This window comes from Elephas maximus, chromosome 4 (assembly GCF_024166365.1).
Source record: "Elephas maximus indicus isolate mEleMax1 chromosome 4, mEleMax1 primary haplotype, whole genome shotgun sequence".
Lineage (NCBI taxonomy): Eukaryota > Metazoa > Chordata > Mammalia > Proboscidea > Elephantidae > Elephas > Elephas maximus.
In genome coordinates, this window is record NC_064822.1 from 66220708 (window position 1) to 66292796 (window position 72089).

Sequence of the window (72089 nt, forward strand, 5' to 3'; positions counted from 1 at the left end):
GCTTTCCTGCCACTCCTGCCTTCTTGTTCTTGCCCCTGGGCTGGTGTGCCCATTTAGTCTTGTTCTGTTTTATGGGCTTGTCTCATCTTTGGTTGAAGGGCAAACTTTAGCAGTGACTTCATTACTGAGCTAAAAGGGTGTCCAAGGGCCATATGTTCAGGGTCTCTCCAGTCTCTGTAAAGCCAGTAAGTCTGGTCTTTTTTTGTGAGTTAGAATTCTGTTCTACATTTCCCTCCAGCTCTGTCTGGGACCCTCTATTGTGTTGCCTGTCAGAGCAGTCAGTGGTGGTAGCTGGGCACCATCTAGTTGTGCGGGACTCAGCCTAGTGGAGGCCATGGTAGTTGTGGGCCATTAGCCCTTTGGACTAATCTTTCCCTTGTGCCTTTTGTTTTCTTCATTCTCCTTCACTCTGGATGGGGTGAGACCAGTGGAGTATCTTAGATGGCCACTCACAAGCTTTAAGACCCCAGCCGCTACTCACCAAAGTCTGACTGATCACTCTTATGAGTCAATGGCAGATTTGGCTCTGAGGACACAGAACTCCCATTTCAGTTCAAGTCCCAATTCATTATTCTGCCTCCCAATGTAACCTATCCAACTTTCTATTTCATCATTTTCCTTTAATGTGGAAAGTCTTCTCTAGACAAGTCAGTCTTATTTTCTCCTAAATTCCATCCTTTGGCTTTTTCTTAGGGTAGCCCCATTACCAAACACGCTTTATACCATCCTAGTACGTACTTTCAATACTGTTTTCTTTTCCAGTACTTGCTTCTTTTCCGGCAGCCCCTACTTGAAGCCTCCTTAGACCAACATCACTGTAATGTTTTTTGTATTCTGAAGACCCTCATTCTTTGATTGGTCTGAATTTTTATCTCAGGATTCTATTGGGAATTGTATGCATATATAATTAATGCTTATTAAATGACTGAGGAACCAGTGATAAAGGTTGACCAGAAAAAGAGTTTATTCACCAAATCTTTAGAAAGACAAAACCCCTTTCCTCCATATTCCACAGGGACTGCAGCAAAGCAATTTTTGTTGCTGTGATCTTCAAGCATTTCCTTGATCTGTGACAATGAAAATAAAAGAAAATTAAGATGAACTTGGGTTTTCTGAGCAGTAAATATCCCTTCCCTTATATCTGGGTAGCATTGTGCCTCATGACACCCAATTAGTACAGTAGGAAATGAGGCCCATTATAGATAACTACCCAATAAGCCATCCAAAGAATTGTCTGAGGTTTTTCAGAGTCACTGATGCTCTCCCAATAAATGCATTTTTCTACAGTAATATGTAGTGTGAGCAATATGAAGTCTATGAAAAACATTTGGCAGAATTCTATGAAGGTGGAGATTTGAGGGACAAGCCAAAGGGTTCTGACTGCATTTAAGAGGAGTGCTAATTGCTTACCTTTGCTGCAGGGAGCGTTGTACTCAGCAATTGCAAACTCACCTGAACAAAACAAAACAAAACAAAACAAAACAAAACAAAACAAAACAAAAAACCCAAAAATCATTAGGTGAAGGGAGAGGGAAAGCAAACATTTGCGGGAGACAGGTCTGTGAAGGGACCTTTATTGTATGAAGAATTGTGTCCTCTCAGGAACGTCAGTATCATTCGATTCATTGCTTGCTGCCTTATATTGTTACCTTTTAAAATAGGTCGTGTTTCCCTTTAGCCTAAACTTTTGGAGGATAATTCTGATGTTCTACTTTTTAAAAACTCATATTGTCCTACAGATGTTTTGCATTAGCAGTTGATACATTTATGCTCTAGTTAGTTTCTACAATGCGTGTACAGAAGACAGAGAACCAGACTTTATGGAGATAAAATGAAGTGTTAAGAACATCTGATGTCATTAATCACCCCAACACATCTATAAAATCAAAATTTCAGTTATTAGGAATTTAGTTTCCATGTGAAAGTCTCTTACTTACCTGTCTCATAGTAATCATAGACTTTCACTATGGCTGGTTTTAGATCTCTTACTGGGATGTCCTGCACAACCGTGAAGGACAAGCTCAATGTCTGATTTGTCACCTAGAAAGGAAAAAGGAATTAAATGACCTTTCAGGAACCTTTGTTTGCTCTTCTTTGGCTAAGTGTAAGTATTCATCTGTTTTGGGGGAAAAAAAAACTTTCTTTTTTATCAACTAACAGCACACTACCCAGTACCCAGTGCCGTCAAGTCGATTCCGACTCGTAGTGACCCTATAGGACAGAGTAGAACTGCCCCATAGAGTTTCCAAGGAGCGCCTGGTGGATTTGAACTGCTGACCCTTTGGTTAGCAGCTGTAGCACTTAACCACTATGCCACCAGGGTTTACAGAGCCCTTAAATTGTACAGAAAACCCATAGAGTAGATGGATGAGAAATTCCCCAAATTGTTTCTTAAATCACTAAAAGAACTCGTATAGCCCCCATAAATGCCAGTGCATGGCTCTGTTCATAGGGGATGAACAACACATGTTTTTATTGGTTGACTGTTGTTGCTAGGTGCTGTTGAGTTGGTTTCAGCTAGTTATGTCCATTTTTAAATATCCAGAGATTTGGCACAGTTTCACTCCTCTATCTTGTAAAAATACTGTGCTGACCCATTACAGCATTAAGCCTCATAAAATTTGTAAACTATAGTATCCATCAATATAGAAATGAATAAACTATGCTATACCATATAACTATAAAATCTGACTTATTGATTGGACTGGCCTTTTTATTTTATGGTCAAAATCCTTGTTCAGATTGGCAGGATTTCCCTCCTTTTATATGGATGTGATATGGTGATGTTGATATAAGTAATTTTCAGATGGCCTCCTTTGAGAGATTATTATCTATATTTTTTGAACCTAGACTGGCAGGGCTCTCACCTCATCCAGATAAATCAAGACATGGTTATTGCTGACTTCTGTCCGGCTCACATGGTTAGATCTTTCAAGCTGAAAAAAATTAAGAAGTCACAAATGTTAATAGACGTAACCCTCAGGGGACCCAGGGAGAAAAGAGTTTTTATTACCAAAATAAGCTTGAGGATAGAATTTTTTCAAAAGTTTCTTGTAAGTAAAGACAGTAACGTGAAAATGTAAAATGAAAAGTAATTTAAATGAAGGCTTTAATATTAGTGTGGCACATGGCCTATGTGTAAAGATGATTTATCTGATGAAAAGGGAACTAAATATTCTAAACTCGGGAATAACTCATATTTAAGGTTCAATTCGCATTTTATTCCTCTATGAATGAGGTTTTTTTTTTTTTTTTTTTGCTGTAACATATAATGATCTCGTTTTTTCTCTTAACTTCTTTAATACTCATAGTTTATGTCAATTTGTCATTTTTGTATTTGTTTTTCCACTGGCTCAAGCGTATAAGCTTTATCTTCTTAACAAGATCCTAAATTCTATGGAAGTAGGAACCCACTGACATTTTCTTCTAGTTGTCATGGCTTCTAGCAGAGTGCAATGCAAGTGGTGGGCGCCCAGACAAACACGCTAAATTAGATTTCCGAATTTGGAGAAAGTATAATTCTTTGATAGAGGCTGACTTGGTAGTATTTTAACATTAGCATTTTCTTAGTCTATGGATACAGGAAACATTAAATAAAATAGGATTTCCTGGGCTTATAATAAACCTACCTCTTTCACTGTTGGTTTCAGGGGAATGAAACCAGATACCATCTTTACATCAGCAATCACCATGTTGGAGACAGGGCGGCTTCCTGTATAGCTGAAAATCCAAGGAAGGAAGGAATTAGGATTTTCTGTGTTATCAAACATTCTCTTTTTTTTATGTTCACAGTAAGCACCCAATAGTTCTGAAAGCCGCATGTAAAATCTTCCTTAATATCTTACCCCAATGGTTTGGAGAACTCACCCGTGCATTTGAATTGTCAGGGCTCTTGTTAAAGCCACAGAGACCAGGCCCTACTTTAGACCAGCTGAACCAGAATTTCAAGTGTGTGGACCCTGAGAATTTGTGCTTTAAGGAAGCTTTACAAGTGATGCATAGCCTGGGCCTGAGACCTCTAATCTGTGCCAGTTATTTGTTACATACATTTTATCCTGATGTTTTTCCTGGATATTATCTCCAACCCCGCCAAAACCAAACCCTGCTGCCGTAGAGTCGATTCCGACTCATAGCGACCCTATAGGACAGAGTAGAACTGCCCCATAGAGTTTCCAAGGAGCACCTGGTGGATTCAAACTGCCGACCTCTTGGTGAGCAGCCGTAGCACTTAACCACTACGACATCAGGGTTTCCAACCAAGTTGTATTATTCTTTGTAGATAGATACTTTTTTTTGTAAACCCAGTAACTACTTGAATATTGCCATATACATTTGCATTTACCTGAAATAATTATTTTATGTATAAGCTGAGATTTATTTATTGCCAAAAGGAATTCTAACCAGGGAGTCACTGCTTCCTTCTATTCAAGCTTTTCAAGAATTCTCCAACCCCATTTTAGATAGACCAAGAATACTATAGGATTTCATTACATTAGAAGGAATTCAGATCAGAGATAAGGGATAACATTCTTTATTTAGTTATTATTTAGAGGAAGTATTAACCTTTCTATAACGAGGATGAACAATAACAGATCCTAGGGGGTGGACAATGTAAACCCCTTCTTTGAGAAATTCTACTGTGTCAATTGCTTTTTCAATAAACATAATGCAAACGTTTATTGTCACACTGCTCTACTAACTGAGAAGCTCCAGTCAGTAGATTGGTTGTTATTCTCAGAATTGGGTGATACAGTCAGAAGGTCTTACCTGACATTCAGTGAAATCTGGAAGCTGGTGTGAGCCTTGGGTCCATCACAAGTTGGGGGCAGAGTCTGTACCTCCAAAGCAAATGGGAATACCTCCTTCTCTGGGAGAACATTGTATTTCAAGGATGTCTGTGGAACATCAGAGAAAAAAATCTGTTTTTCTCCCTTCCCCAGCATTCCTTTCACCTTCCTTGATTCTGATTTGCCCTATCACTTGCCCAGTTAGGATTTTTCTGTGAGAAGGGTTACTGTGGACCCTCTGTACCCATCTCTCCCAAGAGTCTCACCAGGAGGTAGACACATCTGTTTCCTGTCACAGTTGCAGTGTACTCCCCAGGCACTTTTGGCAATGAGACCTGCTGCAGTAATAGGAGGTTGTTATTGTCCACTTGGAAATTTCTGGAAAAGGTCTCTGAATCCTGAATGGCCACTTGTGCAACATTTCCAGTCCTGGAGTAAGTGGCTGCTCCATATCTGGACAGGGCATGGAGAGCCACCACTGTGTCCTGAAGGAGACAAGTGAGAGAGCCTGCTCAGGTATGATACGCCTTTGAGGACTGAAATTTTCCCCAAAGTCCTGTGTTAGCTACCACGAAGAAGTTTTGACTTCTTTCTTCCCTCGCTACTTAAATTACTATTAAAACTGATTATAATCTTTAAAGAGGTGCCAGAACCATAACATTTATATATTATTTTATTTCTCAGAAAATTGTTCCTTTTCTTTCTATAAACATATGTGGGATGTGGAATGTGGGGGAATATACGTGAGTGAGGATTATTTCCTAGCATTAGCCCTTTGCCTCTGATATCTTAATTAACAACTAAACCCTGGTGGTGTAGTGGTTAAGAACAATGGCTGCTAACCAAGAGGTCGGCAGTTCGAATCTACTAGGTACTTCTTGGAAACCCTATGGGGCAGTTCTACTCTGTCCTATAGGGGTGCTATGAGTTGGACTCGATGGCAATGGGCTTAGTTTTATGGTAAGACCTGCCACCACTCAACCAAAGCTCAATCTTCCCAAATTCAACTCTGCTCTGTTGCTGAGGTCAGTGCCTCGAGAGAAACCAAGGTCCTTAGCAGTAGTCACGCTTCAATTTCTCCAAAAGAAATAAGATATGAATAACTATAATTATCTTCTGGATTTACTGACATTTTTATTTAGCTCTTCTTTTTTTCTTGGAGTATTTCCTGTGCTTAGTGATTCCCCCTGGTATGTTATATTCTCGATTGTCATCAATACGGAGCCTGGGTGACATCCTTCAAACAATAGATTCCTAAGAAATAAATGGTAGTTGTTTTAATGAAACTAGTTATTTTTTTTCCTATTCAAATGGAAAAACAAGGGATTAAACACAAGGGAAAAAGGATGGGTTGCCTATTTGCCCCACTTTCTTCCTCTTTTAGGACATATACGCTTATGCCTAAATTATCTGAAGATAAACATTTCTGTCATGCACATATAGAAATTGATTAATTTTCTAGATATAGGATTATAAAGTAGGGTCAGGAGGTTGGATGAGTATAGATAGTTCTTATGCTCCTGATAAACGAATGTTTGTGTATTAAGAGATGGATAGGGAAAGTATACAATGTGTCAGCTTTAAAAGAAGCCGTGTAAATGGGATCTAAGAATGGAGAGATTTGCAAGGAGACATTGTTGGGTTTGGAACAGAGCTCCAGGGAACAGTTTGAAAAGGACTCTTAGAACTTGCAAAAGAATTGTAGATTTTCTTATTCATTCTGCTATGGCCATTGGGCATAGGGTCTTGGTGTTCCACTACTGCTCTAGGGAGGTATACTTGTTGGAAACAGCAGACTGGGTTAATATCACTGGTTGGGAGCCAGAATTTGAAGAATTTCCTTTGTAGTCCTCTTTGACTTTCATTTTCCCTTAATTCTCACTCTCTTTGAATACTAAGACCCTCTTCCCCATTTCAAGTTATTCTCATCTTCAGTTTTTCTTCTTGCTATGTGATTATATCTTGTTCAAACCTTTTGCTACTTGAAACTCAAGTAAAAGGTTCTGGCAAACCACAGACCTGGGTGGAGGCAAAGCCTCCATTGGAATTCTGTTGCTTTGTGATCCACTTCACGATGCATAATGCAGTATTCAGTTCCTCTGAGGACGGGGCAGGCTGGGCGGTGAGGAGAGCGAGGAGCACATAGGACGTCATCTCCACCTCAGCAGAGGGAGCCTGAGGATGGTAGAAAGGCTCCACTGCTGCCTTGGGTTTCTGAGCTCGTGCCCAGTGCATGGAGTCACCTGGAGGTAGGAAAAAGGGATTTCTAAGTGTCTACCATTTCATATTTAATTTAAGGTGAAAGTAGCAAAGCCAGAGCTGAAATGAGGGCTGCTTTCCAATTTAATTGCTCAAACCTTATATACTAGATAGAGTCCTGGTGTACAATGGTTAAGAGTTCAGGCTGCTGACCAAAAGATTAGCAGTTTGAACCCGCCAGCCTCTCCTTGGAAACCCTATGGGGCAGTTCTGTTCTGTCCTCTAGGGTCGCTATGAGTTGGAATCAACTTGACGGCAATGGGTTATATACTAGATGCTTTTCCTTCTATGCAGATCTTAACTTAGTGTGTTTCGGCAGGGCTAAGGCAAGTAAGGAGTCTCTGGGTGGTGCAAACTTCAGCTACTCACTGAAAGTTTGGAGGTTTAAGTCCACCCAGAGGTTCCTTGGAAGAAAGGCCTGGAGATCTACTTCTGAAAAATCAGCCATTGAGAGCCCTATGGAGGACAGCTCTCTGACACAGACGGCATCACCATGAGTCGGAACTGACTCAGCAGCAACTGGTTTTAATGTTGCTGTGGCCAGAAGCCTAGAAGCACCTGTGTTTTCAAATGTTTGTTGTAGTTGAGTTGGTGCGAGAGAGAGATGGTAGAGAAAGCTCTCTCGCTAGTTGTGGGCATTTTCTATTTTTTATGTTATGTAGACTTGGTCTGGGGTTTGTTGTTTCCTACAAAGCCTGTCCTCAGAGATTGCTTGTGAGGATCACAGATGGCACCATTAACTAATAAATGTTCGCACTCATTAGATTGGAAAAAAAATACAATAATTATCAAAATGTCAAAGGCTGACAAGTGTGTGAAATAACGGGAATGGACAGACACTGCTGTGGGAAGTAAATTCTTTTTGGACAGCAGTTTGACAATATCCAGCAAAGACGAAGATGTGCTTAGCCTACTAATGAGCCGGTTACGCTCCTAGAAGTATAACTTAGAGACACTCACACAAGTTGTACGAGGAGACATGCACATGAGCGTTCATTGTGGCATTGTTTGTAACAGCAAACAATTAGAAAGAAGGAAAGATCCATGAGGAGAGAACTGACATACAAATTATGACATACTTAATATAACATTGTCATGTTATGTAGCAGTGAAACTGGATGAACTAGAGCTATGGGATCTAGACAGGGGACTCTCATGAGCACAATGTTGAACTTCAAAAACAAAAAGGCAAACAAAAGAAAAACCAAGATGCAGGAGACCCAAGAGTATGATACTGCTTATCTCAAGATGAAAAGCATGCAAAAATTCTGAATATTATATATATATATATATATATATATATAGTAAAAATATAAAGAAATCTATGGAAAGGGTAATGACAAATTCAGGATAATGGTTACCTCTTGGGGTAGAAGGGATACAGAGGGAATTTTTACTACATTTGTAATATTTTATTTCTTAAGTTGGGAAAGAGATACATAGGCATTTACTAATTTATTCTTTATGCCTTTTTTGAATATCTGAAATATATTTCACTGTATCTTAAAAACAATTATGACACTGGTAAAAGAAGAAAAGTAGAATATGTTTTGTTGGACATATTATCATTTGTATTTTATTTTCTATTTCTTCAACCTTTCATATAGACCATGGTACACATAAAGCATTATGTGAATATGAGTAAATTTGCCAACATTATTGGTCTTCTGAAATGAGCATAAAATACCAGAATTTATCCACGTGATTATATCCACCAATTATTCCTTATGCTTAAGATGCTATGTTACACCAAGTAAGAGCTGGGTATGCAAGAAGAACAGATCTCTTAGTAATGATAGCCAATACTTCTATAGCACTTAGTATGTGCCACACATTCTTCTAAGAGCTTTACATGTATTGAGTCATTTTATACTCAGAGCAACCCTATGAGGGAAGTACTATTATGATCCCCATTTTACTGATAAAGGAACTGAAACACAAACAAATTAAGTGACTTGCCCATACATAGTAATTTTTTTAGGGCTAGGAGTCACACCCAGGCAGTCTCCAGAGGTTGAGATCCTAACTACTACACTATATCGCATCTCATCTCTTGATGTGTGATTTGATTAAGAAATCCTAGATTTTATAAGGAGACAGACAAAAAAAGAGAAGGGAGAGGGATCACAGGAGGTAGGAGTAGGGTTTTTTTTTTTTGCAGTGGAGTTCGTGATACAGAGGATGTGGGATGGCAGAAAGCCCTCAGCTTGTTATGCTCACCTTCGTTCACAGCTTCCTTGTCAAGTGACTTGAGTATCTCATTCCTCTTGTCCTGGTCATTTGCCAGGGCAAAAGCATAGGCCAACAGTGCCTTGGTGTAGACATGGCTGCTGTGGGCTCCATCCTGGGCAGACTTCCAAGCTGACTCCAGGCAGAACAGGGCATTGCGGACAACAGGGTGCTGTGAAGGGAGAGCAAGGGTGCTCTGAGCTCAGTGAACAGGGATGCTGTCATTTCTAGGTAAACACACAGAACTTAGCAAGGAGGCAATGATGTTTTTCAAATGCATTTGTTCATCTATCCTCATTCTTATGGATGGAGAGAATAGCAATTTTAATTTGTTATTTTCACATTGAGGTTGTTGATGATTAAGTGGTAGAAGTTTCAGTGTCCATGCAGAAGACCCTGGTTCTATTCCCGGCCAATGTACCTCAAGGATAGCCACCATCTGTTTGTCAGTGGAGGCTAGTATGTTGCTATGATGCTGCAAAGGTTTCAAGGGAGCTTCCAGACTAAGATAGACTAGGAAGAAAGGCCTGGTGATCTACTTCTGAAAAATCAGCCAGTGAAAACCCTGTGGATCACAACAGTCTGATCCTGTTGTGTATGAGGCCGCCATGAATCGTGGTGACTCAATGGCAGTTAACAACAACATTTTTACATTAATAAAGTTGAAATAGAGGCTATGTCTCTAGAATTCATCTTTTTTTTTTTCCGTGATGGGGGTGGGGGTGGGGAAGAAATAGCCTAGGGGTACCCCTGGGAAAGTGTAAATCTTTCCTGATGAACTGACCAAATTCTCTACTCATCTGGGAAACATTTGGCATTGCACAGAAAGAAAGCTGACACTTGGCTTTTAGTAAGGTGATATTTCAGACAGAAGGTCAGCAGTTTCTTTACCTCCAGAACTATGTATGCTTCATCAGGGGAATGAGATGATACCTACAGTGACTGGGAGAGGAATCTCCAGAAGGGCAATGGTGATATAGGCAGACAGGGTCACTTCATCATCTACTCCACCCTGTAAACGTGAGAGAGAGAAAAAGAGAGATTTGAGTAATTCAACTTCTGAGAATGTTCTCAATCAGCTCTTTCTATTCTGCTGGTTATGGAGTTTGCCCTTCACCATATCCGCTACCATGGGGCAAAGTATCATAACCAGCCTAAGTACCATCCCTCCTTCTTGGTGCTATCCAGGTTTTATTTTCCGCTGATACCTTCCCTTAGCCCTTTCAAGGCCGAATTATTTTTCTACATGTCTCATTCAGAGACTACTGGGACATACAAAACCCAGTTAAATGCTGTGCTTTTTGGGTTTTGTGGGCTGACAATGCCCCTATTCATAGTACATGCTGCCATCTGATCACTGGGAAACACAAGTCCCACTTCTCTTCTTTGCATCTTGAGGTTCTCAGGCTGCTAATGTCTCATCTTGGGATGCTAGTGCTGTCTGAAGGGGACACGTAAAAGAAATAATTCAGCGTGAAAGCCTTCAAATTAACTGGGCCTGGCCTATCCCGTAGGCAATGAAAGGGTTAGAGACTCCTCTCATTACCCTTGTAGACATCACCGTGGCAAATCAAGACTAGCTTCAGGAAGAGCTCACCTTAATGGCATTGTTGAGCAGTGACCCGGAGCTCCTGAAACAGCCATTGTCTTTCTGCTTCTGGGAGAGCCAGGTGAGAGCTTGGGTGATGTGTGTTTCATCAATGAAGATGTAGCGTCGAGCCTGGGCAAAAGTCTTCAGTACAAAAGCTGTGAGCCTAAGGGGACAGAAAGAGTGGGTTGATGAAGATATTTATGTTGTTACAGTGGTAACTGGCTTTGTCAGACACTTCTTACATTGGTGTGAATCCCCTAATAGAAATTCTTGTGTACTGAGAGCTCCCATCTCCCTTAACCCCACTGATTAATCTGCTAGTTCTACAATTTCCTTTCCCATTGCTACAGGGAGCCTAAGTACTTCTATTTTTACTGATTTTTCTCTCCTCATTAGACATTTCCTTCTGTAGATGGACTTCTGGTATGCAGCTCTTATGTGTAATAGCTTCTTCTAGTATTTCTTTGCTTTAGAGACTTGATACAATGTTTCATATCATTGCCTTCTTCTAATTCCTTTCAGTGAATTTATTCTCAGTCAAGGTAAGTATGATCTAAAAAACAATCTAAGCTGAAGCTGATATAGTTTATTAACAAATTGGCAATATGTTCACTGGCCATGTCATAAAACAAAACAAAAAAACAAACTCATGGTTACGGGAACTATTTTAGAAAGAATACCTTATTAACAAGATTAATTTGGGGAATAAGTCTAATATCCAGATATTTGAATCTCAGCTTTTCTGCTTGTTACTTCATTAATCTTGGTATATTTATCTAGCATAACCAACTCCAAGTCTAATAATACATATCTGATAGGGTTGTCGTGAATATAATTATGGTAAAGTATTTATATAAAGGGCTGGCACAAAAATAATAGCTTGAAAAGTTGTCCTTCCCTTACCATGTATTCCCCTGGCTCCTGCCATGTTGCTCCCCAAAGGTGCTATAGGAGCCATCATAGTGCTTATAGTTCAGCTGTCTCTGGTAACCTGGAACGAAAATGTTACTGAAATAACATGACAGATGAATGTGCATGCTTAGGCTGGAGACATTACTAAAATGCCTTGGCTGCCTTTGTGACCTTTCCTAAATTTTGTTGTCAGGTTAGAAGGTTCTGAGCCCTAAACATTTCACTGGAAGTTGAACAGTGGATAAAACCAAACCAAACCCATTGCTGTTGAGTTGATTCCAACTATTAGCGACCCTATAGGACAGAGTAGAACTATCCCATATGGTTTCCAAGGAGCGCTTGGTGGATTCAAACTGTTGACCTTTTGGTTAGCAGCCACAGCTCCTAACCACTACGTCATCATGAAATGAATTACCACAGTATTATTACTTAGGGATGAATAATAACTGAAGTTTGTCGAGAAATCCAGAGGAGATAACATTGTGAAGTTTTTACTCACTCATTCAGTCACTCACCAGTGATGAGGTAGCCAATCGCCTTGGTCTTCATCTGTGAAGTCAGCTGCTGTGTTTCATTCAGGTAATCCAGAACATAAATGTCAGGAGCAAAGAGGACCATATTCTGTTCTCCACAACCATTGGGCATCTGGAGGAGATTTTGTGTGTCTTTCATAGCAGAGCCTAATATGTCTCCTATGAAATGGGGGAGATGAGAGATCACAAAACCTAGAGTTTATAATCTATCACAACCATTAAGAACAAATGAATAATAAACTGAGGTAGGGAAATGAAGATTTTTGGGAAAGGTGAGTCTTCCAGGGACAGAAGTATGGGTAATAAACAAGCCCAAAAAAGGAAAGAAGGAAAAAGTTAAAATTACAGTTGTTATTTTGAGTATTTATAAAGAAGAAATATAGTGGAAGGTATTAACGCCCAAGTCCCCTAGGGGCTGGAGACTCACCCAAAACTGAGATGGATGCTCGGGCTGATTCTTCCACAACATTTGGTGGCACTTTCAGGGATATTTCAGACACCCCAGTGCCTTGAGAAAGAAACAAATCAGCCATAATGAAAATCGTATCTGCTACATAACTTCCCGATATATAGCTGCCAGGGCCCCTTCTTTCTGAAGAGTTCTAGGACTATGCCTTAGATCCAAACTCCTCTTGAAAAGTTGTCCCTCTTTTAATATTCTAGTTTTTCATATCTTGGATGGTTAGGATTCTGGAACTTTCAGACCATGTCTCTTCTTCCCCTATAGACCTGTCTAATCTTTGGCTAAAGGGTGAACTTTAGGAGTGACTTCAGTACTGAGTTAAAAGTGTGCCTGGGGCCCATACTCGTGGGGTTTCTCCAGTCTTTGTCAGGCCAGCAAGCCTGGTCTTTTTCCTTTTTTTGTGAATTTGAATTTTTTTCTACATTTTTCTCCTGCTCTGTCTGGGACCCTCTATTGTGATCCCTGCCGGAGTAGTCAGTGGTAGTAGCCTGGCACCATCTAGTTGTTCTGGGCTCAGTCTGGTGGAGGCTGTCGTCCATAAGTTCTTTGGACAAATCTTTCCCTTGTGTCTTTGGTCTTGTTCATTCTCCACAAAGATAGTATTTTTATGGAAGTTCTAGCAGTGAGGGTGGGGAGTGAAGATGGGTAGCAGTTAACTCAGTGAAAATAAGATAATTGCTGCTAATGAGCATACATTTAATGCCATTTTAACCTTAATGAATTACATGAAGATGAAAAAAGGGAAAGTAGTATTTATCTTCATAATGCATCCCTTCCTCATAAAATTAAAATTAAAACCTTTGTAAGAAAACAGATACCACAACCCAGTGCCATCGAGTCGATTCCGACTCATAGCGACCCTATAGGACAGAGTAGAACTGCCCCAGAGAGTTTCCAAGGAGCGCCTGGCGGATTCCAACTGCCGTCCCTTTGGTTAGCAGCCGTAGCACTTAACCACAAACTTAGAAGACAAATAACCAAGTGCAAGAAAAATACTTGTAACTTATAAAAAATCAGCTCATATAAACCTGTAAGAAAGACAAACTTCCAAAAACATGAATAGGCAAAGGATATGAAAGCAATTCATAAACGTACAAAAATAAGCTCATCCTCACTTGTGATTAATACAAATTAAAACAACGACAACATATTTTTATGCAAATTATTGGCAAAAATTAAAAACTTTGATGGTAACAAATGATGGTGATTGTGCACGGAAATGTATACTTGTGGAAGTATAAATGCGTTTAGGTGATAAAGAGGGGGATTTTTTAGTTCTTTTAAAACTAAGAATATGCATAGTGCCTATGACTTAGTGGTTTCATATTTTGGTATCTACTCTAGCTAAAATTGCTTATGTATGCAAGGAGGCTATTATTATTATTATTTTAACTAGCAAATAGTTAGACAAACCAATATGGGAATGACTAAAAAACAAAGCAGAACTGTGGTATATTGAGAGTATGGGATATTATTTAGCAATTAAAAGGAATGACATTGATCTATCATATAACATGGGTAGATCTCTAAGAGGGTTCCTGATTTAAAAAAAAAAATTTATAGAAGGAAACTTACATTATACCGTTGATGTGAATCACATATACACAAACAGATTGACTTACACATGTAACTTCTAAAGGGACATGGATGATCATGAAAGTATTGACAAAGATTGCAAGGGTGTGACTCTACTCTTTAATATGAAGCTCCGTTTTATTTTTTAGAGAAGAATGTGTTTTCGTATTACACACGTAATTAAAATTAATTTAATAAAACTACTTGATGATCAACCATAGATACATGAGGGATAAATCAAAATGAAGAATTCAGAAATGGAGGAGAAGCCATGATAGAAGAGTTAGGGTGATGAGCACTAAATTCACTTAAATGTAGAAACAAGGCTAAACAACCAGGCAATTATGATTTTAGAACACATTTCACATATTTAAGGCATGACAATATTAAAAGAAAAAAAAAAGAAAACAGAAATCAGTAGGTAGACAGAGAAAGGCAAAGAACATATGATGAAGTTTGACACTGGTTTGGGGTGAGAACCAACTGTAATTTTTTAATGTACTAAATTCTAGAAATGATTTTGCTTTAGACTAGAAAATTCTCTACCAAGATAACATTATGTCTTTTACTTAAAGCTTCTTTAGCCTGTTCTCAAAAAATGATGGATAGGGATTAGGAATAGAACTGGCATTCAACAAATATTCATATGACAGTCATGTTAAAGGCATGACAGCTCATTCTTTGGGCAAAAGCACAGCCTCGTCACCAAATGCTGTTGGCTATGCAAAAATCAGTCTCGTAATGTCCTGAATTCAGATGTTGTATTACAAAATATTCAAGGCAATATCCACTTCGGCACATGTTCATTTTGATTTTACCCACTTTCTACCTATACCTACATCAAGCACTGGTTAGATTAGAAAGATACTTCGGTGTTTGCACAGGTGCTGCAAAAGATGAAGTCTCAGAATACATGTTGTTGTTGTTAGGAGTTGACTCTGAATCACGGTGACCCCATTTATAACAGAATGAAATGTTGCCTGGTCCTGTGCCGTCTTCATGATCATTGGTACGATGGAGTCCACTGGTGCAGCCACTGGGTGTTTTGAGTTCCTTCCAACTTAGGGGGCTCATCTTTCAGCACTATATTGGACAATATTCTGTTGTGATCCATAAGGTTTGTGTTGGCTAATTTTTGGAAGTAGATCACCAGGCCTTTCCTTCTAGTCTGCTTAGTCTGGAAGCTCTGCTGAAACCTGTCCACCACGGGCGACCCTGCTGGCAGAGCCTCCAGCATCACAGCAACACTCAAGGCACCACAGTACTACAAACTGACAGATGGGTGCTGACAGAAGGCATGGGTTAGGGATATTCTCCTGATCAAACTACTTGCCTCTCTAAGAACCAGTTTCCTCATTTGTCAAATAGGTGCTTCAGGTCTTACTTACCTCACAGGGAGAGAATAGAATATATAGAAGTTCTTTGAACTTCAAATGTTATACAAATTTTAGTCATTGTTATTTTAATTATGGCTTGCTCTTACCTGATGAACAGATCAGGGAGTTGAATGTTGTTTCTTTTGGTAGTCCTTCAGGCTTGGGGTGGGAAAAGAAAAATGTAGAGGTGAGAATGGACTGAGCATTCAGGACATGTGTGTTGATTTGGTCTTTGTCCTTGATTTCTGAGAGATAACTCCAAACCTTGGAATTTTCTGAGTAATTGAAGTGCCTGAGAGTTTATGTTAATGAGATGACTCTTAGGTGGGGCTGGTCAGGCCAGGAAGACCACCAAGTGCTATCTGCTGACCTCAGGGAGGAGGGGGATCATGATTCAATCAATGGGGCTCCAGTGAAGGCTCTGAATACAGAAGCTCCATGGGCTTCCTGATTGACGAAAGACATCAATGCACATGGGAGGGTAGCACGTCCCTTTTGGGGACATGCAAGTGTTGGGAACCCTCCCATAACTTACTCAATGCATTTCTTTGTGTTCTTTTTGCTATAAGAAAATTTGAATAGTAAGTATAGCATTTTCTTGAGTTCTGTGAGTCATTCTAGTGAATTATCGAACCCTAGCGGAGTAGTGGGAGCCAGCACATTAGAAGTGTGTGGGAGGGAGGTGCTAGGAACCCCCAAGTATATGGCTGGCATCCCGAAGGGGTAGTGGGAATACCCCAAGTTTGTAGCCAGCAGACCAGAAGTGAAGGTGTTGTGGGGACTCTCAAGCTTGTGGCTGGCATCTGAAGTCTTGGGGAGACTTGGCAGTCTGGAGGACTGTGCCCTTTAACCTATGAGCTTTGACCTAGCTCTGGGTGGTTAGGATTGGACAAAGAAGAGCTGCAGGTAGAGTTGGTGTCATAACAGAAGTGAAACAGAATTGATTTGAGGTTAATTGCAATTAATTCTTACAGTTTAGTGTCAGGGAAGTATGAAGTGGGATTTGATTTTCCCCATAACAGGGGAACCACAGATTTCTTGATAGTAAAGAGAAGAATCTGAACTAATATTTAAATCTATTACATAAACAAATTCTATAAGCATAAGAAATATGAAGGAGACAGGTTGATAGATGAGAAAGGGAGTAGAAAATTAAGAGCGAGAGAGAGAGAATAATAATATTGGGAAATATTCCATGACCATATATTATTTAGCCTTACTCCTTAACTAAAAGTTGGAACCCCGACTGGGTTCGCCATTGTTTTTCTCTACAGTATAACCTATCAAATAGGTGAGCTTACTTACCTCAACCAACAGGGGCTTGATGATTGTGTCTTTCTTTCCATGTTCAGGAACCACGGTCTCCTCAGTCCCACACAGCTCCTGAGAATTCACTGCCTCTGCGCTCACACTGAAATTCACCCTCCCTGAAAAAAGGGCCAACAGGGATAAGTACCATCTCCCTCTTTCTGCATGCCTCCAAACCCCAAGATTTATAAATGTTCAATGTTCTGTAACCATTTTTCTATAAAAAACACAGGATCAGGAACGGAAACACCATGAACTAGAGGATAATGATACTGAAAGTCCAATCTGGAGGTGGAGGTGAGGGAAGTGGGGACATCCTTCTAGACATCCTAGAATGAAGGGCAAAGAGAAAATTCTACCATGTGGGGTCTCTGCCTGAGGGAAGGGATGAGTAGCACTGGATATAAGTCTCCCACTGATTTATGCAATCCTTGAGCAGAGAACTTTTTTTTTTTGAGCAGAGAACTGTATCTAGGAGACTGTCCCTCACCCAGTGACTTCGGGGTTATAGCCCAGGACACGGTTTGCCGCTGATTCCCACAGACGCAGTAAGACTTCTGTTCGCTGTCTACTGGGACAGCTAGGAATTCAGGAGAGTCTTCCAGCTGCACAAGGACCTGAAAGCACACACGAGACAGAGACAAATGAGCTCAGATGGAGAAAGAGACCAAAGAGAGAATGGGTTTGAAATAAAGCATGTTAAAGGATTATATTGATTTTAGATTGTCTAATATTGAAGATGATGTAAAGTAAAGATTGAGTACCTTGTAGGTGGATCTGACACCTAAATTTCAGTATTTTGGAATAAACTGCTCTTTCATGTTTTTTTTTTTTTTCATGTGCTGGGGCCAGAGGAGAAGCAATGTACCCATGGCATGTTGCCTATGGAAGCTCTACTTTCTTGGCTTAGGATCTTGACCATTCCCCCAGCTTTCCCAGTAGAGTACACAAGATTTATACCAGTTTTGCTCCCAAACAAGTTTTTAAAATAAGGTTTAATGTAATGAATGTTATACGAAAAATTAACTATATGGAAATACAGAGGTTGAAACTTTGAGGAATCTGAGACATGGGAATGAAGAATCCTGATTTTTTATGTCCATGTCATAAATCTTCACAATACATGAACTCCATAACCATAAAGGGTAAGAAACTTGTTTTAAATTGCAATTTGGTATTTGGAGATATCAGCAACTGTTGCTTATACAACATATGAATATCTCTCTGATAGTATTCTTCCTCTGGTAAGCACATCTGCATATAGGAGTTTGTCAATATTTCTAGATACGCAATTTTTAATTTACTCGTTACCTTGTGTTCAATTTAGGAAAGATGTCCTTACCTGGATGCACTGGGGAAGGTAGTTTAAGACCGTGGCCTTGAGTGTGAAGGCTTCTCCACGGACCACAGAGTAGGGCATTGTGAGCTCCACAAAGAAGGGCTGGAAGGCTTTGAGAGTAGCAGGAAGAGAGAGACCAAGTCCAGTGTCATTGGACAGGCAGAGGGCCCCCGCTTTCCACTCGGTGATGGTATCAGGGACTGTTACTCCTACTTCACCCACACCTGATGAGCTGGGGAGGATGACAATGTGATAAACAGGAAATAAGCAGGTAACTAACTGTTTCTCTAGGAAAAGAACCCCAATAGTTGATCCTAATGTTGTACCTTGGATACACTCAATAGAAATACCAATAATGGAGAGCATAATCAAGGCTTGAGATGATAGGAAAATATAAGTTCTTTTCTTCCAACTTCGTTTTAAATTCTAGTCTATATCAGAATCTCCTATAAAAATATAGATGTATATAAAAAAAAAAATCTATAACCTATAATGTTGTTGGTGTTGTTAGCTGCTGTGGAGTTGATTCCAACTCATGGTGACCCCATAGGACAGGGTAGAACTGCCCCATCAGGTTTCCAAGGAGTGGCTGGTGGATTTGAACTGCTGATCTTTTGGTTAGCAGCTGAGCTCTTAACCATTGTGCCACCAGGGCTCCATAATCTATAGCAGACAATGTAACTACAAACTAAATATGTAATTTGAGATTGTTCTTAAATTCTCTAAAATAACTGTTCCACTGAAAGTATATTTAAAATTTTTAGTTCTACTACTAATGTGTATATCAGCCTCCATAGCTCTGTGTTTAATCCCAAATTACCGATCAGTGCAGTGCTTGGTTATATTTAGTCTTTATGTTCATTTTTCTGGACGTGTTAGTATTAAATTTGTGCAGTTATTTTTTTTTTTTAGCTCTGACACAATTAGTTAACAGAAGTGTTTATGTATAACATTTCCTGAGAATACCAAGTGTTAAAAAAGGACTTGGATATTGAAAAATTAGCTAAGGATTGAAAATGGCGAGGGATTTATATCCTTGTATCTTATATATATAAAGGAGATTACTTACTTTGCCACCACCAAGCTCCAGATCCACGTCTCAGGGAAATACGTTCGCACAGTCTCTATATGAGACTCTACAATTGCTGAATCTGCTTTCAATTCTCTAAAGTCTGGGCCTCTTCTCATTTCAAAGGCTACTATGGTACGTGAGGAAGGAGACAGGAAACAAAAAAGGAAACATATAGAGAAAAACCCAATTAGAGATTGTAATAAGTACTCCAAAAGGAATAAACAGGGTGATGAAATAGAGAGGAACCAGGAGAGGGCACTTGGATGGGGTAGTCAGCGAAAGCTTCTTTGAGGAGATGATACTTTAGCTGAAGTATTAGAATAAGCTGGGGTGAGCTAGGGGATACAGAATTACAAGGAAGGAATACACAGACCCAGAGGTTGAAAGGGTCTTAGATAGTCTGTGGAGCAGAAAGGAGTCCTGTCTGGTTACTCTACGATGCGCTAAGTGGAGAGTGTTATGGCATGGGGTAGGGAGGCAGGCAGGAATCAGCTTTCCATTTGGCGTAGTCCTCTGTGGGAGCAAAGAAAAACCGTGACACACACATGATAGGAGCTTTAGGAAATAGCTGACACGAGTGAAAGAATTCAGGATTAAAAAAGACTATTCTATATTTGTGTCAGAAGAGCAGAGTTAGAATCATTTTGTTAATGGTGTGCTGGCAAATGTTTGACAACCTCTTTCTGGAAAAATAATTTATGCATATATATATAATATATATATACACATACTTATGTTTACTAGAAATCTTACTGATGTAAAGAATTTGTAGCACATAATTTAGAAAAAAATAAAAATATGTAATGCTCATTATAGTGAATTCCATATAGCTGGTTGATTCTCACCGAATGCTTTCCTTGATTTTTGACAATCTCTTTTATCTGTAACAGATTGTTGTAATTCAACCATGATTTGACAAAATCAGACTACAAATAAATGTTTGATTACTACCCAGTTTGTCAAAGAAGTAGCTTACATCATTGACAATGAATGTACTTCCAAAATGAAAGTTGGCTGATTTTCTTAAAGGGCATATTGTAGCAGAACACTTACCGCGTTAACATTTTTTACATGTACAATTCAAGCTGACCCTTTTATTTACATCAATGAGACAGAAGAAAGTGAAACAACGAAGATGTATATCAGAACTTTCGTCATTTGTTAATGGCGCGAGTGACGAATTTGCTGAATTATTAATAATTTTTGAATACTGGGAGGAATACTCAATTTTTTTGTGCTAGTCACAATGTAATGGGTACAGACACAATATGTTTGAGTTTAATCTGTGTTCACATTTACTTAATCATTTTCATAAGTCTAGAAATCAACGATAAATCAAGGCCTGATTTGTAGCACTTGCTGAGTTCACGATGTAAATACTCCACAGCCTATTTCAAGCTACTAATGTGAAGTTACTGTATGTGGAGTTGGGAAGAAATGCAAAGTAGCCCACCGTTATACAGTATTTTTATCATACAGATACAATAGTCGGACATAACCAAAAGAGCACAGATGATAGTAAAATGTAGTAATTAGGCAGTGAAGAGTTTGGGATAATTATTACTTTTGTTTTTAATATAACTTAATTCCTTGTAATTTTATATAATTTATTTCTACATGATGGCTGTGCTTAAACAATTGCCTTGCAAGATTACTGAAAATTTAATTTGCTCTTATGAACCTTTATGAGCCAGCTCCAGCACACCACTGCCTTGTGTATTTAAGAAATACCTCGCAAAACATTTTCATAAATCCTTCACCTACACCTCTTTTAACTAGTTTTCTTCTGAATTATTTTGGGAATTGTATCCTGCCGCTCAATTCTCCCGCGTCCGTTGTTCTCCTTCATCATTCAGCCTCCAACTGCATCTCTTACTTTAAAATTCCTCACTGGATAGTTGTTCAATTTGCTGCCCTTATTCTCAGTAAATTAAGCATCACATATCCAATGAGGCCACTCACCATTTTATACCTGTCATCGAGTCAGCCATACTCTCACTCCTCCATACAGCCACTTCTAATCATATGGCAACACATTTTGGCTGCGTCCTCTTTTAGAATTCTTCTGGAGTCGACCCATTTTCCTTTGTTGGTCATAATGTCTCCCCCTCCCTTCAACTGCTATCAATATCGTTTTGACTGTCAGGACTTGTCTTTTCACCATATCCAGGCTGTAGCCATATCTTCCTTACTTATTGCATCAAAAAGACAAACTCTGGCAATAATGTATTTTAATTCTCTTCCCCTGGTACAGTGGTTTTTGTTGTTGTTGTTGCTTTTTTCCTGCTCATTAAAATTAATGGAATTAAAAAAAAAAAAAAGGTTTGCTTTCTCAAACTACTCAGGTAAGTGCAGTTTCGTGCTGTCTAAAAAATAGCATTGATTTGATATTTTGAATGAAGACCAGTGGTTCATTTTGCCCTTGTGATCTATTTGCCTACTGCTATCTTTCTTTCACAGAAAAACAACAACGATGTCAACAAAACCCACAAAACACAGCTGAAATTTGCTTTCCTTTCATTATATTTCCCATAATTTATGCTCCTTTTGCATCTCTACTATGAGGGACATTTAAATCACTGACTAATACAAACTTCTCTTGCCCTCTGTTGGACACACCACTGCTATTCCTCAATAGTTCTTAGCCATGGGCCCTGCCCAAAATCATTTTCACCATGATGTCAAGCCATGGAAGAAATATGTTTACTGATGGGCTTGTGGTATAACTTGATGGGAGCGAAACTGTAGGTATAACGGGAAGTTGAAGAGCTTTTTTACTTGACTGGCGAGAATGCAGTGCCGCCTTGAAAACTTTCTATCTCTCCTCACACCGATCTTGTGCCTAGAAAAGTTCTCTTCCCTTTTTTACCTCACACATTTCCATTTATCAAATGCAGATTCTTTTTAAATGACTTCTCTGATTCCACAATCAGGATTAATTCTTTATCTTTTCATTCTGTACCTCTGCATCTCTCTTAAAGCACTTTTCACAATCTGGTTTATATTTTCTCCAGCTTTGTATATGTAGGTGTGTTTGACATTGGAAGGATGGTGTGGGGGGAGTGTCCGACCTCCTCCAACTTCACAAGGGGGAAGGAGAATCAAAATCAACACCCCAAGGCTGATTACTATGAAGTGGAGGTCAGGCATGCCTCCTTTCTCTGCCATCTTTACCAATTCTCACACCACGGTCCCTCCCATGGCACTCTTCTACTCTACCGGGTTTGACAATTCATTGCAATGGCCACACAGGACTCACAGATAATACTCGCTAATATGGGGTTTCTTAGGGTTACAGGTTACAGTTCAGGTTCAGGAACACTCGGGATACAATTCTTCCATTAGGACAGCCTCTTCTCAGCGTGTCTGAAGGCACGCCTCTCTCTGGCCCCCGAGCCTCTGCCTTGCTTATGCAAGTGTTAGCTCTGCTGATAAGTGCCCAGGGCACCCTGCTTGGCCAGCAAGCCTCCTGCCTGAAGCACTCAGCTTTCGCACTCAGTGGGCTGAGAAGCCCACCACACTGTCTTCTGCCAGTCTCCTGGTTCTGCTTCCTCTGTTGCTGCCATTTCTTCGCCGCTGCTTCTCACCATCTTGCCGTTTCTGGTGTTACAGCTCTCTCTCTCTAGGTCTCCTGGTTCCAGGAGCTTCTTAGTGCAGGGATGCTTGGTCCAAAGCACTGCTCCATTCTTGGCTGTTCTTTCTTGGTAGTGGCGAGATCCTTTTGCTGCTCTAGAATTGGCTCTGTTTTAAGCCCAGGGGCATGGCAAAACTGACCATTCCCGTTGGCGGGCCACAATTACCTTATTTACACAGTCGCACTCGATCACTTGGGTGGGAGTTACAAGACCATGGCAAGAAAGGCCACACAAAAGCGATCCATTACACCACAGTATAATCAGGAGACTTGAGTTTGTATTGCTGGTGAACCTGATTAAGGAAACTTAATATATTTGCATTACAAATCCTCCTTTGTTCATCTTATCACATTTTATCTTTTTAAATTCTTTTACTTGGTTCAATATTAGACAATTATTATTATTATTACTTTACCTGGAGGAGATAATACTAGTCTGGATGCCTGCCTTGCATAATGATGAGACTGTGGGCATATTTTGGGTTTATGAATCTTTGTGTTGGTGAATACCTTTAAACCCATGTCCTGTAAAGGAAATCATTACCTAATCAGTACATAAATATTATAAAACATATATAGACACATAGTTCTTTACATTAAATTTAACAAATATAATCGACTTAGTTTTATATTAAACTTTTAATGTTCATATCTATAGAAGGAATAGTAGTATATTTATAAAGGTAATTTCATTCTCTTCTTTAAACTCTTTCCACGGTAATTGTTTTGATATCACAAAGCAATTTCAGTTAAAAAAATTTTTTTTTATTTTTGATTAATAGTCCAAACAGTTCCAGCCCTGGCCCTGTCACTATTAGCACACCTATTGCTATCAGTAACATTGGGGAAGGCAATTGACTTCTCTGTGTCCATTATCCTCATAAGTCAGAGTTGACTTGATGGCAATGGGTTTATTCTATGAAGGCATTAAAATAACTAATGTTTTCCATATATAATATTTTACTAACATTAAGAACTGACCGTCTATAATATAGTAATTTACCTGCAGGAAACTATATATATCTTTTTCATTTGTGTTTTCCACTGGGGAATACGTGATTCCATTAATATAGACATTAGGGTGATCGACACAGTCTCCATCATCTTCATTCTGATTTAAACTCGCAGGGAACCCAGTTAGGTCTTTCACGGGTAGCAGGTTATAAACCTGTACAAATTCAAAGGGCAAAAAGGAAAACTCGTTTGTGGTTGTTTTTTTCTTTAAGTGCAAGGATAAACGAACAAGAAATAATCACCACCAATCTTTTTTTTTTTTTTTAGTGTTCCTATTGCTTTGATAATTTATAGAGAAGTTATGGATCATTTTCTCCAAACAGTGTTTTTATTTTGAAGATATTTAAGAATTTTAGGGGAAAAAAATCATCCCACCTAAGTACTCAAGGGTCATAATACTTTGTTATACAGTTACAAGGAAAATGCTAGACTCCACACTAGAATTAAAAACAACTTTATTAATTGAGAAATTGAAGTCTGTTAAATTTAGACCTACCACTTATCTGTCAGTTTGTCATACTGTGGTAGTTTGCGTGTTGCTGTGATGCTGGAAGCTATGCCACCGGTATTTCAAATAGTAGCAGGGTCACCCATGGTGGACAGGTTTCAGCAGAGCTTCCAGACCAAGACAGATTAGGAAAAAGGACCTGGCAATCTACTTCTGAAAAACTGGCTAATGAAAACCTTATGAATAGTAGTGAAACATTGCCTGAACATTGTACCTAGGCCAAGAGGTAGTCATTCAAACACAACAAGGGGGTATTGCATGGTTTAAAATCAGGAAGTTGTGCTTCAGGGTTGTATCCTTCACCATATTTGTTCAGTCTGTATGCTGAGAAAATAATCTGAGAGGTGGACTATATGAAGAAGAACGAGGCATCAGGACACATTAATAATCTGCGATATGTACATGATACAACCTCACTTGCTGAGAGTGAAGAAGACTTGAAGCACTTACTGATGAAGATCAAAGATTACAGCCTTCAATATGGGCTACACCTCAACATAAAAAAAAAAAAATGCAACATAAAGAAAACAAAAATCCTCACAACTGAACCAATAAGCAACATCGTGATAAACATGGAAAAGATTGAAGTTGTCAAGGATTTCATTTTACTTGGATCAACAATCAATGCCCATGGAAACAGCAGTCAAGAAATCAACCGATGTACTGCATTGTGCAAATCTGCTGCAAAAAACCTTGTTAACATATTAAAAAGTAAAGTTGTCACTTTAAGGACTAAGGTGTGCCTGACTCAAGCCATGGTGTTTTCAATCTCCTCATATGCATGTGAAAGCTGGACAATGAATAAAGAGGACAGAAGAAAATCGATGCTTTTGAATTATGGTGTTGGCGAAGAATACTGAATATACTATGGACTGCCAGAAGAAACAACAAATCTGTCTTGGGAGAGGTATAGCCAGGATGCTCCTTAGAAGTGAGAATGGCAAGATTTTGCCTTACATACTCTGGACATGTTATCAGGAGGGACGAGTTCCTGGAGAAGGACATCATGTTTGGTAAAGTAAAGGGTCAGTAAAAAAGAGGAAGACCTTTAACGAGATGGATTGACACAGTGGCTGCAACAATGGGCTCAAATATAGCAACGATTGTGAAGATGGTGCAGGACTGGGCAGTGTTTCATTCTATTGTACCTATGGTCTCTCTGAGTCAGAAATGACTCGAAGGCACCTAACAACAGCAACAACATATTTGCGACATTGTTTTTTTTATAAGGGTTTGTGATGATAGAATGAAAGGACAGTTTCATTTCTACCTTGTGGTTAGCAACTACAGTATATAACAAAGTAACGGATGCCATGTTCTAAACAGGCTGATGAAAAAGTATTTATCCTGCGTATAGGACAGGATAGTATTTTCTTATATATCATTCATGGGAACAGAATGCTCAGGATCTTCACACAGTACATATAACTTTCACTGTAAAGTATTAAAAATGATGCTTTCAAATTAATTTGAAGAGGAAAAGTAAAAAAAAAAAAACACATAAAAATGTTGATAGAGGGAATGTACTGTATTCATAGGAGCCCAAAACTGATTGACAAGAACAGCTGAGCAAAATGAGTAGTGTGATGATAGACACTTTCTCAAAAGCGACTTCCTCTTAATATTCCCCATCTCCCATCTTTGCTTTATTTTTCTTCAAAAAGTATGTTCTAGATTTACTGGCTACCATGTATAGCCCTGGTGACACAACTGTTAAGCACTCAGCTGCCAACTGAAAGGTCGGTGGTTTGAACCCACCAGCTGCTCTGTAGGAGAAAGATGTGGCCATCTGCTTCCGTAAAGATTTACAGCCTCGGAAACCCTAAGGGGCAGTTCTGCTCTGTCCTATGGGGTTGCTATGAGTCAGAATCAACTCAATAGCAGCAGGTTTATATATATATATATAAAATATATGTATATATAACACATATATGCATATATGTATATAAAACATAGTATTTTTATCTAGTATATAAGGCATATTTTTATATATATCTCACAGAAAAAAGTTCACATAAAAAAGCTAAAAACTGTCAAATCCTAGATAAACGTAATTTTAACAGATCTTCTCCTACTCAGGAAACCCTGGAGCATAGTGGTTAAGAGCTACAGCTGCTAACAAACAGGTCAGGAGTTCAAATCTACCAGGTGCTCCTTGGAAACTCTATGGGGGCGGTCCTACTGTGTCCTAGAACTTTGCTATGAGTCGGAATCAACTTGATGGCAATGGGTTTGGTCTTTTTTTGGTTATCCTACTCAGGACAGGAGCCCTGGTGGTGCACTGGTTAAAATGCTTGGCCACTAACCAAATGTTTGAACCCACCAGCTGCTCCACAGAGAAGGATGTGGCAGTCTGCTTTTGTAAAGATTTATAGCCTTGGAAACTCTATAGGGCAGTTCTACTCTGTCCTATAAGCTCCGTATGAGTTGGAAGAGACTCAACGGTAGTGAGCTTGGTTTTTTGGTATCCTACTCTGGAGGTACCTGGGTTGGAAAGACAGTTTGCACTTGTCTACTAACTTAAAAGTTGTTGGTTGGAACCCACTCAGTAGCACTGGGAAAGAAAGGCTTGGCAATCTGCTTTCATAAAGACTACTGCCCAGAAAACCCCAGGAAGCAGTTCTACTCTGTAACACATGGAGTCACCATGAGTTAGAATAGACTGGATGGCAACAGGTTTGTTTTTATTTTTTTATCCTTCTCAGATGGAGGCCCTGGTGCTGCAAGCAGTTGACTACTAACCATAAGTTTGGCAATTTGAACCCATTTTTTTTAGAGGTAACTCGGAGGAAAGGTGTGGCAGTCTGCTCTGAAAGGTCATAACCTTGAAAACCCTATGACCGCAATTCTACTTTGAAACATATGGTGTTACCATGAGTTGGAATCGACTCCATGGCAACTGGTTTGGTTTTTTGAATCCAGCGGTAGGTATTTCTTCTTGTTCTGAGCCTCTGCATGGCCCTTTCTGACACCTGAGGCTGGCAGGAACTCACCGAGGATGGGGAAAGCTCAGCCTCGGGCTTCAAGAGCAGCACACTTTGGTCCACCACACGGACAGCACAGAGGGACTCAGGAGAAGCTGAGACTTTCAGGTAGATGTGTGAGGCTGGAAGACTTTGTGCTGAGGTGAAGTTCAAATCCACCTGTGGAATTGGGAGGAAAGGCGAGAAAAACACATTTCCTTATTGAACAATGTATTCACCCTCTATCCCGAGTGACCCTTACGTTCAATGCATGATGACTTTCTTTGATGTTATGGTGGTTGGCACCATGTCAGTCCTGAGATGTTTGCCCCCTTCCCTCTGTCTAGATTTCAAGAGCAAGCAAAGTACAATACTTTGCTCTGATTCTCAACAATCACTTGAGCCATCATATTTATTGTTATAAATTACTAATTTGAGGTGCCTATTTTTGACCTTTAATTCGTGGTGAGGTGCTCATTACCTGCAGATGGAATATAAATGATTCTAGATGCACTTGAAGGAGCCCTGGTGGTACACTGGTTAAAGTGCTTGGCTGCTAAACACAAGGCCAACAGTTTGAAACCACCAGCTGCTCCACAGGAGAAAGATGTGGCCGTTTGCTTCTATAATGATTACAGCCTTGGAAACCCTATGGGGCAGTTCTAATCTATTCTATAGGGTCGTTATGAGTCAGAATCAACTCGATGGCAGTGGTTTTTTTTATTTTAGATGCTTCTGCTTTTTTTTTTTGCTCTTTAGTAGTCTTAAGAACTGGCATATATAGCATTTCATCACAGAAGAAACAGGATACTCTGAATTGGATCATATGATAAAAGACAATGCTATATACATGAGGATTTTGCACTAGGAATCAGGTAACATAGATTCTTAGTTGGATTCTTAGTGTGACACTGCCATTATCTTGCTGAATGTCTCTGGGGAATTCATTTAACCCTTTTGGTCTCAATGCCCTCATGTATAAAATAATTGATACTGATAGTAACTTTTAGTTTTAAATGTTGAAAATTTTATGATGTAAAATACCTACCTTGTTGGCCAGACAATTTTCAACCTCATATTTTGCTGAATCCCCAACCACTTCTCCATCAGGTAAAATGGCATAGATGAGCAATCGAGCGGTGGGAGCAATGTCTGACTCCACAGGGACTAACAGGGAAAAATGGCCTTTCACTGGAACACAGAAAGAGAGGACATGATCATGGGTTAGACATCTCCCCGGAGCTGAAATGAGTCTATTGCACAAGTCATTTTAGAAGCCTGGTCTGATTAATGACAGTTCCTATTAGTAGCTGTAATAGTAGTTATAATAAACGGTAGATGCAATAAATGGATGACTGCCCCTAAGAACTCTGGCTTTAGAAAAAAACTTTGTCAGAGCACTGTCTCACTTCATTGATCATATATGGATTTCTTACCACTTTAAGCTTTAGCTGATACTGTCTCAGAGAATGGAGAGGTCTGCTTGGCTACCGTTCAGTCTAGACCTTACACTGTTTTTAGTTGTTGGGCCGATTCTGACTCACGGCGATCCCATGTGTGCAGAGTAGAACTGCTTCATAGGGTTTTTAAGGCTGTGACTTTTTGGAAGCAGATTGCTAGGCCTGTCTTCTGAGGTGTCTCTGGGTTGGTTTGAACCACCAACCTTTTGGGCAGTAGTGGAGTGCTTAACCATTTGCAACACCTAGGGACTCCTGCTAGAGAAGGGAAATAGAATGTGAAGTTGTGATGTGTACTTTAATGACAGTTTAAAAATTGTATTTATGCTTATATCCTCTCTAACCTTCTGTGAACCAAATGTTCTATTTTTCTTTTCTTCCTAAGAGAATTATCATGCTCTCTTAGGAGTTATGTGGAGCCCTGGTAGTGCAGTGATTAAACACTTGGCTGCTAACCAAAAGGTTGGTGATTTGAACTCACTAGCTTGCTCCGCGGGAGCAAGATGTGACAGTCTGCTTCTGTAAAGACTTACAGGTTTGGAAGCCCTATGAGGCAGTTCTACTTTGTCCTATTGGGTCGCTAGGAGTCGGAATCGACTCAACAGCAGTGGGTTTTAGAAGTTATTTACTTATATATTTTTTCCTAAATTTTATTTATTTTGCTGTTGTCACCAAGAACATACACAGAAAAACACCCATCAATCCAACAGCTTCCACAGGCACAATCCAGTGACATTGACCACATTCCTTGAGCCATGCAACCACTCTCACCTTCCCTCTCTGAGCTCTTCCTCCTCCACCAACACAAACTCACTGCCCCGCAAGGTTCCCATCTAATCCCCTGAGTTGCTGCTGTCAACCTGATCTCACACAGACAGTTCTCAAAAGAGCACAAAGCTAAAGGCAGACCTCCTTTGCCAGTCAAGCTAAACCACTGTTTAGTTCCAAGATTTCCAGGGGAAACCCTTGGTCCAAGGTTCAAAGACTATGTCAGGGAAATAGCCTCAGGGGTGCACCCACCCTCCTTGGCCCCAAAAAGTCCAGAGCCAATGAGAATCCAAAATTCTGTCCTGCACCTTCCCCCCTCTGACCAGGATTCTTCCATGGAATCCCTGATCAAAATGGTCATCAGTGGTAGCTGGGCACCATCCAGTGCCTCTGGTCCCACAGTAAAGGAGGCAATTGCTCATGAAGGCAACCAGTCATACATTTCATATCCTCCTCCTATTCCTGACTCTCTTTCCTCTTCTGTTGCTTCAGGTAAACAGACACCAATCCCTGTGCTATGGATGACTGCTTGCAAACCCCGAAGAACCCAGGCACTACACAATGAGCTAGGAGGCAGAACAGAAGCACGGAACATGTTAGTAAGCCAGGTAACTGGGATTTCTCATGAAACTATTGTTTATTTTTATTTTGGTGAAAATATACCCTTTCGACCATTTCTACATGTATAACTCAGTGACATTGGTTACATTCCTCAAGTTGTGCAAATATTCTCACCACCCTTCTCTGAATTGTTCTACCACTATTGACTTAGACTCACTGCCCCCTAAGCCTCTTACATGGCCTTTTGAGTTATTTTTGATGCCTACGTAAATTTTTCAGAGGTTGCATTACGCTTTTGTAAGAATTACGATACTTCTGTGTTGCTATGAAGGAGCAATAAAAAAGTAGTTCACTGATCATTTTCTAGTAAGTTATCTTTTAGACTGTGTTTGACTAGGTGAAGCTATCATAGGCTTATATTGTTCCATATTCACAGGGAGCGTCCAGTTCAATGGTGGAAGTACCCAGTTTAACTCTTCATAAATCATAACTATCTTCAAAGAAGAGATAAGATATAAAGATGTAAGTGACCTGGCACAAAACCTAGTACATAGAAGACATCCCCCAATTTTAATTTCCCTTCCCTCCATTCTTTAAAAAAATTCTTAAATCTCTTTCATTTTGAGAAAGAGAAGCTCCATGAATATTTATGGTTTAAAAATTTGGCAGAAGTACAGATTAAAAAACAATATCAACATTTAAAATAACTTGGAGAGGAAAGAAAAGAAATACTTGATAACAGGTGAAAAAAAGAAACATTACTCATTGCCCCCTCTCCCCATCAACTTCCTCTTTATTGAGGTTAAATGAAAAGTCTTTCTCTTTATTTGAAAATATTCCTGATATTTCTGCAGTGTAGGGCTAAATGTGTCAGGGTGGGGCAGAAATGTGAAGATTATGGGAATACTCACTGTCTCCACCATCTACAGGCAGTACATGAGTTCCAGTTCGGACAATGCCTCCCTTTGCCATAATCTGCATAAAAGGATATAAAAAAGGCATTTAATTTGCTTGACAGAGATCTTACCCCAAATGTTGCCCTCTATGTGGTGTGCCTGCTGGTAATAATTAGCCCCAAGAGAGTTCAATCTTTCAAGAGGAACATGGATAAGAAATCAAAGTGATAATGTCTAAAGTGCTTCGTTATCCTTGCCCCACAGAGAGCTTTTGTCTAAAGATGAGTCTCTCTTCTCACCAGGTAATAGAAGATGAGCTCCTTTAGATTCCCCAGGACCTGTTTATTCAGAATATAATGTGTCTCAACCTTCTGAGTTTGACCACAGGGTAGGGTATGAGCCATGGGCTCAAGGCGGACAAAGCTCTTGCTTAAGGAGAATACACGATTAGCGGTGTGTTGTGCTTCTCTGTTTTCTCCTGACAGCCATTGGTAGCCATAACAGGGACCATTATCCTTGTGTTTCACCTGAAAAAAAAAAAATTTTTTTTTTTCACCTAGTGAATTAGAAAAGGAGTATTATTTTATAGATTATATGTCATAAAGAATCAATGTTCTCATAAAACTACAAAAGTTTGTTGTCTTACCTTAAAGAGTGACTAGAAATCTCCTGCTCCACAGTCAAAAGTGAGAGAGAAGGGGACCTTATTTTTGGTTAATATCAGATAAAAGCAAGGTTTGTGTCTTTACCCTGCAGAGGCTCTTGGGTTGGAATTTATATTCCAGAGAGTGTAAAATGAGGCATCCTTTGCTCTGATTAGCTTGTTTGACATTTCTTAGGCTACTTTATCTATGCAGAGACACTGGAACTATGAAATTTTTCTCATTGAGGAGAGTAAATAACCTCCAGAAACTGAAGAATTGATCTTCGGAAAGTAATTGCTTCTTTTACAATGAGTTGTCTCAGATGGGTATTATGAATAAATAAAATAGTCCTCAGTGGCCTGAGAAATTTTCTGTAAATAGCATTGGCTCAAAGAGTTGACTTGGTGAATACGCTGAAGTCTACATCTCTTGGGCCATAGTGGGTCGATTATTGTTAATGTTTCCTGTGGTTCTGGACTCTTAAGCCTCAAAGGTCATGTTTGGTTTATATTTCCATGGAGAAGTTGTTCCTTAGCTCTTTCCAAACTTCTTCTACCCTTATCCATACACCTCCAAGTAGCATGAGTGAATCATTGTGCCAGCAAAACAAGTTGTTCATATCTCTATACATGTTTTTGTGGTAACATATATTACATGTTTTAGTGGTAACACATATATGATCATCAAGATGAGGGAGCCCTTAAAAACAACATTTTTACTGTCAGGTATAGCACAGTGCCTACCTAGCACATAGAAAGCACTCAAGGCCTACTTCTTGATTGAATAAATGAGTGAACATTCAATTTTGAGTTATTAGAGGTAGGGGCTTTTATTCCATCTATTTAAAGCAGAGTAAATAAAATATATTCTTTATCCCTCCTTTACACCAACATGAAAACTTCTTAAGACAGGAGATTTCTATCACCATTATTATGCAATTTCTATTAAGGGTATCCACATATCTACATATGTGTATCTACATCCACACTGATGTATACAGGTCTTCTGTGTTATACAAAGAAAATTGTATGGGCATAAATAGGCCGTCTGGAGATAATTCAAATATCATGAGAAAAATAAAAACAATAGTTTGTGGAGTATATTCTTTTTGAAACTAAATGCTAATGACGTGAAAATGAGTTTTTATAGTAATATTTAAGTTACTAAGTACTTTAATGTATATCCTATCATTTGAGCCTCATAACAACCCCAAGAGGCAAAAACAGATAAGGAAATGAAACACAGACAGTTTTAGTTATTTGCCCTTAACATAGGGTTGAACCAGGATTTTTATGCAGTTTATTTGATTCTGGAACCCTCACTTTTACTCACTACCCTATATTGCGTCTTTATAACTTTTTGCAAAGTTGATCTTAAGTTGGCTTCCAATTTCTAGTTTTTTCTTTCCTTAGGACTAAATATAATTTGGAAATTTCATCACTTTTAAGTTGCAACCTTGTTTCCAAGGTTACTTCACGTCTTTGGTAACTTCTTTCTAAACTTACTCTGACGGTGAGGGTGGTATCCATAATGTTGGTGGTGTTGATGGAGAACTGCACCAGGCCATGCTTATCAGTGGTAGCATTGAAGTCATAATCAGCTTCATCTGATCGGATGATGATGAGTTCATCTGGCATGGGGACATCTTTCCCATCCACTAGGAGCACCTGAAGATTAAAACCTATGGATTAGTTATATGGATAATGCTCAACAGGGATCAAACACTCATTTTACTACAAATACTATAGCGTGCTTCCTATGGGTAAGGCACAATTCTAGGCACTGGGACTATAGCAGGGAAGAGAACAAAGTCACTATCATCAGAGAGCTTACAGTCTAGCGAAAGACATAGATGCTAAATAAGTAATGTATAATGTGCATAGATACACACACGTAGGCAGTCGAAGCCCCCAGGTGCTCCTTGGAAACCCTATGGGGCAGTTCTACTCTGTCTTACAGGGTCGCTATGAGTTAGAATTGACTCGTTGGTAACAAGTTTGGTTTTTTCTGGTATCATCTATTTAGTAATAATCAAACCTAAGAAGAAAAATAAAGCAGTGATAGAGAGTGAGGAGGGTGATAATAAGGGTGGCCTGACAAAATGTTCTGTGGGTATTTTGAAAATGCTGTTTATTATGTATAATTTTTGTAGAGTCACAGAGCACAAGAGTCATACAGTAACAAAAACTTTTTAAATCATTAGCCAAATTTATTTGAGCACCAAACCACTTATTTTGTGGCAGACCATTAACTTCTTATGGATTAATGTTCTGAAATATAATAAATGCACAAGTAAGCAATAGATAATACATTATGCTGTGGGCTTCTCTAGTTGTTTTATACATGACAACTGCTTCTTATCCTAGATTATCAACCTTTTAGAAGGCAGGTAGGTTTTATGAGGTACTTACCATGTGAAAAATGTAAAACTGAAAAGAGGCGCTCAATATTAAATAAAGGCCTAATGCCAAATTACTACTAATATTGAACTCAGCAGATGAGTTTCTTGGTTCAGATTGTGAAAGATGGTGAACCTTTTTGCAATGTAAGCTGCTTTTGGCAGAAGGAAGCACAATAAGCAGACTTGGCTCAGTATTTATGATTGCTTAAAAAAGCCTAAGTTGCTGCATGTACAAGGACAAGGATAGACACAATATTCTGATTCTTTCTCTTGAGGTGAGAGAGTCTTACAACTAATAGGATAGTTACTTTAAAAACAAAACAAAAAAAAAACCATTGCCGTTGAGTTGATTCAAACTCACAGCAACGCTTTAGGACAGAGTAGAACTGGCCAATAGAGTTTTCAAGGAGTGTCTGGTGGATTTGAGTTGCCGACCTTTTGGTTAGTGGCTGTAGCACTTAACCGCTATGCCACCAGGATTTCCAAGTTGCTATGAGTTGGGATCAACTTGACAGCAACAGGTTTGGTTTTTAAAGGATAGTTACTTAGCAGTAATAAAATATTTGAAAAGGATAATATGCCTCTAAGAAATTAAAAATGGACTACACTTTTCATTTTAGGGAGAAGCCAAAGTGTCTGAATACTTTCACCGTCACAGTGCAATCAAAACATTCTAAAATGTAGTCCACCACTCCTTTGTTGAGATTAGCCCCTCTATCTTTTATACCTTCCATAGCTGAATTCCTGTAGTATTTCCATTAAGAACACTTCACACAGTAATTACACATTAAGGTATGTACAACTGCCATTTCAGAATTTTGGTTTCAGACCCATTTGTACATCTGCTCACAATAGGAAAGTCACAATAGAAGATATTTTGTAGATTCACGAGAAAATCTATAATTATTAAATCTGGGAACCTTAAAAAGCAGTATTTTATTCCTGTGTTTACAGCTTTTAAAAGATATTATTATAGAGAAAATAATGCAAATATTATATCCATGAAAGAAACACTAGGTGTAGTAGAGTCTTGAATGCTTAAAAATAAAAATTAAAGCCACCTACCCTGCCATTTCCATACAAAGTTAGTGTTATGGACTGGATTGTGTCCCCCCAAAATATGTATTGTAAATCCTAACCACTATACCTGCGGTTATAATCCCAAATGAGAATAAGTTTTCTTTGTTATGTTCATGAGGCAGTATTAGCGTAAGGTAGGGTGTATCTTAAGCCAATTGCTTTTTGAGATATAAAAAGAGCAGATCAGGCACAGAAGAAGCAAGCAGAGATGGGGGAAGCTCCATGCCACACCACATGAAGATCACCAAGGAACTGAGGAATAGAAGCTGAAAAGACACAAGGACCTTCCCCAAGAGTAGACAGAGAGACAGACTTCCCCCAGAGCTACAGCCTTGCATTTGGACTTCTAGCCTCTTAAAACTGTGAGAAAATAAATTTCTGTTTGTTAAAGCTACCCACTTGTGCCTTTTCTGTTATAGCAGCACTAGATAACTAAGAGAGTTAGTGTTAGAAAAATAATGTAAATGGCAACCATGGATTTTGTTATTTGACAAGAAAATGTCATAAAAACCGAAACCGCCTGGTAAACCATGAAAAGGAGGTTGAAAGACATCATACAACACTGTTCTAGAAGTAAAAACCAAACCAAAACAAACCAAACCAAAACAAAACAAAACAAAAACCTTCTAATTTTGATAGTACTTTAGAATAATTTTATAGATTTCATATACAAATCTACAGAGGAATGAACTATTTTTACATGGTTTTATATCTTTGCTTGTATTAATAAACAGGTAACATTAAACCAGGCATGATTTTAGCATGATTTTATGTTGAGATTATTAAATTATAGTACATGATTTGATCTGTGAACTGTAAAATACTCTACCTGTCCAAAAAAGGGGACCCCTTGTCTAAAGTTTGAATCCACTTTCACAAATGACAGTTTGGTTATGGTGCTTGTAATGTCACTGGACCCAGTTCCAGTTAATTCTACCTCTAAAAAAAAAGAAAGAAAAAAATAAGTTCTTTTTGGGAAAGATGACCTCCCAGAATCTCTTATACTAGCTTCTCTCTTTCAATTCATACTTTGGCAAAGGAAACAAATCAATGTCCACTGTTTTTCTCCCATACCTATGGTGTACACCAACCTGTTCCTTCTTCTTTGATCTTGGCCTCTAACTGAAGTTTCATTTCATACCCTTGCCTCTTCATCTGGAAGATCTTGGTACTTACTTGCCGAGAAAAGCAGCCATTGCTATTTAGCTGAGAAGTAAAATACAAAAAAATCATACATATTATAATGGACATATAAGTAGTATTTTTTTTTTTTTGACAACATAAAAAAAAACAGTTACCATTGATTTGACTTCAGCTTATGGTGGCCCCACATGTTTCAGAGTAGAACTGTGCCTCATAAGGTTTTCAATGACTGAGTTATTTTTTTTTTAAGTAATTTTTATTGTGCTTTAAGTGAAAGTTTACAAATCACATCAGTCTCTCACACAAAAACCCATATACGCCTTGCTAAAACCCAGAAACAAAACATATATACCTTATATACCTTGCTACACATTCCCAATTACTCTCCCCCTAATGAGACAGTCTGCTCTCTCCCTCCACTCTCTCTTTTTGTGTCCATTTTGCTAGCTTCTAACCCCCTCCACCCTCTCATCTCCCCTCCAGGCAGAAGATGCTAACATAGTCTCAAGTGTCCACCTGATCCAAGAAGCTCACTCCTCACCAGCATCCCTCTCCAACCCATTGTCCAGTCCAATCCATGTCTGAAGAGTTGGCTTCGGGAATGGTTCCTGTCCTGGGCCAACAGAAGGTCTGTGGGCCATGACCACCGGGGTCCTTCTAGTCTCAGACCATTAAGTCTGATCTTATAAGAATTCGGGGTCTGCATCCCATTGCTCTCCTGCTCCCTCAGGGGTTCTCTGTTGTGTTCCCTGTCAGGGCAGTCATCGGTTGTAGCCAGGCACCATCTAGTTCTTCTGGTCTCAGGCTGATGTAGTCTCTGGTTGATGTGCCCTTTCTGTCTCTTGGGCTTGTAATTGCCTCATGTCCTTGGTGTTCTTCATTCTCCTTTGATCCAGGTGGGTTGAGACCAATTGATGCATCTTAGATGGGAGCTTGCTAGTGTTTAAGACCCCAGACACCACTCTTCAAAGCGGGATGCAGAATGTTTTCTCAATAGATTTTATTATGCCAATTGACTTAGATGTCCCCTGAAACCATGGTCCCCAGACCCCTGCCCCTACTACGCTGGTCTTCGAAGCATTCAGTTTATTCAGGAAACTTCTTTGCTTTTGGTTTAGTCCAGTTGTGCTGACCTCCCCTGTATTGTGTGCTGTCTTTCCCTTCACCTAAAGTAGTTCTTATCTACCATCTAATTAGTGAATACTCCCTCCCTCCCTCCTCTTGTAACCACAAAAGAATGTTTTCTTCTCAGTTTAAACTATTTCTCAAGTTCTTATAATAGTGGTCTTATACAATATTTGTCCTTTTGCAACTAATTTCACTCAGCATAATGCCTTCCAGGTTCCTCCATGTTATGAAATGTTTTACAGATTCCTCACTGTTCTTTATCGATGCGTAGTATTCCATTGTGTGAATATACCATAATTTATTTATCCATTCATCCGTTGATGGGCACCTTGGTTGCTTCCATCTTTTTGCTATTGTAAACACTGCTGCAATAAACATGGGTGTGCATATATCTGTTCGTGTAAAGGCTCTTATTTCTCTAGGGTATATTCCAAGGAGTGGGGTTGCTGGATCTTATGGTAGTTCTATTTCTAGCTTTTTAAGGAAGCACCAAATTGATTTCCAGAGTGGTTGTACCATTTTACATTCCCACCAGCAGTGTATAAGTGTTCCAATCTCTCCACAGCCTCTCCAACATTTATTATTTTGTGTTTTTTGGATTAATGCCAGTCTTGTTGGAGTGAGGTGAAATCTCATTGTAGTTTTGATCTGCATTTCTCTAATGGCTAATGATCGTGAACATTTCCTCATGTATCTGTTAGCTACCTGAATGTCTTCTTTAGTGAAGTGTCTATTCATATCTTTTGCCCACTTTTTAATTGGGTTATTTGTCTTTTTGTATTTGAGTTTTTTTGCAGTATCATGTAGATTTTAGAGATCAGGCACTGATCAGAAATGTCATAGCTTAAAACTTTTTACCAGTCTGTAGGTAGTCTTTTTATTCTTTTGGTGAAGTCTTTGAATGAGCATAGGTGTTTGATTTTTAGGAGCTCCCAGTTATCTAGTTTTTGTTCTGCATTCTTAATAATGTTTTGTATCCTGTTTATGCCACGTATTAGGGCTCCTGACGTTGTCCCTATTTTTTCTTCCATGATCTTTATCGTTTTAGATTTTATATTTAGGTCATTGATCCATTTTGAGCTCATTTTTGTGCATGAAGTGAGGTATGGGTCTTGTTTCATTTTTTTTGCAGGTGGATATCCAGTTATGCCAGCACCAGTTGTTAAGAAGACTGTCTTTTCCCCATTTAACTGTTTTGGGGCCTTTGTCAAATATCAACTGCTCCTATGTGGATGGACTTATGTCTGGATTCTCAATTCTGTTCCACTGGTCCATGTATCTGTTGTTGTACCAGTACCAGGCTGTTTTGACTACTGTGGAGATATAATAGGTTCTAAAATCAGGTAAAGTAAGGCCTCCCACTTTGTTCTTCTTTTTCAGTAATGCCTTATTTATCCGGGGCCTTTTTCCCTTCCATATGAAGTTGATGACTTGTTTCTCCATCTCATTAAAGAATAATGGCTGAGTTTTTGAAAGCAGATTGCCAGGCCTTTCTTTCAAGGTACCTCTGGGTGGACTTGAACCTCCCACCTTTCAGTTAATAGTCAAGCTGGTTTGTTAAGCATTTGTGCTACCCAGGAACTTCTTGACAACATTACCTAGGGATTTTCTATGATGAGGATGCAAAAAATATTCTCTAGGGACTAATTATTGTTTCATTTCACTACAATATCTGGCTAAAAATTGTATTCCTCAATATTTGAAGTTCCCTAGAATGAATGAGATAGGAATGATGTAAAAAAAATATCTGGATAAGCTTACTCTAGCGGGCAGCTAACTCTTCACCAAAGCCTGGCTCTCCTTCCCTCAGAATACACCTGTGCCTGGGAAATGGCTAGCCATTGAAGGACTGTTTTCTAGCTCTTTGGCACCTGGATGGGGCCAAGTGACAGGTTCTTGTGCATCGAAAGAGAAAACTGACCCCCTCCTAGCCAAGGTGGTTAAGCGTTGTATGTTTCTTCTCCTTCCTCCATAGAAGTGGACAACCAAGGAGGCTTTGGGTGTCAAGTATTGGAGATGGCTGAACTTCCATCATTTTGGGTGCTTGGCTGATCAAGAACAACGACAATTACTTACTTATTTCTTATAATTGGATGATTATAAGAAATAAGTAATTCTTATTGTGCTAAGTCACTGATTTAAAAAAAAAAAATCACAATAGCTAGCATAGAGTTCTCTTCCAGATTATTCTCTTCCTGAGTTCCATGTTGCAACTCACTGCTTGTCAACAATTCTCTATGGTTAGCCCCTAGAACGAACAGTTTTCCACCTACCTGCTCACTGAATTTCTCACAGAGTGCCTGCGACTCTTCACCAAAGCAGTTAGAAGGGTTGCTATAACTTCTGCATATGCTCACACTTACTTTTCCAGGGACGGGCTTCCCATAGGTGTATCTGTCATGAGAACATTATCAAATGAACCAAAGCAGACATCGAATATCCCCATTTTCTACCTATTTATATTTCCTCTTTACCTACAGTATATTCATTCTCTATACTTCCCTCTAATCCCTGCAGTGTTGAGGGCTCACACAGTGTTGAGGGCACAGTGAACTGAGTGAAGACCCTTCTCTTTTAGAACTCTCCAGTGCAACATGCTGAAATCACTACATTCTTCTTTTATCATGCCTTTTTACCTTAAATTTTTTCTTTTCCATTTCATCCTTAAAAATATTTTTATTATTGCAGTAGCAGAATGATTCTTAAGAGGAAAAACAAAACAAACAAATAAAAATATCAAGAAAATAAAGAGAAGAAGCTACCACCCTCAGTTCTACCTAGGAATACAAATTATTAATACTATGGTATTTCTCCTCTCATCAGCCTGTCCCCATGAGTAGCCATTTCTATCTTTATACGCTTTTACTTTTTACAAAAATGGGATTGTGCCATCAATACGTTATTGATGATTGCTGTGTTTTCAAGAGTTTTCATCTCCTTCCCTATCTTAAAGGTCCTCTGTATCTCTGTTTGCAAGAGCTTTGGCTCACGAGTTACATGGGCTGATAAACTTGGTGGCCATTGCTCTGAGATGGCACTAGGGCAGGGGCCCAGCTAAATAGCTAGGTGTCCTACATATGTGGTCCTTAAGTAGGACTGGTTTCTTCAGCCTCCTTACTCTTTCTGCTAGTGCTACTGCTGGGCAGCTGGGGATGACAGCATAGGATCTTGGAAACATGGGATCTCAAGGTTGGAAGGGATCATACTGAGAGAAAATTTCAGTCTCCACAGCAAACATGGCAATGCAGAATGGTATGTGGCATGCCTTAGGTAGACATATGAGTAGATGAGATTTGGATTATATGCCTATCTCTACAAATTCTGAATCTAAAGCTAGGTAAGTTAAATAATCTGTTTGATGACTGAATTCCCTCTGCATCCTTGTGTTAATTATCTTCCTAATATATATTGATTATTTTTGGTGAAGGGAAAGTCACTACCCTTCAACACTGTCCCATTTTTGTGTGTGGCTAGCTTTGTCACTTTCAGAATGAATACTAATAGCATATCCTTTCTAGGAACAGTTCCCCACCCCATGACAGTAATGCTAGTAAGGACATGAAAGAAAATAAGAAAAAATAGAAAAGCAACACAAGAAGGAAGTTCTAGAGGTGCGGGTGTTCCCAAATACTTAAAGTATTTGTGCCGTTACTGCTGTTAAGAGAAACCAGCCAAAATATACCAGATGGTAAATCTCCTTTAAATAATTCCCCCCAAAAGATTTAAAAACAACAAAAACCAATCAACTTACATGCCACACACTGACACAGTCACCTCTTTTTCGAATATAGTGATTATCTTTGGCATTGTCACTCTCACTTCAAACTTGGGAAGCACTGTTGATGGAGATCAAGGAATTTGGTGATTGGTTTCGAACTTGTGGAAAATTAATATTTTCACCTTCTCTGTAACAATTCCCTAATGATATTTCAGGGCTCTAAAAAGGTAGCTCTACTTTCCAACGAATGCACCTTATTTTCTAATGGAGATTCTGGGAGATTCTGGCTGAAGGACTATGACAGATGACTATAACCTTAAGAATTACGGACGACATCACTAAAACAAGGATGTTTACATTTTTGGGGGAGATTAAAAATTGTTACAAAAATTAACCAAGGTATATATGAAGTCCTGTTCACAAAACATCAATGGCCCTTGTTGGAGTTAGATATAATTGGTTCTACTCCAAACTCACTCTTGCCCATGGGAGATGGAAGGACTCCAAACAAACTCAAATCCTAGGTCCTAGAAGTTTAAATACAAAGAAAACATGTAGCCTGGTTTCCCATAATCCATACCAAATTCCTCCACGGTGAAGGGGTGCTCTATTCTTCTGCCTGATTCCTTCTGTACCACTACATTGTAGGAGCCGAGAACAGGCTCTGAAGAGAGGGGGAAAGACAACTGCGTGAGGCCGCTCTCTAAATGGAGATTCCGCCATTGTGTGATGCGATTTTCTTTGGAGTCCTATGGATAAATAATTTATATTTTATAAAATAGCCTGTGAGCATTACAGATAATATAGGAAATCTATGAAAATTGCTATGTTATTCACAAAAACGACAAGTGGGGTGGCGGTGGGTGCTGGGGAGGGAAGAAGAGTTATAATCCCTCAGCCCTATGTAAGAGTTTGAAGGCTTCTCCCTTAGTGAAGTTTCTGGGATATTGGACAAACATCTCAAATAAAAACATTTCCTTAAATTTAATTGCTTTCTTTTACATTATGAAATGTTTCATGCTGCTTACCTGAAGGTATACTAGAGGAATCTGAAAGACAAGAGAGAAAGAAAAGAGTTTAGAATTGTTCTCAAATATTCTCAACTCGGACTTATAAGCAAAACAGCTTTAATGTAGAATAAATCAATCTGTAGTAAAACACAGGAAGACTAGGTTAAATTTCTCAGAACTTTTAATTAATTCAAATTGAGTAATTAATAAATGACATTAAGAACTTACTAGGTCATCAGCAACAAATATATGTGTGCACTGACATTCATTAGGAATGGAATTTACTGACATTACCTAAGGGCTTATAGCATCCCAGTGAAGAACATTCCTTTGCTATGCAATTTACAGATTGAGAGTTAAATATTAACTGAACTACGAGTAACCGTGATCAGATCCCTTTATTAAGATGGACCAAAGAATTCTTAGACAGTTCTAGGAATGAGGAGGCATGGGAATAGCTCCTCTATCAATGTATATTCACTTTTTAAAACTAATATTTATTGAGTGCTTCTCATGTGCTGTTATTCTATGTACTGGGAATATAAAAAAAAAATAGCAGTGTACAAAAGAACAAAATATCTGCTCTCATGGAGCTTACATTTAATAAGGATGGACAGAGAAGTAAAAAACACAAATACATCTATGCCCTTATCTATATCTGGAGTCCCTAGGTGGTGCAAATGGTTAAGCCCTTGGCAGCTAACCAAAAGGTAAGTAGTTCGAGTCCACCCAGAGGCACTTTGGAAGAAAGGTCTGATGATCTACTTCCAAAAAATCAGTCCTTGAAAACCCTGTGAAACACAATTCTACTCTGACACACATGGGATCACCATGCGTTGGAACAGGCTCCGCGGCAGCTAGTTAGGGTATCTGTCACTATATCAGGTGGTGGTAAGTGCCATGAAGAAAAATAAAGCCAGTTTAAGCGGATACAGTGTTGGATGAGGCGACTGACTTTAGACAGAGGAGTGAAAGTAGAAGTAGGAAGAACAGTTTCAAGGTTATTGTAATAATCTTGTTTAGAGATGATGTTGGCTAGGACTAAGTGTTAAGATGGAGTCTGGATATATGTCTAGCCAACATGCTTTTTCTGATAAAGTCAATGTGCGAGTAAGAAAAAGAGAAGAAACAAGAATTGTGCCATAATATTTTGTCTCGGGAGCTAGAAGAAAAGAATTCCATCTTGTTGAGATAAGAAAGCATGGTGAAGGAGAGATTTGGGAGGGAAAAATTAAGATTTTGGTTTAATGTCTGCATTACAACAGAAAGAGTTGTTCCTTATCATAAATATGAAGTGTCAGTCTTGAGGAGCTAATGTTGGTTATCCTCATCTCACCTCATAATGGAGATTTTGGTAGGTGCATTTAGGAAAAGTCTAAATCTTTGAGAAGTTATTTGAACAAAAGCACCTTGATAGGTTTGCTGGGTCTGTTATCTAATATGTTGTTGTTAGGTGCTGTAGAGATGATTTTGACTCATAGTGACCCCATGTGACAGAGCAGAACTGCCCCCAGAGGGTTTTCATGGCTGTAATCTTTTACAGAAGCAGATTGTTGGGTCTTTCTTCCACGGAGGTGCTAGTTGGGTTTGAACCACCAACCCTTCTGTTAGCAGCCCAGTGCTTAATCCTTGTGCCACCAGGGCTTTCATTATATATACTTCCAATTTGACTAATAAAAAACAATCCAAAGAGTAAGTTTTATTGTGTGACAACTGACTGAGTAACCAGTATTAAGAACACCCATTGTCACTGAGTTGATTTCGACTCACAGCGACCCTGTGAGGACAGAGTAGAACTGCCCCACAGGGTTTCTAAGGCTGTAAATCCTTACAGAAACAGCCTGCCACATCTTTCTCCTGAGGAGTGGCTGGTGGGTTCGAACCTCTGACCTTTTGGTTAGCAGTTGACCATTTTAATTACTGAGCCACCAGGGCTCCTGGTATGAAGATTAAAAAAAAAAAAAAAAAAAAAAAACAAATCCACTGCCGTTGAGTAGATTCCAACTCATAGTGACCCTAGAGGACAGAGTAGAACTGCCCCATAGAGTTCCCAAGGAGCACCCAGCGGATCTGAACTGCCAACTTCTTGGTTAGCAGCTGTAGCATTTAACCACTACGTCACCAGGGTTTCCAGTATCAAGATAGAAAGAATTAATTCCACTCTTGATCCTGAATAATTTTTGCAAGAGGATCTTGTGCTATTGTGATGCCAAAAATTATTGTCAGTGATACTAGATTCTTTTCCTGTTCCTTCCCCTAGCACCAAAAACAGGCTCTCAGCCTGTTTATACAGATAATAATGATTTTATGTAGATAATAGGAGACTCACCAATTCATTCACGGGGTGAAAATTTTCATCCAATGAGACCACACGAAACTTTACTGAAACAGAAATATTTTCCATGAGAACCAGAAACCCTAAATCAGGCCTATAGGGCAGTGAAACAAGATATTAAGGCACCAGAATTATAGGAACTTTGGCTGGGAAATATGCGCGTGAGGAAGCTTTTTCTTTTTGAAATTGTCCTGACTATGGGCCTCTTCATACCTGTCTGCCCTGGTTTGTAGATGGGTTTGTCTGTCTGGACGAAGACTAGACTCTCTTCATTCCTAACCACCACTGTGGTCCTCTTCTTGAATTCTTGGGTTGGTCCTTTCACTTGGACAGAGAGGAACATTACCTCTTCATCGGCTGAAGATTTTGGGACCTGAAATGTGAGACAGATCCTGAGAACCCATTCAGCCTCGCAAGTCTCCTTTCCCATTTCCCACTCCACTTCTTCCCTGAGATCTTACTCTTTTTTACTTAACTTCTCTCCCTTGTTCTCACCAGGGAAAGCTTGCATGGATATGAATTAATTCTCCATTTTACAAATTGGGGAACAGAACATAAGGTGGAGGGAAATACATCAGTAAGAAAGGCTATGAATGAGAACCGCATCTCCATATAGCTCAACCAATACAGTATTGATTCAACTTTACGCTGAAATTTTCCAAGTTGATGTGACATGGTAAAAGGGCAGGGCAGATGTATGTTTTAAGACTACAAGAAAGAAAATTACAATATTTTTGTTGGAGCTAGGCTGTAAATATCCCATGTGGGTAACTCTGAAGCAATATGGAACATTGGCTCAGGGTAATTTCTTCAATTTTCGCTCTTAGAATGTGGGATGGTGTGTTCTTATCAACCCACAACTCATGTTGAGTCTTGACCTAATCTGCTTTATTAATGATTTTTCTAATTTGCTTTTAAGTCACATCCTATCTTTGTCTAACACATACTGGTTTTTGTTTGTTTGCAAATAGGAGTTTTGATTATTAAGTTGATTTTTTGTTCTTTTTTTAAATTAGGTTTGCGATACACAGGGGGAAGGAAAGGTAATGACAGAAACGTCAACATAAATTTTGTGAGCTGTAGATTTGGGATATGTAGTTTAAGGCTAGGGTTGTTTTTATGCTTCATATAAAATGGTGACTGCTGTGAAACCGTAGAGAATCAAATGCAAGCCTTTTGTAAACATCCTGGTTTACAAAACATTGTATATTGACTGTGTTACGTTGTGTGTATAATTCTATATAGCTATCTCTACATGTATGCAGGCTCAGGGTTAAATTGATTTTTATTATGCCTATAAATATTTCTGCCTCCCATGGTTGGAAATTCATGCATCATTCCTTAATTGCTATACTTACTTGCAACATTTAGATTGCTTCCTGAAGTCCGTATTGGCCTCTCAAAGCCTTAGCTTGACTGAACACTAGATCCCTAAGGGCCTGACTAATAGGACTGAGTATATTAAATCAAACAGCGGTACTCACAGTGAAGGAGACACACTGGAATAAGTCGTTTTCTGCCGTGAGGTCAGTGAAGAGGCTCCTGTTTCCCCTGATAGACTCCAAGGAAGCACTCACAGTCACGGTCTCATTCAGGTGGCTCAGGAGGAGGCAGCCCTTCTGAGGGGTCTCAGTGTGGAGCAGGGAAGGGACCAGGACCATATACTGCCTGGGAAGGTGGCGGGGGGTGGGGGGAGGGGACAAGTTCAGTTAGAAGAGAGACATTCTTGTCAACAGCACTATTCTTCCATAAGGACCTGTGGTGGTACAGCGGTTAAGAGCTAGGCTGCTAACCAAAAGGTCAGCAGTTCGAACCCACCAGCTGCTCCTTGGAAAACCTCTGGGGCAGTTCTACCCTGTCCTAATAGACTCCACGGTGACAGGTTTGTTTTGTTTTTTTGGTTTTTCGTAACAATTACTGTTACCATCATTAGTTTTACATCAAGATGAAAATGAAATTAATCTCTTCTGTTAAGTGGCATGCATGAGAATGCTTTCCCCTTTCCATCAGCACTGCCATGCAGTGAACATTCCACTTGAGGTGGGCTTTAAAAATATTAAAAAATATTAAATGCCTCACTTTAAGGAACCCCAATATGTAAGCATCTGACTTCAAATTTTAAATGTCAGTTATGTTTAATCTGACTCTAAAAAGAAAGCTCACAGGTGTGTGGCTACTACAAAACCAATCAATCTACAGAACTTTCATTATCTATCTACCTATCTGTACAGAGAGATTTTGACATATATTGAGGTATATATATTTATATATACAGGAGGTAAAAGATATATATCTGACAACCTTGTGAAAATGATATGGCAAGTATTTCCTTTCATTTTACAGATAAGGAATCTGAGGTTCAAAGAGAGTGAGTCATTACTTCAGAGTTTAAAGTCTCAGTTGTGGTAAACAACTAACCAAGTCTTAGCGTATTACCTAACCATGAATGTTTGCATTTAAATATTTGCCTGTCAGCTCCTGGCTAGACAATAGCTTCCCCCAAAGAATGGTCCTCTAGTGACTGAAGTTTGGATCTTAGTAACTCACGAACAAGGCAGAAGCTTTCCCAATACCCTCATGGATAACATAAGATTGACCCTGTAGTTTTCAAATATTCTTGCTCTCAGAACTCCTAAAATAATTTTTTTGGCATTGTGCACTCCTTTCATATTTTCAAGGAAAGTTCCGTTTGGTAATCTCAAGTTTAAATAATAGCAAAAGATATTATTTCTTGCGACATTTAAATTAAAGCTTCTATTACTATTTTATAAGATCCTCATAAAATCTTAAATACCATAGTGATAGGATGCCCGATACAATCTATTTTAAAATATTTTAAGTTCTTTTTTTAATCTCAGGAACTTCTTCCCTTTTTTCCTCCTCGAACTTGAATTTCTACACCACTTACTGCACAGAACTTTATCCTAAGATTTTATGCTTCAAAATATTTTATGAGTCACTCTTACTTCTTTTTTAGCAAGTATATATGCATAACATACACACATACATATATACAATATTATATGTGGGTATATACATTCAACTTTAAGTCTTCTTCTAAATTTAATGTGACGATATCATTTTAGAAAACCCTGGTGGCATAGCGGTTAAGTGCTACAGCTGCTAACCAACAGGTCGGCAGTTCGAATCCTCCAGGCACTCCTTGGAAACTCTATCAGGCAGTCCTACTCTGCCCTATAGGGTCGCTATGAGTCAGAACCAACTCGACGGCAGTGGGTTTGGTTTTGGTATATCATTTTAAGCGTTAAAAATTTTCTTCAGAATTATTTTTAACTCAGTATACAATTGATCAAAACAAAATAAATATATTACAAATTCTGATTCATACTTATTAGATATAATAAAGATGTTCTTTTGAAGTACATCTTTAATGATAATAATAAGCTGGGTTTTTTTCCCAGTCAATTTATGTATCCAGAAATGAATATTTCTTATTGCAAGAATGCAACGAGATCTAACATTAATTCTGTTCTTAATTCTGACTTGTGTAGATGTAAGTACGGAGAAAAATTGCTCACGGAAATAAGTAAATAAATGAGAGGTAACACAGTTATATTGTCATCCACATCTTGCAACTTCCTCGGCCTTATATGCCGAGAATCACCCAGTGCCCCGTAAAGTTATTTTTAATCATCTATGAGATGATTTCTTTAAATACGTTGAAACAAAGAATTTGTCACCACCTGACCTGAAAAAGGATTTTCTCCCTTGTTATTAGAACCCCTTCACTTTCCCAACATCAACACCGGTATTTCTAATTGTTCTTTATTTGGCACGCTAGAGGTTTTTCTACCCCAGGGCAATGCTCCATAGTTTAAGATCTGATGGAGGGAGAGGCTTGTCTTTCATAAAGTGGAAGATGGCCAATTCGGAAAAGGGAAGTAAGAAAGGGTAAACAGCATAGCCTTAAGCAGATCAAAATGAATTTTATATATGCGAGGATCTGGAAATGGATTCCTTTAAAAGTATCAATTTCCGATGCATCTTAAAAAGGAATTTAGAGGAAATGTAGAGATTCAGAGGTCCAGAGAGTCGGAGGGAAAGTTATGAATAAGAGAAGAATTAATACATTGTTACAAAACCTCATGGTTGGAAGAGACATCAGAGAAAAGAAAGTGGCAGTTTCATAGAAAAGACGAATGATACAAAAGGCAAACATGAAATAAAGGAAAAGACAAAATTCAAACTGCGTGGAACTCACGGGTTTCCAGAGACTGTGGGCAGGGAGACCAGGAGGAGGAGAATAAGACTTGGATGAAGAAGCTTCTTCTTCGCCATGCTGCAGGGAGAAGGGACCTGAGGAGACCAGATTGTTTCGTACCCTACTCCCTGCACTCAGTCTGGTCCCCAAAGCACATCGGAGCAACTGGACTTTATGAGGCACTCTCTGTGTAAACAGGAAGTTCCACCCACACAAGGTCTCTAAACAAAGTTGAGGTTTCCAAACATTTTCTGAAAGGGTCACTGCTCTCAGTGATGGCCTAATTACAGTCAAGGTTAATTCCTGGCAGGCTAAATAGAATTCCTGGAGGGATAAAATCCACATTCCTGTTAGCACTCACTGTCTCTGAGTTTTACTGCAAAGCAGCTAATCAGGGCCTTTCCAAACCTTCCTTCCCCACCTCCTCCCAGTGCCTTTTATGGCTCTATTCACATCTCTTGCTTGCATAGTTGACAATGGAGGCTGCAGCTTGAGCAACAATGGCCAGCTCAAAGTGACATCTCACTACAAGTCACTGTGCCTGCAAGTTCTCCATTAGCTATGCCTAACTTAAATGTTGAGGGTGCTTCAGAATTCAGGAATCCTCTGCAGAAATGATAATGCTTCTGGGTTGAAGTAACACCTTATTCAACTAATAGACTTTTACTGTAGAGCTATTACTGGATTGCGGATGAGGAGCCATGCCCTAGATGAATGGGAATAGAAACTAGTTTGTATATGAAGTAACTAAAAAAAAAAAAAAAAAAAAAAAAGTGAAACGATAAAAGTAGCAAGATCTCAAAAAATGAGTTTTGTCCTGTTGGGCCTAACAAAGATTCCAATTGCCTTTGCCATCGACTATACAAACACATTTCCTTACTACCTTCTGAATCTTCTACTCCTCTCCAATCTTTGAATTATACAGACTATTTCATTTATTCATTCATCCATTCACTCATTCATCTATTCAGTTGTTTTATAAGCATTTATTGAGCCTGGTAGGACTAGGCAATATGCAAAATTCTGGAGATAGGATGGTCAATTAACAGATCTGCACTAAAATTTCTTACATCCTTGTGGGGGTGAAAACAGACAACTAAGCAATAAAAATACAGTAGCCAAACATCATCTGAGAAGTTCAGGGCACTCTGGGAGCATTAAACAAAAAAAAAAAACCTATTGCTATCAAGTTGATTCCGACTCATAGTGACCCCATAGGACAGAGTAGAACTGCTCCATAGGGTTTCCAAGGAGCAACTGGTATATTTGAATTGCCGACCTTTTGGTTCGCAGCCAAGCTTTTAACCACTGCACCACCAGGGCTCCTAGGCGCACATAATCCAGATTTGGGGCCTTGGTGTACCAGAGAATAAAACGTTGCCTGGTTGTGCTTCATCTTCATGATTGCCAGCGTGTTTGAGTGCCACTGTTGTGGCTATTATGCCAATCCGCCTCTCTGAGACTCTCCCTTACCCTCGATAGCACCCTACTTCACCAAACATGATGTTCTCCTCCAGCGATTGATCCTTCCTGGTGATGGATCCAAAAAGAGTGGGTTGGACAACGTTCTGTTGAGATCCATAGAGTTTTCACTGGTTAATTTTTGGAAGTAGCTCACCAGACCTTTCTTCCTAGTCTGTCTTACCCTGGGAGCTTTGCTGAAACCTGTCCACCATGGGTGACTCTGCTGGTTTTTGAAAAACTGGTGACATAGCTTCTAGCTTCACAGTCACCACATGTACATCACCACAGTAGGACAAACTGACAGACAGGTGGTGGATTCTAAGTGTAGAAAATGACGTAGGCAGAGACCTAGAACTTGAGAACAATCATGGCACATTCAGCGAACTGAGAAGAAGCTGGTATGGAGGAAATGCCTGTCTACTTAGAAAAGTGGTGGAGCTGGAGAGACAAGCTGGCTGCAAATCAGAAATGGCCTAGTCAATAATATGAGGGTGTTTGGGGAGTAGTCAGTGAAATGGATTCTCGGATTGGTTTCCTGGATAGATCACTCTTACTGAAATGTGGAAGACTGACCGAAGGAGGCATTTGAGAGTCAACTGCAATAATATAGGTGAGGGCTGATAGTATTTTGAATTAGGGTATTGGAACTAAGGGTTGGAAAGAAGTTGACACATATACATAATATTTAGGAGCAAAATTATAGTATGTGGTGAATATATGAATATAAAAAGTAAAGGAGAAGGTGCCTTCCAATTTTCCTGGCTGGTCACTGAGTGAATCATGTTCCTTTAACTGATAGAGTGAAACAGAGGGTTGGTGGGAACAGAAGGAGGACAGAAAGGCTGAGGATTGGGAAGATAAAGAGTATAGTTTTAGAAAGTGCTTGTGGAATATTCTACAGCTTAGTACAATGCGGTCTAATAAAAATGTAATGTGAACCACCTATGTAATTTAAATTTTTCTAGAAGCTACATTAAAAAAATAGCAAAAAACAGAAGAAATTAATTTTAATAATGTATTTTGATTAACCCAATATGTTCAAAACATTATGAACATTATCAATATAAAATCATTAAAAAGATGTTTTACATTCTTTTTTTTATACCAAGTCTTCAAAATTTAGTATGTTTTTTATACTAACAACACATATCAATTTAGACTAGCCACATTTCAAGTGTTCAGTAGTCCCGTGTGGCTGCCGTTGCTGGCTGCTGTTACTGTTAGCTGTTCTTGAGGCCACTCCCGACTCCGTCCTATAGGGTCGCTATGAGTTGGAATCGACTCGAGGGCACTGGTTTTTTTGTGTTGAGGCCACCCCCGACTCATGGCAACCTCATGTGTTACAAAGTAGTACTGCTTCTCAGGGTTTTCTTAGCTATAATCTTTATGGAAGCAGTTTGCCAGGCCTTTCTTCAATGGAGCCACCCAGTGGGTTCAAATCACCAATCTTGAGGTTAGCAGCAGATCACAAACTGAGTGGCTACCCATTTGGCATAGTAAACTTAGAGCAATGTTTTCCAATTATGGGTCACAGTCTATTAGTAAGTTATGATTTTATTTTAGTGAGTCATGACCAGGATTTAAAAAATGAAATAGAAAATAATAAAATAGAAAACAGTGTATCAAGCCAAATTAGTGAAAATGTTGAATTTGGAAACATTGTTTCCTATATATATATGACAGAGACTGTTGGCCATCCCCCACTATCCATCCTACCTTTAATAAAATAAGTCCTGAGTTTTTGCTGAACACAAACTGCTTAGCTAAAGATTTTATTTCCTTGCCTCCTCCCTTGGTCCCTTGAAGCTGGATGTGTGGCCATATGACTTCTGATGATTGGATGTAAATGGAAGTTATGTATGTAACTTTTAGGTCATGGTTTAAAAAGGCAGAGTTATGTTCTGTGCATTCCTTTTCTTCCTTATCCCCGGCTGAAATATGGAGATAATGACTGTAGTTGGAGCTTCTATCGTAGATTATAAGATGGAAACTGTGTGCCAAGGAAAGCAGAGCAACAAGCAAGACACAGCCTGAGTTTCTGAATCTTCAAAAGTCCACTTCAGACTGGATTTTCACATGAGAGAGAAATGCTTAATATGGGTAGGTACAGGTGTGTACATGAGCGAGAATGGATAGAAGTATCTATAAACCAAAGCATCAAATCCACTGCTGCTGAGTCGTTTCAAAAATTATGATCTGCATCCTAGTGAAGTCAGTAACATCTGGGGTCTTAAAAGCTTGTGAGTGCCCATCTAAGACACGACTGTGGGTCTCTACTCACCAGGAGCAAAACAATAAGAAGGAAACCAAAAGCTCAGAGAAGAAACAAGTCTACACGAGCCACAATCTAATCTACCCTGAGACCAGAAGAACTAGATGGTGCCCGGCTACCACCATTGACAGTTCTGACTGGGGTCACAATAATTGGTCCTGGATAGAATTGGAGAAAAATATGGAGCAGAACTCAAATTCTTATTAACAACAACCAAAAAAAAAAAAAAAAGTCAGACAAACTGGAACAGTAGAGAATAGAGGAACCCCCGAGACTATTGGCCTGGGACATTCTTTAAACCTAGAACTGAGCCTTTCGCTTGAGATCATCTTTTAGCAAAACAGCAGAGTGGCACATGAAATAAAGGATATTACTTGTTAGATCAGTGCCCTACTTAAAAGCCACCAGTATGAGACCAAAAGGTCAGCAATTATACAAAAGCAAAGATGAGACAATAAGGGGGCAGGGAAACTGAAATACTGGAAAGGGAACAAACAGAAGATCATTAAAGAGAATGTTGACACTTTGTGATAAATGTAACTAACATCACTGAACAATATGTGTGGAAATTGTCAAAAAGGAACCTAACTTGCTGTGTAAACTTTCACCAAAACTCAAGAAAATATTATTAAAAAAAAAAGATTAATTACTTAAAGTAGAAGAGACAAGGTTAATAGCACTTATCTGGTGCCTCACCATACGTTACAAAGATGATCTGCAAGGACTGTTATGGCCAAATCCCTGGCTATCCATGTCAAATGTCACTGTGTAATCACATAATCGATTGGCTGATAATTTTTCTGCTGGATTTAGAGTCAAGGAGAGCTTTGGGAGCCAGCTGTTTCGGTGTCTGTGTAGTGCAGAAGCCTGACTGCAGCTGGTTAAGGAATGAAGACAACAGGAGGAAGCAAAGCCAGTTTCCCAGAGTCTGTCTGAAGTGAAGGAGAATGATATGGCAGTACTTGGCAAAGATGTCAGGAAGAAAGGGAGATTTCTTTAAAAGGAGAGAGACTTGGACAAGTTTAAGTGAAATGTTACTTCTGGAAATGCTGAGTGGGAGGAGCTAAAGAGAGGCCAGAGGTTGAACTTTATAGAGTGAGACGTGGTAACCTAAAGAGTGAGGACTCTGAGGTGTGTGGAGTGGATGTGTTAATGCATGGAGGAATTATCCCCAGGAGGAGTGACCCTGCTTTCAGTATAACCAGAGATGAAGAGGAACGTTTTATCTAAAATGTTCCCTTCTCCAAGACAAAGCCTTCTCTTCCTGGGGAGAAGAAAAATGCGCTTGAGGGGAAAAAAATGACTAGATCAGTTGGCAGGACACCTGAGTCATAGTTCTGCCTCAGCCATATGGTTCTGAGTAACTCGGTTAACCTTTCTGAGCCTTAGCTTCCACGACAATAAATGTAAGAATAATAATATCTGTAAGAGCCTGGTGGCACAAACGATTAAGTGCGTGACCACGAATTGAAAGTTTGGTGATTTGCATCTACCCAGAGGTGCCTTGAAGAAAGGCCTGGCAATCTGCTCTCCAAAGGTCACAACCTTGAAAGCCCTATGGAATGCAGTTGTACTCTGTACACATGGGGTCACCATGAGTCTATTGACTCAATGGCAATGGTATATATATATATATATAGCAATAATGTCTTTGCTATCAGCTTAGTGGGGTAGTTTTTAAAACTGACAGAACATTTAAAACTGTAAACCTTACTCTACAAGCGTAAGCTAATATTTATATTTTAAATCTTAAATTTTTTTTATTGGGCTTTATATCTCATTCAAATTAATATCTCATTCAAAAATATATATACGAATTGTTTTGTGACATTGGTTGCAATCCTTGCAACGTGTCAGCACTCTCCCCCTTTCCATCCTGGGTTCACCATGTCTATTTGTCCAGTTTTCCTGTCCCTTCCTGCCTTCTCATTTTACTTTTGGGCAGGTGTTTCCCATTTGGTCTCATATTCTTGATTGAAACCAAGAAATACGTTCCTTCTGTGTTATTGTTTGTTTTGTAGGCCTGTCTGATCTTGGCTGAAAAGTGGATTTTGGGAGTGGCTTCAGTTCTGAGTTAGAAGGGTGTCCGGGGGCCATAGTCTCAGGAATTTCTCCAGTCTCTGTCAGACCAGTAAGTCTGTTCTTTCTTTTGTGAATTTGAATTTTTTTCTACATTTTTCTTCTGCTCTGTCCAGGACCCTTATTGTGATCCCTGCCAGAGAGCAGTTGGTGGTGGCAGCCAAGCGCCATCTAGTTCTTCTGGGCTCAGGCTGGTGGAGGCTGTGGTTCATGTGGTCCATTAGTCCTTTGTATATTTTGAATGTTAGTGACTAAGGAGGAGGCCTATTTCATATCTGCTCTCTGTTTTTGTATAGGGACAGCATCACTCAGCATTTCCAGGAAATAAGTAAGTGGGGTTACCGGAGTAACAAGTGCTTGACAGAAAAAGAAGCAAACAAGTTGACAGATTCTATACGATTTTGATGTATTTAGCAAGTTATTACAGCTAGGAAGCTGAAGGGGTAAGAGAGAAAAGAAAGTAGGGGAAAGAAGAAAGGCAGTTCATAGACAAGAAAGCAGGGGAGCAAAATACAGGAAAACACATGACATAAAGAACGAAGGAGGAATATTTGAGAACTGAGAAAGAAAATAAGATTAAGCAGTAGATGGGCCCTAATAAAAATAAATACAAAAAAATACTTTTCCCTTGTATAGCTGTAGGAACAGTATTTCCAGGAACTGGGTGCTGTGGTTAGGTGCCATTAAATCAGTTCCAACTCATAGCAACCCCATACACAACAGAACGAAACACTGCCTGGTCCTGCGCAATGCTCACAGTCGTTGCTATGTTTGAGCTCAGTGTTGCAGCCACTGTGTCAATCCACCTTGTTAAGGGTCTTCCGCTGTTTCGCTGGCCCTCTACTTTATCAAGCATGATGGCCTTCTCCAGGGACTGGTCCTTCCTGACAACATGTCCAAAATACCTGAGACAAAGTTCCGACATCCTCGCTTCTAAGCAGCGTTCAGGCTGTGCTTCTTCCAAACCAGATTTGTTCGTTCTTCAAGAATAGTCAATATTCTTCACCAACACCATAATTCAAAGGCGTCAATTCTTCTTTGGTCTTCCTTATTCATTGTCCAGCTTTGGCATGCATACGAGGAGATTGAAAATGCCATGGCTTGGATCAAGGTGCACTTTAGTCCTCGAAATGACATCTTTGCTGGATAGAGAGTTCTATTCAGTTCTTTTCGTGGATAGCAGTGGAACATGAAAGGAACTGGATAGAACTCTCTAATTTTAACAGTTGTACTCTTGGTTCACTTCGCATGAAAAAAGAGGACTTTAAGGCCACGTGTAGTTCCTGATAATAGTGATAATGAAGGACTTTTCAGCCTTTTACATATTAACCATCTTCAAAGTGAGAACGCTCACTAATGACACAATCATTTTTATCCTACCAGAGAGTGTGTATTCACTTTATCACTGCACAGAGTATCTTGGGCAAAACATGGAGTTAGAGAAATATTTACCTATAGAGATGTTCTTAAAGATCAGTGTTTCTCATTTGTGCTTCCTCACTCACCCATTTTCCCTAAATTTTAATGAGAGCAATATCTGAATGAACAAAGATAAAAGCATAACAAATTCTTCAATTGTTGCTATTTAAACAATATGCTTGCCGCACCTTCTCAAAATTATTAAAAAAAATTAATAATCATTTTACCTTTGCAATTAAAAACTGCTTGCCCCTTCAAGTTTCTAAAGAGGACTGATAACCATAAATGCTCAATTTTACTAAACCCTAGCTTGTGATATAGAGGAATTAGCACCTCAACTAAAACAATCTACTACAGACAATAAAATTCAATGACCATTCTTACATATACATACTTTTGGGCATGTAGAAGAATTTTTGTATGATGAATCTGTACTGTGAATTTGCTAGGTCAAAGAGCACGTACATTAAAAAATTTCATTGATAATGTCATATCACCTTTCTAAAATGACTGCCAATTTGTCTTCTCACCAGTAATACCTGAGAGTATGTATTTTCCCACAATGCATCTTTCTAAATTTTGCCAAATCTGATTGCTAGGGAGCATGATGTATTTTTCTTTTCTTTTTCAAGTTAATTTGACTAGTGATGTTGAGACTCGTTGTTGCTTGTGGAAGCTCTGTCTGCTGTTTGTGCTTTAGTTTTATTTATGTGTTTTGTTTTCAGATTAGGAAGTCCTGCTACATACCTAAATTATAAAAATAGTCTCCTAATTTATATTTTTGCATTGTATATTTTTAATTGCTAGCGGTTTATTTTTGAATATGGAGCAAGGTAGGGGTTATGTCACTGGGTGGATTTTCCTTTGGTGAAAGAAAAATGTACGTGTGTGTGTGTTTGCATGTGCAGCTGAGTACTTAACTGTTTGGACCACCTAGGGACTCTACCTAAACAGTACCTGGTATATACCTAATACTTGGTAAAAAAAAAAAAAAAAATACTTAGTATATATTGGTATTTCATTTAATGATGAAAGGATTATCTATATGCCTATCTATATTTATTTACATTTCTAAGATTTAACTTTTGAGCTGAGTCCCAAAAAATTAGAAGATATTTTCCAACCTGACCATGGCAGACCGTGTTCCTTGGATGCATACAGCCTCCTTCCCCACACAACATCCTTCTCCCCAGCCATCTTTATACTATGTGTGGCTGTTTGGTATAGTCTGGCCAATGAGTTGTAAATGGAAAACTGCTGGGTGGGACTTATGGGGAAACTCTTGCTTTCTTGATGAAAACAAGTAGGCATACCAGTCAATGTCTTTCCTCCTTCTTCCTGCATCGAAAATTGATGGGATGTTTGGTTTCAATGGCCATTTTGAGACGAAGAAGCAATGAGCAGGAGCACGGAGGTCTGCATGCTAAGCAAGGCCAAAAGATAGAAGGGGCTTTGGTCCCTGCCAGCGGTATTGGGCAATTGCATCAACCTTGGAATCTCAACCTATAGACTTCTTGCCTATTTGTTTAAGCAACTGCTAGTTGCTTTTCTGTTATTTATTGCCAGAGGGATTCCCAGCTGACACACAGACAGATGGGAAATATATTCTGGATAGATAGGGCTGTGTGAGCAAAGGCAGAGAGTTGTGAAATAACGGGGAGTGTTAGGTAATCTGCAAGTCCAGAAAGGAGCTCACCTTGGCTGGAGTTTAGGGATAGGACTGGAGAGTCCAATAACTGTACTCCTCCAAAACTCCGATCTCAAACTCCTCCTCTGATGTTTCTCATTCTAATTTCTTGGCTCTTCTAGACTACTTATCACTTTTATATTATCTGTCAAATCCCCATATCCTCACTTTCTACCTTTCTTAGCTGAGTTTTCATGGCTCACCATCAGCTTCTTTACCTGCTTGCCTAGAAGAAAGCCAGCCCTCTTAAAATCCAACTTCCTGCTTATTGTCTACTTGTACCAAAATTAAAGAGCATGCCTGATGAAGAACTTGCAAGCATATTGACAGACCTCACTTTCGATTCATGGCTACTCACTTTGATATAAACATCTAGTGCTTCCCTGCTGTCCTACTATATTCCTCAAGTAGCTTCACCCTCCTTCACTCTCCCAGGTAATCATTTTAGGCCTTTTATTTTCTCCTCAATGTCCCAAAAGACTTCCTTCCTTTATTCTCTCAACTAATGACTTTGTTTCTTATCTTATTGGGAGCACAAAAACAATCAGAAGAGAATGTTCATCTTCTTCCACAATGAAACTACCAACTAATCTGAATCGTACCTATGTACCCTTGTGTTACATTGGGTGAATTATCTGTGCTTCTAAATCCAACCTTTCAATTTTTTTTTTATTGAATCTTATCCTTTTTTGCATGCTGAAGGACTTCATTCCTGAAATTATTTCCCTCTTTCTAAAAAAAAATTTTTTTTGATACATTATAAAATTTCCCCTCTTTATTATATCATTCTTATCAGCATATAAATATATATGCCATCCCTTGGAAAAAACAAAACAAAAGCAGAAATGAAATTCTTGACTTCACTTTTTCCTCTGCCTGCTACTTCATTTTTCTGCTCTGTTTTACACAACTCTCCTCTCCAAAGTTGTCCACACTTAGTGCTTCCACTTCCTCTTCTCTATAAACCCATTCTCATCAGGCTTTATCCCCTGACTCTACCTAAACAATTCTTGTGAAAGCCACAATTCCAGTGGTCAATTCTTAGCCCCATCTTTTTTCCATCTCTTAGAAGCAACTGACATAGTTGCTTACTCTGTCCTTGAAAGAATTTCTTCACTTGGATTTCAATACCACACGGTCCTTTGGTTTTCTTCCTGCCTCACTGAAAATCATTTTCAAAGTACTCTTAAATGTTGCTGTGTCTCAAAGTTCAGTCCTCTGACTTCTTGTCTTTTTCAGCTATTCTCTCCCTTAAGGAATCTCTTTTTGTCCTGGGGCTCTAAATATTGTATTGATAATGACTTCCAAACAGTTTCTCACTGCAGATAAAATTGCTCCCCTCAAATTCAGAATTATATTCCTATCTGCTTACTTTGACACTCCATTTAGATGTCTTACAGTCATTTTAACCTCAACTACCATCATCCTAGTCTAAACCACCATCATACCCTGCCTGGATTAGTGCCTCCTAACTGGCCTCCCTCCACTGCTCCAGTACAATCCATTCTCTTCATGCAAGCCAAAATAAGTTATTTAAAATGGAAATTTAATCATGTCATGCCCTGGAAAAAAATTTCCAACAGCTCCTCATTAACTGTAAAATAAAATCCAAAATTCTTTCCAAGCCTAAAAACTCTACAGGGTTTTCCTATTCCCTTCCATGGCCTTTTACTACTCATCGTCCACTCCACTCACCCTGCTACAGCCAGACTGGGCTCCTTCTTGTTCCTAGAATGTGGGACTCCTGCTTGTGCCTTAGGCCCTTTGCACTTTGTTTTTTCTTCCTGGGGCACTCCGGATATTCATATGGCTTTCTTTCTTGCTTCCTGTATTTCTCTGTCCAATGCCTCCTCACAAACACCTTTCTCGACTACTGTATCTAAAATAGCAGCTGCTCCACCCACTACCCTCTATTTTCTTACCCTGTTTTTTGCCTTCATAGCACATTTCACTACATGACATTTTATATATCTCTCTTTATATATACATATCCATCACCTGTCAGTTTGTCATACTGTGGTAGCGTGTGTGTTGCTGTGATGCTGGAAGCTATGTCACCAGTATTTCAAATGCCAGCAGGGTCGACTATGATGGACACGTTTCAACAGAGCTTACAAACTAAGACAGACTAGGAAGAAAGGTTTGGTGATCTTCTTCCAAAAAATAGCCAGTGAAAACCCTGTGGATCACAACAGAATATTGTCTGATACGATGCTGGCAGCTGAGGCCCCATAGGTTGGAAGGCACTCAAAATACACAATAGCAGCAACAGTGGACTGGAGCATACCAATAATTGTGAAGAGGGTACAGGACCAGGCGATGTTTTGTTCTGTTGTACCGTACATGGGGTCACCATGAGTAGGAGCTGACTCAACTGCAAATTCAACAACAACAATATGTACGTATATATGACTATGTGACATTATATACACAAAATACATGTGACTATATGACATATCGTAATGTGTGTGTGTGCCCGTGTGTGTGTATAATGTTGGCACCTGTGAGGGCAGGCATCATGTCTGCTTTATTACAGTATCCTTAGTGCCTAGAACAGTGCCAGGTTTGTATTAGGTATTCAATAAATAATTGTTGAAAATAAATGACTGAAATCATGTATAAAAAATACTGTGCACTGGCAACTGTTGGTCTCTACTATTAGTTTTTCAAATGTGATTCCAATGTCCACAGAGTTGTTGTCTTTCCCAGCACTGTGTTATTTGAAAAACTGATAAGTGTTCCTCTTGTGCGTTTAGTCACTGACGGAACATGTAGAACTAAACAGATTAAATATTCAGGGCCTGAAGTATTCTACCAGAGAACACTCTGTAAGTTAAAATTTATTAATTAACATTCTAGGTATTGTATTTTGACTATGTATTAAGTTATGAATTCACTATCAAATATGTAACTCACATTTCACTATTTTCTTGCACTAAGATATCTTGACTACATTCAATTCTTTGCCAGTATCTTGCTGTACAATGGCTGTATCTCCATCCTGCATTAGCAATTCACTCCTTGTCTTTCCATCTATCCATCCCTACTTATTGAACACACACTAAGCTCAAGGGGAATAGGTGTCCCAAATGGAAACAAGGCTCTTTCTCTGTGAACTCCTGTGGGTATAAAACCTTGGCATACACAAAGCACTGGCAGTTGTATCTTGGACATTACTTGAACAAACATTTTAGTCAGGGTGGCACTGGTGAAGAATATCTCACAACAAGCTACCTGATAATATATTTCAAGGATGTTCAAGTTGTTTCACAGGACAGACAAACAAGGAACTCAAAACTCTTCTATGGGCTGAGTGTAACGTTGATGTCAAAACCTGGGAAAGATAATGCCAAGAGATTAATTTCACTTGTGAATACTGAAAAAAAAAAATCTTAAATTCACCTTCTCAAAATTAGGAAACATAATCCATTCAGTACATTAAAGAATTATAAATTATACACCATGTTCAAGTTGATTTTATTTTCATAGAGATCAATCAAAAGGCATTTGACAAAATTAAATAGCCACTCTTTAGAAACATATACAGTAAAGCACTAATCAATGGATAATTCTAAAATTATTTAGTGTATTATATACATACACTGTATATATGTCTATGTGTATAGATTATCTTCCCCTGAAAGCCAGTGACATGCTTAATTAAAAAAAAAAAAATTACAGTATTTCCAAATAAGACAAAAAGGCCAACACTTTCCCCTACTCCTTAACTTTGTACTAGAGGTTTCAGTTAATACAAAAAAATAAATAAAATAAATTACAAGTATTAAATGTAAAAGGAAGAGTTACTATTATCACTATTTGCTTATGAGATAATTTTATACCCTGGAAACACAAAAGAATCAACTGAGAAGCTACTACAAGCAGTAAGACAGTAGTGAGCTCGCTGCACATAAAATTAATATGCAGCAATATTTGTCAAGCTATCAAAATACCTACATGACTATCAAAATCACACTTGCACAAATCACTTGACTCAGCAGTCACATTTCTAGGAATTCATTCTATAGTTAGACTTGCACACTCACGAAATGATATATGATCAAGGTTATTCATTGCAGCATTGTTTGCAGCAGAAAAGATTGGAAACAGCCCAAATTTACATCAGTAAGATTCTAGTTAATAAATTATGCGTCCATACAAAGTAATGGTGTGAAGGCTTAAAAATAAGATGAAAAGTCTCTGAACCAACATGGAAACATGTCTAAGATATATTGTTAAGTGAGAATAAAAATAGTGTGCTTACAATATTGTACCTTTTGGGTTAAAAAAGTGAAATAAGAATCAATACTCATATATTTGCTTGGCTATGGAAAAAGAAACTCTGGAAGGTTACATAAAAAACTAAGACCAGAGGTTACCTAAGAGGAGGGGCAGTGGGGATTGGGCAAATCAGGAACAAGGGTTAGAGGGAGATTTCACCGTGTTCTTTTTTTACTTTCAAGTTTTTGAGCCACGTGACTATTACCCATCTAAAAACATCAGTTTAAAAAGTTTAACAAAAATGAAGTAAATCACTTTTGAATAGTTGTTTGAGTTCTGAAAATTTTTGATCACAGTCTCTGAAAATGCTCCTTAACGGGACAGTTTATAAACCCACAACAAAATTAAAATAATTTGTGTGGATCCACAATGCCACTTTGTGTAAAAGTGAATTCATTTCACAATAATTTGTTGCACGGTTACTCTATAGAAGGCGCTCTGTAAATCCTGAGGACAGAAAGCCCTGAGAGAACTTAAAATCTATTGAAAGACAAATGAGTAAATAAAAGATGACACCACTTTGTATCAAGTGCCCTGAAAGAATGAAATGTGGAATGTTTGGAAAGGAGGCAGGGAGGACCTAAATCTAGCAGGAGAGAAAGTTACTGGGAGCGATACCCCTGAATCTGAATTTAGAAGGAAGAGTAGGAGTTATCCAGGTGACAGAGTAGAGCGAAGAGACCACCCATGGAGATATGACAAGGCACGGCCTCACTGCATGGCATACAGCCTAGAACAGATGTGAGTAACAGAAGAGGAGGAGACGGGAACATATAAGGGTCTGGGGGCTACACTAGGAGACTTCACTCAAGGGTTCTAAAATAGGGAAGGGACGCGATCAATTTTGTACTTTGGAGCCGTCATCCTGGCAGCAATGCGGAAGTCCGATTAGCAGATATCCAGAAAAGAGGCAGGCATGGTCACTCATAAGCTATTGGTGTAATAGAAATAGAAGCGACAAAAGCCTGAAAAAGTTCCCATTAATGAGAATGATCAAAAGAGGATGGATTAGAGATAGATGAGGTACAGAAAATTATCACCACTTATTATTTCAGTAGATATTGAGAACCTACAATGTGGAAGACACTGCTGAATATAGAATACAACCCCAAACAGAGGTGACAGCCCTCATGGGATTTACATTTTAGTGGGGGAGACTTGACAACAAACACAAACATGTATAGGAAAAAAAATCAGTTCTTGATAAGTACATGAGAGAGTTGAAGTAGAGGTTATGAAAGCAAGTGCCTGCCTTTTTTGTAGACTGGGTGGTCAGGGACATCTTCTTTGAGAAGGTTATACTTAGGATGAGATCCGAAAGACAAGAAGACCTAGCCATATTAAAATAATGGGGATTGTCACTTAAGCAAACACATGCAAAAAGAGAGCTGGCAAATTTGGGAAAACTTTTGGTAAGTAGGTTGATGTGGCAGGATCATGGTGGCAACAGAGAGAGTTTAGACAGAATGCCAGACAAGTAGGCAGGAGTGGGGTAATACAGGATTTTGTAATCTAAGGTAAAGAATTTGGATTTTATTCCAGGTACAATGTGAAGATAACAGGGGTTTTAAACTGGGAAGGTTTATGTTTGAAAAGTATTAAGATAATTCTATATTTCTATAGAACTCTAAAGGAGCCCTGGTAGCAAAGTGGTTAAAGAGCCAAGTGCTAATCAAAAGGTTGGCGGTTCAGCTCAGCCGGAGAAAGATGGGGTAGTCTGCTTCCATAAAGATCACAGCCTTGGAAACCCTATGAGACAGTTCTACTCTGTCCTGTTGGGTTCCTAGGAGTCGGAATTGATTCCATGGCAAGGGGATTTTTATAGAAATCCACAAATTTCATTAGGTGGCTATTGCAGTTCTACAAATACCGTGGCAAAGGCAAAAATGGAGGAAGTGCACAGATTTAGGATGAATTTTGTAGGTGTAGCGCACAAGAGATTAATAGATTGGATTGTGGCATAAGAGAAGAGGAGAATCAAGGATTTCATTTTAAGTAACTTGGATAGAGGGTGGTTGTGTTCACACATGCTGTATCTGTGATGCATTCCCTGGTTATTTCAGCAATACACATTTATTATTGTGGTGCACACAAGGTTGTTCACTAATAATATCACGTTCATCCGATCCAAACCAGAATGCACAGAACTCTCCCCAAAAGCAACACATGGAATGTAGATAACAAACAGTACATAGAGATAGCAAACAATACATACGAATCAATGCTCACTCTTAAATAACAGTTTAATGGTGAGGAAACGGAACTGGGCTGGCACATCGCTTGGCTCTGTCCCCTTCGCTGCTAATCCAAGCCCTCAACCAGCAGCCTTGGGATTGTCCTAGGCTGCTGTCTTTCTATGGGGGGTGTGCCCAGGCTTGGTGGACAGGCCTCTCCCCGCTGCCGCCCTCGCCTGTGCCTCGGACAGCGCCCCCCGCCACCCTTCGCCGCCTGCGCCTCAGACAGCACCCTGCCCCCCCGCCCCCTCGCCTGCTCCTCAGGTAGGGGCCCCCCTTGCCTACGCCTGGGACAGGCCACCCGCCTCCCCTCTCCTGGGCCTCGGACAACGCACCCCCCGGCTCTCGGCTGGGGTTTCTGCGGCGGCCTGGGCCAGCTGTGGCTGCACGGGCCTGCTGTGGTCTCAGTGGCCCCCGGTGCTGTCGCAGCCCCACCACGCCTGTTACAGTTCTCAGCCCGCTCCTCTCAGACTGCTCTGCTGCCGCTGCTCCGCTCAGCAGACGCTGGCTTCTGCTGCTTCTGGCCTCTGCTGCTGTTTTCTCCAGGCTCTGCCTTTTACCGGTTCCAGGGTTTCTGCTTTTACTGGCGTCGGTCCCTTCGGATGAATCGTCCAACTTCTTATCCCGCGGCTGACGTCTCCACCCCGGGACAAGGATTGGGGAAGGGGGCTGTCCCTCGGTACAGAGTTTCCGAGCTCTCAGGCAACGCGCTCAACGTTCGCGTTCTCCAGCCCAAGAAGCTCCAGTGAGCTTTTGGTTTCCTAGGCTTTTACTGGCGTCACCATGAGCCTCCAGGTGATCGCTCTTCATTGGGTTGGCCCGCATCTGTTGCCCTCAGGTGTGGTCCTACTCTCAGAACCAGGACCACAGGCCAAATCATTCACTGCAATGGGACTCCATACCAGGCAGTGTTCACCCCCTGGTGTTTTGGTCATGGTTATTTCACATGAAACAATAAATCTGATCATTATCGTAATAAAAATTCATGTAAGGAAGAGGGAGGGAAAAGCAGATTTTGGTGGTGGAGGGATTCCAGGGCCAAAGTTCTCTTTTAGGCATGTTAAATTTGGGCTGCCTAGAGTTTTAGAGGGCACTGGGTTTGTTTTTTTACTAGATATGTAAATAGAGATGTCAAGAAAGCTGTGGGGTATACAATCTGGGAGTGGGAGGTGTTAATTTTGGAGATGCTGTCATATAAACTCCATTGCCGGCAAGTCCATTCTGACTCATAGCAACCCTACAGGACACAGTGGAACTGCTCCATAGGGTTTCCAAGGAGCTGCTGGTAGATTCGAAATGCTGACTTTTTGGTTAGCAGCCAAATGCTTAACCACTGTGCCACCAGGCCTCCACTGTCAAATAGAAGTATTTAAAATCACAGGACTAGATGAAGTTGGAGTCCCTGAGTGGAACAAATGGTTTAGTACCCACCTACTAGCTGCAAGGCTGGCAGTTCAAACACTCCCAGAGGCACTTCAGGAGACAGGCCAGGCAATCTGTTCTGAAAGGTCACAGGCTTGAAAACCCTGTGGAGGAGTTCTACTCTGCACACATGGGGTCACCGTGAATTGGAATCAACTCCACGGCAGCTAAGAACAACAGATGAAATCACCTAGCATATTACGATGAAACCTGTCAGAGCAAAAACTCAACGCAACTGCCTGGTTTTTCCAGGTCTTGAAATTTTCTGCCTTTGACAGGATGCAGTCTTACCACTTTTCTATCACTCGTTTTAGTGGAAAATATTTGAGTTTTCTTTCTCTGACAGGTTTCTGCCTTACACAGTTTCCAGCTTTCTCAGGTTTTACTTTTTTCTAAAAAGTTGGTTAAGGACTGAGCCCTAGGCCTCTCCAAAATTGAAAATGTCAGAGGACAAGGAGATAGACAAGGAGCCTAATGAACAACTAGTGAAGCAGCAGGATGACCACAAGAGTGTGGTGCCACTGAGGCAGAGACGAAAGTGTTCCAAGAAGGGGGGAGTGGGTGACTTTGATGACAGTCCACTGGAGCCTGGGAGGTCAGGTGAGATAAGAAAGTAAGATAAAAATTCTTAGTAATGAACCAGTCAGGGACCTTGTCCTCATGTAGCTTTAAGTCTATTGAGAAAAATAGGCACAAAGAACGTTAACAAATAAATGGATAAATCTTTACAAACAATACTAATTGACAGGACTGCATTCTACTGGGGGAACATAGTGGGTAATTCAGAATACCCGTTAAAACTCATTGCTATCAAGTCAATTCTGACTCATAGTGACCCTAAAGGACAGAGGAGAACTGCCCCATAGGGTTTCCAAGGAGCAGCTGGTGGATTCAAACTCTGACCTTTTGGTTAGCATCCAAGCTCTTAACCACTGCTTCAGTTCAGAATGGGGATCAGAAAAGACTTCCCTGAGGAAGTGACATTTGTGTTGATTCTTGAGATATATAACTCTCCAGCAAGAGTTAACCAGAGCATTCCAGGTAGATAGGTTAGCCTTTGTGAAAGACACAAGAGGAGAAGAATCTTGGAGCATTTAAGGGTACGAAGGAAAGCCAGTGTAACTGGAGCATAGTGAACAGCGAAGACGGTTTGGAGATGTAGGAGAGCGCAGACTAAGCAAACACAGATATTAATCTAAATGTAATGAGAAGCCACTGAAAGCTTTTAAGCAAAGGGTAATATAATCTCATAGACATTTTAAAAAACATTACTTTGGTTGCTATGTGGGAGACGAGCAAAAAAGCAAAGCAAAGAAATTCTTGGAGTGGCAAGAGATAATAGTGCTCTAGATTAGGATTTAGAATGAGGGTGGAAAGAGTAAATTTGACTGATTAAATCATGATAGGGCCATTATTAAGATAATTCAAATAGGAAGAAAGGAAAAGTGAGGAGGAAGGAGCAAGGTGTTTATAAGACATTCATGTCCAGAAGGCATTTGCATCTTTGGCAGAAATATCTCGGAAATGACACTGTGTACTTCTCATTGCACGCTATCAGGGGATGCTGTTTCAATTTATTCCATTTCTGGTGATGTTAACTTTGATTACTTGATTAAGGTGATGTGTGCCAGACTTCTTTTTGATTTATAATTAGCAAGTATTTTATGGGGATGTATTTTCAGACTATGAAAATACCCTGTTTCTCATCAAATTTTCAATTTACTCATTTATTTGTTTATGTCAGTATGGAGGAGGATCCAAAGATCAGGAATTTTTCTTCTTTTTAATATATATATTTCATTGATTTTGTTTCTGCACGTACAATTTGGTGACATTGATTACAGTCTTTGAGTTGCACAACCATTCTTACCCTCCTTTTCTGAGTTGTTTCCCCCTCATTAACATAAACTCACTGCTCCCTAAGGTTCCTATCTAATCTTTCCAGTTGCTCTTGTCGATTTGAGCCCATATAGATAGTTCTAACCCTTTCAAGGCCTGTGGGACAGGAGGTATCCCACCCATTTTTTATGTCTCCGGAGTTCTTCGGAAAGAGGGTTTTAACACATTTAGCCTCGAGGTGGTAGCCTTTTGAAACGTATGAAACTAAAAAGTCCTGAGCAGGAGCCTCATTTGTGTGTAGATTGAGCATTGTCTTAGGTGATGCCTCCCGAATGTGTGAATTTTCTAAACTTTTGACAGTTTTGCCTTTATTTCTGTGAGATAAGCCTTCTCACTATATTTTCTAGTTACTAAGTTCTCATGAGAATGTACTTATCATAGGAACAAGCTATTGCCAGTCTTCATTCAGTCATAGTGGCCATTTTCTCCTTTATGCCATTCATCATTTCCAGGTATTACTGGCTCCCTTCTTTTCTAGCTTCTGAACAGTAAAAGCTACCTTTCCAATAGGGAATAATGCATTGCAACGGTACTTTTCAAGAGATTGGAACTCCTGTGTAGCTATTCTTAACCTACATTCAATCTTAGGACCCAATCATTGCTTCCATGTGTAGCAGGTGGAATGTACCATTGTGAACAGTTCTGCAGTATTTTAGGGCAGCTGTTTCAGCTTCTTAGCTGTTAGTACTGCTTTTGTTATAAGGAAGAATATGTAACTCAAAACCAAACCCCCTGCCACAGAGTCAATTCAGACTCCTAGTGACCCTATAAGACAGAATAGAACTGTTTCTAAGGAGCGCCTGATGGATTTGAACTACTGACCTTTTGGTTAGCAGCTGTAGCACTTAACCACTACACCACCGGGGTTTCCAAAGAATACATAGTAGTAATAATTTTCCTGAGATTCAAATTCTTTAGTTTTATTTATTTTGCCTCTAAGTACTACTTTTGCAGTAATGAAGTGGTAATTTTCCAGAGATAAAAGAAAATTCCTTGGTTTTATTTATTTGGGCTTTAACTATTGTTTTTGCAGTAAAGAGGAATGCATTATACCATTTTTAAAAGTTTCATGAAAAATAATAAAAAGGGTAAGAAGAAGGAGACTAAAATAAGATGCATGTTTTGCAAATTTTCAAGAAATCACAAAAAAAGATTTTAACTTGACTCATATTGGCAGGATTTTCATCATCCATTAATCAGCATGCTTTCATTCGTGAAAACAAAAAGTATCAACAAAAAATTCAAAGAAGAAAATAATTGAGTCTTGAAAGGGTTTTAAAACAGCCCAATGCTCAAGGCAGAACTAGTTAAGCTAAACTATTGCTTGGTTTTAAGAAGTCTTCAGGGGATATTTTTGGTTTAAGCTTTAAAGATTATCTCAGGGCAGTAGTTTCAGGGGAAGACCAGAATCTTAACCCCTGTCTATTCTTTCTCCTTTTTCTTTGTCTTATTTTTTTTTTTCTTCAGCAACTATTCTATGTTCCTGAGCAAGTAATATGAGAAGCTGGACTATATGAAAAACAGGGCATCAGGATTGGAGGAAGACTCATTAACAACCTGCATTATGCAGATGACACAACCTTGCTTGCTGAAAGTGAAGAGGACTTGAAGCACTTACTAATGAAGATCAAGGACCACAGCCTTCAGTACGGATTGCACCGCAACATAAAGAAAACAAAAATCCTCACAACTGGACCAATGAGCAACATCATGATAAATGGAGAAAAGATTGACGTTGTCAAGGATTTAATTTTACTTGTATCCACAATTAACAGCCATGGAAACAGCAGTCAAGAAATCAAAAGGCATTGCATTGGGTAAATGTGCTGCAAAGAATCTCTTTAGAGTGTTGAAGAGCAAAGATGTCACCCTGAAGACTAAGATGCACCTGACCCAAGCCATGGTATTTTCAATTGCATCATATGCATGTGAAAGCTGTACAATGAATAAGGAAGACCGAAGAAGAATTGATGCCTTTGAATTGTGGTGTTGGTGAAGAATATTGAATATACCACGGACTGCCAAAAGAACGAAAAAATCTGTCTTAGAAGTACAACCAGAATGCTTCTTAGAAGCAAGGATGGCGAGACTGTGTCTTACATACTTTGGATATGTTTTTAGGAGGGATCAGTCCCTGGAGAAAAACATTATGCTTGGCAGAGTACAGGGTCAGCAGAAAAGAGGAAGACCCTCAACGAGGTGGATTGACACAGTGGCTGTAGCAATGAGCTCAAGCATAACAACAATTGTAAGAATGGCTCAGGACTGGGCAGTGTTTCATTCTGTTGTGCATAGGGTTGCTATGAGTTGGAATTGACTCGATGGCACCTAACAACAGCAATAGCAATAAACAAAAAGACCCCTAATGGAACATAGAAAATTTCTAGAAGTCTTTTTTATTCATCATCTTTCTTGCAACACATTTCTTACATAAGAATTCTAGGATTAATTGATTAACAAGATGTAAGAACTGACCACTGTCTTAGGCTGGGTTCTCTAGAGAAGCAAAACCAGTAAAGTGTGTATATACATATATATAGAGAGAGAGAGAGAGAGGAAGAGAGAGAGAGAGAGATTTATATCAAGGAAATGGCTCATGAGTTTATAGAGACTGCAGCATCTCAAGTCTGGATCAGGAAAGAGGCTTCTCCTGATTCATGTAGCTGCAGGGGCTGACAAACCCAAGATGGGCAGGCTGGAGAGTAGGGCTGTTGCTCACAGGCTGTGAAGATCGATGAATCCCAAGATTGGCAGGCAAACCCACGGGTAAGCTGCTGGCTGAAGTTCCAAGAATCAGAGGTCAGTGGAACAGGAGCTAGCTGCAGGACCCAGAATGCAGCTAAAAGCCCCTGACCCTTGCCTGAATCTCTGCCTGCACTTAATGCAGGCCGTATGCCCAAGGTAATTCCCCTTCAACTGATTGGCTACTCACGGCAGTCCCATCATGGGGGTGATCATGTATCAAATCTTAACACGGAAGTGATCACAACATTATACAACTGCCAAGACACAAAGAATCATGGCCCAGCCAAGCTGGCACACAATCTTGACCATCACAACCATCCACTTTATGCTGGGCCCTGTATTAGTCACAGTGGTTTCACAGTTGTCATGGATTGAATTGTGTACCCCAAAAATATGTGTGAACTTGGTTAGGCCATGATTCTAAGTGTTGTGTGGTTGTCCTCCATTTTGTGATTGTAATTTTATGTTGAGAGGAATAGGTGGGATTGTAGTGCCACCCTTACTTAGGTCACCTTCCTGATCCAAGGTAAAGGGAGTTTCCCTGGGATGTGGCCTGCTGAAAGGGAAGCAAGCAGAGAGTTGTGGACCTCATACAGCCAAGAAAGCAGCACCAGGAAGAGAGCGCATCCCTTGGACACGGGGTGCCTGCGCCTGAGAAGCTCCTCGACCAGGGGAAGTTTGAGAACAAGCAATCTTCCTCCAGAGCCAACAGAAAGGAAAAGGTTTCCCCTGGAGCCAATGCCCTGAATTTGGACTTATAACCTACTAGATTGTGAGAGAATAAATTTCTCTTTGTTAAAGCCATCCACTTGTGGTATTTCTGTTATGGCAGCTCTATATGACTGAGACAATAGTGATGGTGAATGAAAATAATAATAATAAAAATTCAACTTTAGGTGACATATTTTTAAGAAGACTTAGCGCTAGAACAGATATGAATTTATAACCACAAACTCTGGCACTCAAAAAATAATCCATTGTTTTATTTCCTTTAGGTCAAATTAAACCTGACTCTGCTTTCCTTCTTCTAAATTTCCTGGTGGAAATAATGCTCAATTTTTATTAGAGCTTTCGAGCACTTGGGTTTTGTAAAGCAAAATATTTGGAGATATTGCTTTAGTCTTTGCCCCAAACTGGTTACTCTTGATGTGATCATACCACCGCCCAACTCCAAAGGCCATTTGAAGTCTGGCCACTTGGCTGGTACTGTGCCATATTGGGCCATGAGAATCTTTGCTGAGACTGAGTGCTCTGTGGCTCAGGGTCTGTCCCACACAGCCATTAAACTCAGAGGTCCTGCCCCTTCCCCTGGGTACAGTAAGGGAAGGGGCTACCGGTACCACTGTTCTGGGTCCCACAAATGTCCACCTTCCTCCTGATTTTGGATTCTCTCCACAACTTGGGCTTCTGCCCTCACCTCCCTGAAAGTGTTACCAATAGCCAATCTGACACAAAGGGTCTTTGTCTTTTCCCAAGTAAGAATACACATGAAAGGCAAACTTTATCTTCAACAAGCTTTATTTTGCTTGTGTCAAGCAGAAGGAGTCAGCGGGGATCTAAGCCTCTCTAAAAGACTGACTTGAAAAGGGAAGCAAGGCTAGGGCTTATATGGGTTGGGTGGAAAAAACAGAGTAATGAATATTTAGTGGGCTTCTTTCAAG

General features: G+C 39.5%; 1 protein-coding gene across 2 annotated transcripts; it reads right to left on the reverse strand.

Moving 5' to 3' along the window:
- Positions 1-950: 950 nt before the first annotated feature.
- Positions 951-49199, reverse strand: A2M (alpha-2-macroglobulin). 2 transcript variants are annotated; one of them, XM_049882399.1, is made up of 36 exons: positions 48927-49199; positions 46189-46372; positions 44918-45077; positions 44699-44751; positions 42388-42408; positions 41940-42108; positions 41393-41477; positions 39915-40035; positions 36462-36576; positions 36200-36309; positions 33395-33556; positions 31545-31772; positions 31261-31324; positions 28612-28754; positions 27594-27743; positions 24082-24246; positions 23495-23603; positions 19442-19568; positions 18376-18604; positions 17524-17650; positions 17031-17152; positions 15833-15884; positions 12739-12819; positions 12294-12470; positions 11770-11857; positions 10873-11029; positions 10213-10287; positions 9267-9447; positions 6807-7030; positions 5054-5272; positions 4768-4895; positions 3630-3720; positions 2868-2936; positions 1938-2040; positions 1411-1452; positions 951-1067 (listed from the first exon to the last, which is right to left on the reverse strand). In XM_049882399.1, exons 1-36 carry the CDS (start codon positions 49001-49003, stop codon positions 1051-1053), a joined length of 4425 nt encoding a protein of 1474 aa, XP_049738356.1. In that variant the 5' UTR covers positions 49004-49199; the 3' UTR covers positions 951-1050. The 2 variants fall into 2 exon arrangements, with proteins under 2 accessions (XP_049738356.1, XP_049738355.1); XM_049882398.1 differs by having other exon boundaries at positions 19442-19571.
- Between the last annotated feature and the right edge of the window lie 22890 nt (positions 49200-72089).

Bases quoted from the DNA above. Each gene is read 5' to 3' on its own strand.
- A2M (XM_049882398.1), bottom strand. From the start codon at position 49,003: ATGGCGAAGAAGAAGCTTCTTCATCCAAGTCTTATTCTCCTCCTCCTG. The intron at 31,773-33,394 runs GTAAGTTTAGAA...TTTTTTTTTCAG, and splicing joins ATACCACCCTCACCGTCAGA to GTGAAACACAAGGATAATGG. The intron at 12,471-12,738 runs GTGAGTCTCCAG...CCCATTTCATAG, and splicing joins AGCATCCATCTCAGTTTTGG to GAGACATATTAGGCTCTGCT.